The sequence below is a fragment of the Vulpes vulpes genome, chromosome 5 (genome assembly GCF_048418805.1).
Source record: "Vulpes vulpes isolate BD-2025 chromosome 5, VulVul3, whole genome shotgun sequence".
In the NCBI taxonomy this organism is placed as follows: Eukaryota; Metazoa; Chordata; class Mammalia; order Carnivora; family Canidae; genus Vulpes; species Vulpes vulpes.
In genome coordinates, this window is record NC_132784.1 from 83,344,461 (window position 1) to 83,416,549 (window position 72,089).

At 43.4% G+C, this 72,089-nt stretch overlaps 1 protein-coding gene across 4 annotated transcripts; it reads left to right on the forward strand.

The window, feature by feature from the left end:
- Positions 1-3,715: 3,715 nt before the first annotated feature.
- Positions 3,716-42,667, forward strand: EHF (ETS homologous factor). 4 transcript variants are annotated; one of them, XM_026012935.2, is made up of 9 exons: positions 3,716-3,873; positions 25,422-25,521; positions 29,309-29,554; positions 31,834-31,896; positions 34,638-34,706; positions 34,824-34,892; positions 39,959-40,021; positions 41,476-41,671; positions 41,761-42,667. In XM_026012935.2, the coding sequence occupies exons 2-9, from the start codon at positions 25,425-25,427 to the stop codon at positions 41,858-41,860; spliced, it is 903 nt and encodes a 300-aa protein (XP_025868720.1). In that variant the 5' UTR covers positions 3,716-3,873; positions 25,422-25,424; the 3' UTR covers positions 41,861-42,667. The 4 variants fall into 4 exon arrangements, with proteins under 4 accessions (XP_025868720.1, XP_072615208.1, XP_072615207.1 ...); XM_072759107.1 differs by having other exon boundaries at positions 3,757-3,864; XM_072759106.1 differs by lacking the exon at positions 3,716-3,873 and adding an exon at positions 24,974-25,102 and having other exon boundaries at positions 39,962-40,021.
- Positions 42,668-72,089: the final 29,422 nt, after the last annotated feature.

A 72,089-nucleotide genomic window follows, 5' to 3' on the forward strand; every position in this document is an offset into this window, starting at 1 on the left:
CAGATATGATGGCAAAAGACATGATCAGAGGTGCCATGCAAATCTGTTAGGATAGCTGCGAGCATCAGACCTCCCAGAGAGAACTCAGGAGCTACCTTCAGAGTCCATGCAGCTTCTCCTCAGGATTTTAGAAACATGGCTTTTAGAGGGGGGTAAGGTAAGAGGCAAGATAATATTTATTAATCCTTGTTCCTTATTTGACCCAAGCCACAGTGATCGATGATAATGTTCTGTGCTATATAACCTCCCCTCCACCACCAGACAGTTCTCATTCCTGTCAGGCCTACTGTAATAGGCCTTGTGTGGGTCTCACTAAATCGTTGTCAATCTGCCTGAAGGTAACTCCATGTAATGAAGAGGGGATGATAGACAGAAACATATACAAACACACACTTGCTTTCAAAAATAAATATAGGGCCTCTAGTTAAAAGGCACTGTGTAAAGTAAGCAAGCATCCTCTTTCTTGCAAAGCAAGCACGTAACTCTCATTAACCTTGTAACCACAGCCTGTGTTGGTATTAAGGCTCAGACCCCTTAGGGCTTGATACTTGGCTTAAAGAGATTCTTTGTCTTGGCCTTGATTTAGGAAGTAAGGTCTCTTGGGGTTCTTTGGTTCCTATGTCTACTAGAAAAGGTGGAGTCTTCTAGTAGACAACCCAACTGAACTCAGGGTCCCCGGGCTATTGCACACCATGTGGTCTATTTTGCTCTGCCTTCCTTTTCCTCTGTGGGAATGAGCATCAAGACTTGATTCAAGTGTCTTTGTGTGGATCTGGGACAGGGATAGGGCTTTGGCCTGCAGGGAAGACCAAGAAGAGTAATTGGGTCTGTAGAGCTGGTTCTTTTTGCAGTATTATCTTGATCTTGACCTCAGGGCAACCTGCATTGCCCAGGAATACAGAATGGAAGGAATCTGCTAGGATTGGAGGTCTGACATGGTAATGAGACCCTTGCCTGATTCATCCTCAAGAAGGTTGACTTTTAGGAAACAACTGATGTATCCATATAAAGGTTCTGGTGCACTTGATGTTTTTGTGGTTATATTTCTAAATTTCACATCCATGAGAGACATGCTTGAAGTATTTGAGACTCTTGCAACAGAATATCTCAGCACTAAATCCAACTTGTAAAAAAAATAAAATAAAATAAATCCAACTTGTAGTGTTCTCATTTAAAAATTAGGGCTTCCATCCATATCTATCTATCTATCTATCTATCTATCTATCTATCTATCTATCTATTATCATCATCATCATCATCTATCTATCATCTATCTACCTTTCTATCTATCATCTATCAATCATTCTAATTTGATGTAAGTCTTACCTTGTTGAAGTTAACCATAGGGTGAAAGACCTTATACTCTGAAGGAATTTCTCTACGGATTTAACATGCTAAAAAATATAGTTGTGTATTTGTTTTTTGGGGTTTTTTGGAGAGGGGAGGTGTTGCTTTTGTTTTTCTTCTAGAAGGTTCAAGAAAGACCCAGGTAAAGGAAAGAACCAATGCTTAACAAGAATCCACTAAGTGCCAGACACACTGTTAGGTACTTTATATGCATGAAGACTCCACAAATAAAGTAGCTCATAATTGTGAGGTGACCTCTTTCCATCCCCTTCCACCACCACCATCCCCAAATGATTCGTGTTAGGAATGCCTTAATGGCGCAGTCCTTTGGCCTAAATTAGGCAGGGGAAGAGCGGATGAAGGAATGGAGATATAACCAGAGATATTCAGCTAGAAATGAAAGGTACTATAAATTATAAATGGTTGGGACTGGACCAATGAACTTCCTCACTTTTGGGGTTGCCTTTGAAGTGTACTACCTCTTGACCACACAAACCCTAGCTGCCACCTGCCTTGCTGCTGCCTCAGGTCAATCTCAGGCAAAATTGCAAAGAAGCCCAAGTTTACTTCCGGGAGTCACAGTGGCAGTAATAACAGCCCACACCACCCCACCCCCAACACACACATGCAGGAGAACACACACACACACACACACACACACGCACATGCACACGTACACATGGGCACGCACAAATACCCTGGAGTGGGTGGAGGTGCTACTTTAGATTGCTCTTGATTCATCTCTCAAGCAAAAACGTCACCAGTCTGTTCCCTCAGGGCCCTGCTCTCAGATCTGGAGCCGATAGACTAATTGGGGCTAATGTGATAATGCGTAATAATGACATTTACTGTTTTTATCAGACATTTGCATTTTAACAGAGCCCTTGGGAAATACACAGCTTGACAATAGGAGAGGGTGGCAATGTTTGGCAAAGGCTCAGAGGCAAAGGGGCTTTTTGGGGCTGCCTAAATTGCGCTCCTCAAACCTTCCAAACCTCCGAGAGACCTGCCTGAGTTCCAAGACCCTCCCCAGTGCACCCCTGCTCTCCCACCAAGTTTTTCCACACATTCAAAAACCTCTGCATTCATGTTACATAAACTAGGAACACAGGCAAGAAAGGAATGTTACCACCACTCACTCACCATTCCACCTGAGTAGGAACAACCACTTGCTTTTTAGTCTATTGAGTCTTTGCCCCCCCACACACTTTCTCTTTTATACAAGGAACTTCTTGGTTTTGATCACAAAATCTTTGTTTCTTTGCCAAAACTCAATTTCCCTTTTCTTTCCCACAGAGGGGAGTTCTGATGAGTTAAAGAAGTCTGCTTGGATGCTTAGCTCATGCCAGGCCAGTATCCAGGAAGACCCGAGAAAGAAAGTTAATGGTTAGGGGATGGTATTTTCCTTGCCAGGAGCCATCTCTCACCCACATGGTGGGATGTGTTTGTGACCCAGTGAAGCTGGCCCTTGGCCCAAGGGGGCTGGGGGTTGCAAGAGCACTTGAAATCCATAGATATTCTCTGGGATTCTACTTTGTTCTTGTCCACGCCGTGTTGTTTTATTTCCAGTTTCAGCATCTTGGTATTTTTCTTTCTAGCTGCTTCCTACAGGGAGTGTCGACATAAAAAAGACTATGTAAGTGTCAAGAAGGAATAAAGAACCTGGATAATCCACCAACCAGATAGTCAGCCCTTGCATTGTTGAGAGTTGACTGCTCCACCTGAACTACACTGAGTGGACCCTCCCCCTCAGGACTCTCCCTTCAAACTTCCCAAAGCTCTTATCTGGGGGGACAGATTGGCTCTTTGAAATCCATTAAGATTGCCAAGGGTCACTGTCAAAGAGGCAGTCATGGCACCTGGGGAGAGCCCCTTCAGAACCTGGTACCTGGAACCATGGCCAGGGCACAGATCTTGATGCCAAAGTAGAGTCGACTAACTACAGATTAGTACACGAGACAGGTGTTTAAGAGGTTCCCCACTCCCCGATACCATCATTTCCTCCATATACGAGCCTCCGTTTAGTTTGCTTTTACGTGTCTTTGGGGAGATAGTGTCTTTGGGGACCTGGCATGGCGCTTTTCACCTGAAACAGCCTCTAAGCTGAAAAGAACAGTCACCACCAAATCAATTCCTCATCCATTAACAGGTCGTCTCTCTGTTCTTGAGACACAGGCATAACCTGGTTAGACCTGTTTTGTTTGAACACTAACGTGTGAGTTGGCCAAATGCAAATGAGCCAATGTTTGTAATCCTTTATTTTATTTTTTTTAAAGAGCCCGGCAGCCAATCAGAAGAGGGGGAAGTGACTTAGGGAATTCCCGGTTGGTGGCTTATTGCTTAACATCCTACAAAATGATTTAAAATTATTGTCATATGCATTTATCTTCACTCTGATGAGGGCTCAGACGTGATAACACCCCTGCTTCCCTATCCCCGTGGGAGCTGGTGTGCGCGCTGCCTGCTGCCTCCCCTCCATTAGCCAGAGCTATTGGATTTCCCACCCAGAATCTTTAGGTAAATGAGGTAAGTCCTTATTTTTAAACCTTCTTTTGAATCTGGAATTCAAACACCTGAGTGGAAAGAGAAGCCTGCCTTGAATCAGAGAGATGAAAATAAAACAGACTCCCGGAGGCAGCTGGCAGGAAGTGCAGCTCGCCCCACCTGTGCTTACCTCACTGGGTCCTATTAGAATTTTATTTTGGAAGGCAGCTGGGCTTCTTCGGATATGATCTGTGAATTCGCTGCATTCAGTCTGGACTTCCAACCACTGTGAATTTAAAAGCTCCCTGGTTTCCCTCTATCTGTGTGACAAAGCCATTTCCCTGGGTTGAATTCTGAAAGAAAAAGGCAGCTAGGGATAGTTGCCCCTGATAAAACTCAATGAAAAGTGGGTTAGCTGTTGGGGCTCAGAGCACATGTTCTCGCTTTCTAGCGATGTCTGCTATTGGTAATTTTTCTGACTCACTGGTTGGAGGGAAAGGCAGATTTGACTTTGGTATAATCTCTCGTTGGGAAATGGCTGGAAACAGGCAATGGCGTATGCACCCACACTGGAAAAAGTGGCCAGGCAGCCCAAGTAGGGAGAGCTGCACACCTAAAAATGGGTCTGTCCAGGAAAAAAAATGACAAATAATTTTGCTATATTGCAATGGGGACAGATTCATCTTTCGTCTGTGCCATCATGAGATACTAAGACCAGACAGGCAGATGTGAATCAGCCCCGTCTAATGCCTTCCAAAACGGGGGCTCTTTTAATTTCATTTGGACACTGTAGAGAAGTGTTGGCCTCCATGTGGGTAGAACTGGGAACAGTGTGGAATTAATCTTGTTGGTAAATAATAACATCAGGTCAGGAAAGTCACATTTTCCACCATCTGTCTTTGAGCAGATTTAGTCTACCCCCAGGGTTGTGGAAGCATGTGTCTGTTTAAGATGAAGTGGATGACTCGGCACCTACCGTCACAGGTGTCTCTGCTAGTTATCTGCACTGACCTCAGTAAAGGGGAGAAAGTGAGGGTTTGGACTGAGAACTTCCCAATGGAAGGACTAAGTCAGGAATTGGTTTTGCAGGTATGGGGGTGAGAATGTGTTCAGACAGAGCCTTTCGCTGTGTAAAAGGATGGTCAGGGATCACGAGTGGCCATGTGCTAATGCCACTGAGGTCAGGGGACACGTTGATTTGCAATAGGAAAGATGAAGTCGTTATGGAGCACTTCATAGGTAAGAGGTGCCACCAGAAAATGTCTCTGAAAAGATCTCAAGAATAGTTTTAACAGCTGTCTTTGGAGTTTGTTCAAGGCTTCCCTTGTCTTCTTTTTGAGATCTAGAATTCTGAGGTTATGAAAGAAGTCATCCATCCCACGTTCTTATAACCCACGGTTGTGTGGAATCTATTGTTTCTACACCAACTGCTAATGGTTGATGGGGATAGATTTGAAAATCCACGGGAACCTGAAATGAGGGTCATCGAGGAGTCTGTGATCACTTTTGAAAAAAACAGCAAATGTAATAGAGACAATCCGTCTTCACATTTCTGAAGTATTTTACAGAGGCATTTTAAAAGAAAATAACTTGGAGGGAGGAACTGCTGTAGGTTCTCTCGTGTTGCTGTTCAGGGTGGCAGCACTTGTCAGGTCCCTTCTAGGGTGACTGTGGGCAGGGCAATGATTTGATTCAGGCCACATATGTACAGAAGAGCTCAAATCCAATTATCTTTGTGTTATAAAGCATCTATTTGTTAAATTCAATTTTTTTTAAATTTTCTTTTTCCATTTTTTTGATATATTGTGAGTTCTCTCCCCCAAATGGAAATGTCTTGGGTCTTTCAGGACCTCTGAGAAACCCTAAATTCACACTTATGTTCCTGTGTTTATGCTCCCATTAAATCACCTCTTCCAATGTCTTTTTGACCCCTTGAGAGGCTGAGACAAAAAGGAAACTGAGAGGTTAGTCAATTAGCTAATTGGAAACTGGAAGGAAACGTATCAGGTCTTAAGTCAGCATGTGAGTGCTTTGGGCCAAAGTTCACTTCTAGGACGTCGAATTTAACTTTCTAGAATCTTGTAATGTTTTATGTCCTCCTCTTCCTCCCGCTACCTCCCAAGTTAGGGGATTTTAGCACCAAGCTGTATGCTTTAGACCACCTCCCTTGCCTGAAAGTCCAGTGGGAGAGCCCTGCTCAATGGGAGAGCAGCAGGCACAGGCAGAGAGGTTTATAGAAATCATTAAAAAGCCATTCAGTCTGTTTCCCTTTTGTCAGATGGAGGCATCTCTATGCCCTTTCCATCAGATGTGATTTTGAGAGACCTCTGGGAGATGGGGTGGGGTGGGGTGGATACCAAGTATACCACGGCAGAAACTGCTAAGGAGTTGGAGGAGTGGTGCCATGGTTTTAAGAAACCAAATATGAGCCTGGAACTTGATATTTGGTGACACCTTTTTGCAGCTGTTTCAGCCCGTTTCTCTTGTTTGAGATCTCTTTCTGACAAAACTGAAATGACAGTCGTTTCTGTTGTGGATGGGGCTCTGATCAGAGGGATGGAGTCCACTGTGAGCTCTGTGTTTCGAGACTATGCATTCTCACCCTGGCTTTTTTACTGGGTAACTGATGGAGTCCAGAGGCTTTCAGCTTGAGTAAACCGAGGCTGCGGTAGGGGACTGGCATCTGAAGACAGAGGGAGGACAGCAGTCATGTCTTGCCAGTGTTCTTTTAAATCTGTTGCTGAATAATTGAAGATATGGGGACTATGATAAATTTTATTTAGTGCTTTCTTGTCTACTTTCTAGTAATATGATTTTTAAATAATATGATTTGTTTTATGGTGTAGGTGATGGGCTCTTGTTAGAAATAGGTGACTATTATGTTTGTTCAATGGGGTTTGATTTTATTTTATTGTTGATTGATTGATTGATTGATTGATTGATTTGTAAGATCTTATTTATTTGACAGAATACAAGCAGGGAGAGCAGCAGGTGGAGGGAGAGGGAGACACAGGCTCCCCGCAGAACAGGGAGCCTGATGTGGGGCTCAATCCCAGGACTCTGGGATCATGATCTGAGCCAAAGGCAGTCACTTAGGTGACTGAGCCACCCAGGTGCCCTAGATGGAGTTTTGAAGGACCAAACTATTGGGCTGTGCAGGGACAAATAGTGTAGTGGGGAGAATGGCTCCCACAGTAGCTACTATTAGGATGGGACGTACATTCAAGCCAAATGGCATTGATATCAGGAAGCTGAGATGCGTTGGAGTGGAAATTTCCATGGATCCCTCAGAGTTATTTGATAAAAAATCCATTGGGCTTCAGAGGGGGAATAAAAGGATATTTCTTCAAGAATCTTCCCTGAAGAATTTCAGACTTACATTTTTGAATGATTAGAGCACAGTGTGCACAAGGCAGTACACAGGACCGGCAGTCAGGAGACCTGGTTTTCTAGCCCTGGCAAAGCTGTGTGCACACAGCAGCACATTCCACCTATCTGGGCTTTAGTTTCTTCATATAGACAAAGGAGTTTGAATCCGATTATCTTTAAGATCTGTTTCTGCCTTCAGATTTTGATGACTGGGAGAAAGCAGGTAAGCCTAGAGGTCAGGTTTAGCTGGAGTCTACAACAGCTGAGTAGGGGTAGGGGCTACCCTCCTAAGGATGAGCCAGGAAAGAGATCCGTAGGAGCCCTTCCATGGCTTTCTTAAGGTCTTTGGAACTTGGCTCAAGGCATATGTCTGGTGGAGATACTAAGACCGGCTTCCTAGAGTCTTTATTAAGGGTATCAGCGTCTGTCCCATGACAACATCTCATCTTTATCAATTTGTCTCATGTGTCCAGAGTTGGTGGGAGTGTAGAAGTGGATGAAACCAACTGTTTTGTGGCCACAGGGAGCAGTCGGCTGTACACAAGCTGGCACTCTAATGACATCTTCTATAAAACACCCAAAGCAGCCTGCTAAAAAAATTTAGGCACCCGTGGAATCTACTCCATTTGTGGGGTACTAATCACCTTGCTTCACTGATTGTCAGTGGATTACTGGGTAGTTGGATGGATATGGACTCACTTCTCCTCAAGGAAGAACCAAGACATAATCAGGAGAGCAAGGCTGGCCCAGCCACTGGGCAGCCAACCTGGAGACATGGTGTTGTCAGAGGGTTTCGGCCTGAATCTAGAGCAACCAGAGCTTGCAACAGAGTCAAACAGAGTGGCCCATTTAAAGAGGCTCCAGGGGGTTTAATTGGCCTTGTTTTAAAAGAGACATCCTGGAAAATACTCCTTTGAAAATGGATTTCGCTCACTCCTAGCCACACTCTGTCTTTGGTTTGTTTTATGGGCTGGGCCCCTTGTTCTGGTTCATTGGATTCATGTTATCTCTTCTCTTCCAATCTTCCTGCACACCCTGGCCCCTACAGCCTCCTTCCCTGCCTTTCTTAGAAGCATCTTCATCATTATTAAGAGTGTCTGCCTATTTTAAAATATGGCCAGCATAGGTGCGCATATAAAAACATGTTTTCCGTGCTTGCATTGGCAGCACATATACTAAAAGAAAAAAACATGTTTTCTAAGGAAAACAAAGCCAAAAATAAAAAGGAACCTACATGCCTACTATAATGTTTTGATTATTACATTAATAGACCACCTCATTAACCCCATTATTTTAACATAGTTACTTATTTTTACTTTTGAATGACCTCATCTAAATGCACACTTCTTTTGACGTCGTTGTGATTGTGATAACCTTAAAATTGTGTCTTTTCTCACTTCCCCCTCACTCTATGTCATAGACACACAATAAGCAATCCTGGGGGCTGGGCCCTCCTTGGCCCAACTATGGATAAGAGAAATTTCCGTCACTCTGCCAGCCCTTTATCAGCTTGATACAAACTTCTTCTAAAAGTCTTTTGGGTCTTTTTTGGAATAAAAAGAGGACCTTCTACTTTTTGTACATGACAATGGAGCTTGGAGACCATGGATGTCTTGTAGAGATTATTTTGGGATCCCTCTTGGGAACCTTTGAAAATACTCCCTCAGTAGGGCGAATGATATATTCTAGTGGATGAGGTTAGTGAGGTCTGGAAGGTGAAGATTATTTCCGGTGCTGCCTTCGTGGGGACTACTCATCAGACTTGTTCTGTCTTTGCAGTGGGCTTTAGATTTGGTCCCAAGTTCCATCAAATATTCACTTAGAAACTCAGACAGCACTTAGCTCACCTTTGACCCATCTTAATTCCCACCAACTAGAAGGCTGTGGGTTAAACAACGTTGATGAACAGTAGACTTTGGCCACTGGTGTGTCTGAATGAGCAGGAGGCTGTGAGTTTTTTGTTGCCTGGAAGCAGCTGGAATGTGGTACAGAGAATATCAGGTTTAGTGTCAGAGTACCTGGGTTCAGATTTGACTCTGTCACTGAGTAGCTGAGTGAGTTTGGGTGAGCTATATAAGCTCTAACTAAGTTTCCTCATCTGGAAAATGAGGTTAATAGCATCTGCACATGGCTGTTGTCAGGATTAAATTAAACCAAAAAAATATGAAAACACCTGGACAAATGCTTGTGAGTAAACAATTAGTAATTTATCGAATGGAAATTGAGGGTAAGTCCTCAACATGGGTGTTCTCAGAGAGTCTCGAATGGATCAGACTGGATGAATAATTCTGGAATTTTGTTTTTCAAAGCGATCAACATTGGTTCTGCACTGTGACCTAGGGGAAAATATGCAATAAGGTTTTCACTGGAGAAGGTGGGCAGCAGGGACATGGGATGAACTATGTTAATGAAGAACCTTGAAACTGAGCTTGTCTTGAGCTGGCTTCAAACCACAACTTATAGGAGTTCCAAGGAAGACCTGGTGTGGGCACACAGCATGTTCCTATCCATGTGTCTTGATGCCTGGCATGTCAGGGGCCTCCAGAAGAAACTGATTCCCCTCCAGGCAGGTCATTTGACTAACCACCACATCATATACCATTGCCCACCCCTAAAACTCTTGATAGTGTCTCCAGATGTATACTGACTACTACCCTTGGCATTCTAGGGGCTTCAAAAAAATTGCCAAGACACCATGGGGTCGGCCTCTTGGTAAATTGTTCAAATGACACTCGTAGTCACATGGAAGTGGTTTCTAGAAGTTATTTGAGTTGACCAGGCAGTCTTTGCTGTTAATAAAACAGCAAGACTAACCTGGGATCCAAGAGGCTCCTGATGTCCATGGAAAAAATTCAGGGAGTTTGTGAAATTGGGTGTGTAGAAGAATGATGCTTTTATTCTTAATAATCTGGCTAAAATTTAACATTTTCTCTCAATGTAAATGTAGGCAAGACTCTCCAGTAGCATTAGCTGTGACTGTCACCAAGAGAGATTAATAGACATTTTCATATCATGTTACACCAGTTGCCGATGTCTCAAAATATCTATGTTCATCACTACTTTGACCTCATGGAGGTCATTCGACCTGCGCTAGATGTTCTTATTTAATGTGTTAGTCAAGAAGCACATATATTATTATGATGTCACACATTAATTTTAAAAAGTATACTGAGAATTGTATTTCAATATAAATTTCCTTTCTAATCTTGTTATTTTAATTTGTCATTTGAAAGCATTATTTTGAGAAGGGATCCACAGGTCTCACCAGACTGCAAAATGGGTCCATGTATATAAATGAAAGGTTCCTAGCCTTTCTTTGCTTGGGGCCAATGAAATGATTTCTGAATGACATCGGCTAATAGACGGTCTCCGTCAAAACAGAAGCATATATGTTCTTCCCACACTCATTGCTTTTGCCTGTGGAGGCTCTGGATTGCGGAGGGACTTTGGCATAATGAAGATAATGATTGATAATAATTAATAATGATAATAGTAATAACAGCCAGCATTTGTTGGATGCCTGCTGTAAGCCAGGTGTTATTATAGACATGTTCAATGTCATATTTTGTTTAATACTATCAATGACTTCAGGAGGTCATTCATGGCGCAAAGACAAAGATTTCCCCCTGCTCCGCACGGTGATAGAGCATTGCTGCAGGTGAAGGCAAAGGATGGGACTGACCCCTGGACAGGGCCAGGGTCCTGGGTACACAGTGCTCCACACTTGGAAGGGCCTTGGGCATGGTTTAATGCTCTGCTGTTATGGTCTTGAAATTCTCAACAGCTTTTGAAAATGAGGCCTCACGTTTTCCTTTTGCACTGAGCCCTGCAAATTCTGTAGCTTGGTCGGTCTCTAGATGTGATGAAGTTGTGAGATGTGACGACTCCTGATACTGGAAGCTGGTAATCTGCTTGGAGATCCCCCTTACTCATCTAGCTGACCTTTGGTGGAAAGCTTAGGCCTGTCAAAGAGGGATGCTGTAGTTTCTGAGTTGGTGAGTTTTATGATTTTTTTTTTTTTGAATGTCAAAGGTTTCTTTCCTCCAAATCAACTGGAGGAATAGCTGAATAACTGGTTGGAAGGTACCTGATTCCTTGGAAAATCTTTCTGGTAGGGAACTGCTTATCTTGCTGTTGGGTTTTTTCATTTTTTATTTTCCAGGGGGACTTACTACATGGACAGGGAGCTAGGAGAAGCAGAGCAAAGCGTGTTCTGGAAGGGAAAATGAGACCAGGTGTGCCAAGAGTCTATCATTCTTGCAGGGAGGTGATATGAATGAACTTTGCTTTCTTGCCTAATGTCATTTAGTGATTATCTGTGCAAAAAGAAGACCCTGCTTCTTCTAAAGAGGAGATCCTCTAAACTGTGAGGAAATTCAGATAGAAGTTGCCTCTCATGTCCAAAGATGATCATGGAATAAATCTTAGAGGTTCTGTCTGCATTTTGCAGCTATGTTTTTACAAATTGTTCCAGGGTCGTGGACGTGGTAAAAGAAGGAGGAACTTTCCTAGATTTATTTATCAAAGTGATGGAATTGAGGCTCCCAATAAGACACCCACAGTCTCTCTCTCATCGGTGTGATGTCTACAACACAGCAGGTCTATCATCAGGATCCATGTGTGATGGCTCAGGCATCAGGTGCTCTGCCAAAGGAGCCATAATTTCCCCTTAACTTCTCAATGGTTTTTTTTTTCCTTGTTATTGTTACCGCTCTTTTATCATTGCTAATAAGTCTGAGGTGGCTTCAAGCAGCCAAGCCCAACCCCTGAGTCAATCCGGGATTTTCAATAAGAAGCCAGACTAAAGTTTTGATAGATGGGTTGGAGTGGCCATGAACTGCTGCTTCTGTAGCATTGGGACTGATGGCCACCAAAGGGGAGTTTTATAGTTGGGCACGGGGAAGACTGGTGTGCCTCCTATTCACACTTAGGGAAAAAAAGATGGGAGCCATCCTTCTTAAAGGATCCCAATTTCCAAAACAAAAGTGTGGTGTTTTAAAAGATATCCTCTTCTGCTTCAGAAATACAAGGATCCGGGACACCTGGGTGGCTCAGAGGTTGAGCGTCTGCCTTTGGCTCAGGGTGGGATCCCGGGTCCGGGGACCCAGTCCCACATTGGGCCCCTGCAGGGATCCTGCTTCTCCCTCTGCCTGTGTCTCTGCCTCTCTCTCTGTGTCTCTCATGAATAAATAAATAAAATCTTTAAAAAAAAGAAAGAAATACAAGGATCCATTTTCAGTTACAGAGAACTATTTTGCATATCCTGTCATTCCTTGCCCCCCCCCCCGCCCCCACTCCACCCCTGTCAACTCCCCAGTATATTTATTGTAACATATCCAGTCCATTTACTAGTCCTGTGCCCCTGGGTAAGTTGCTTAACCTCTTGTGCCTCCCCACCTGTAAAATAGCGATAATATTAGTATCATTCCAGGGGTTATGTCAAGGATTAAATGAGATCATTTATGTAAAGCCTAGCTCAATTCCTAGCACAATGGGAATGTACGATAAATAGAAACTATCATCGCTGTCATAGTTTTGGTTGTTGTTTTGTAATTAGTCTGTGAGATTCCATTTAGTGGCTATTGATCTTTCTTTGCTGGAGTGTCTTGGTTTTTCCTGGAAAGAAACTTGAATCTTGAAAATGGTCAAATCCATTGTTGCAGTCCATCCCATCCCTCCCTGGCTCCAATCCCCACCTCTTACCTCTCTCCACCCTTCCCACATTCCTGCACAGTTGGCCTTATTTATTTTTCAGTCAACTGAGGGTGTTGTTAAATCTTTTATTTTTCTGGCTGCCCGGTTTGGTTCCGAGGCACTCCACTCCCTGCCCTGCTCATGACAAGAATGCTGGGGAATGCTCAGCCAGCCATGTCCCTCCCCTGTCGGAACACCCTGTTCTTAATGCTCCTTGAGAAGCAGCATTTCTGAGGCCTCCCCTGATTGCTGTGACTCCCCCATCAAGCCAATGGTTTGGTGATAATTGATACCCAATGGCTGAGAGAAAGCCAAGGGAAGGTGGTAATCTAGGGGAACATCACACATTGCCCATGTCCCGTGCTTTCTTCTCAGGGCTTGAAAAGAGACATTGAGAGGCTTTCCCTGATTGTGCGTGTTGAAGACTGGGTGATGATGCCATTGCTTAATTAGTGTTGTTGTGATCTGCGTTTGAGTGATTTGTTTAGCTCTTTGTGACCCTTTCTGGCTTGAGCTCATCATGTGATATCGACAAACTAATGAGAAAGGGAGTGCAATGATGCTTGAATTAATGCAGAAATCACACCCTGAACATCTCAGATCCTTTCTACCTGGGACGTGGGACCTCAAGTCACTTGGCAGGACATGAGTGAGTCTACACAGCCCACCTTTGAGGTAGGTATGGCTAGCCTCACTTCTCCTGTGGAAAAACTGGTCCAGGAACCAGAGGTTTTCCAATTCTGCTTATTGCCCAGGGCTGGACGTAGGAAGCCTGTGGGAGAGGCTAGACTGAGACTCGGCACGCTTGAGTCTCTGCTTTAGGTTACCTGTAGACCACACCTATTCCCTGAGCCATGTTGACTTTCAGAAGTCAACCATTGGGAAGAGTGTGGTTTGGGTTTCGACCATATCCTGGCAGCCCCTTCTCTGCTCCTGTTAATCTGATTCATGATCTTAACCTGGGCTGACTGGAGGCTGGCCATGTCATTCTGCAGATCTCGGACACCCCTCAGTGCCCTCACACAGCCAGCCAATGGAAAAGTACAGTGTCTTCTGGCTTCTTGGCCCTGCCAGCTCTGGCCGGTCTATTTGATACCTCCTTTTCTTCAGAGGGAGTGGGGAGGCAGCATCCAAACTGAAAGCACAGGTTTTTCTTTGGTTTTTATAGGAAAAACAAATTGGCATGAATGCTCAGTCAAACCAGCTCAGGCTGTTTGGGCAGATGCCTTTCTTTGCTTTTTTCTGTTTATTTTCCAACAAATCAATGCTTAACTGCGTTGTTATTGGAGCAGAGCAACAGGTGCAAAAAAATAACTCTGCTGCCAACTCAAATGAAAAGGTAGGGCTTATACCCTCTGGGAGGTATTCAGAAGATAACAGAAGACCCTGCCAGCAACTGAATTAACAGCTCTGTTTACGGTGGGTTTTATGTTAACAACCTGCTCCTCACCCTCCCACACATAAACACGCCATTGTCTCAGGGAGAGACAATCAACCATCCAGACAACTTACTACTTTATTCTGTCCTGAGTGGAGATTGGTTTTGGCTGAGGTTGCTTTGTGAAACTCGGGGACATTATTCTGTCTGCCAACTCGATGTCTTAGTAAGGGTTTTCTGTGAAGGCAAGAGCATGGGGTTGCCGGACAGAAGGGGACCGGTCCTGCTTTCAAACATAGTCACAGTTCTTTCCAAGATTGGTTGTTTCCAAAGGCCAACAGGCTGCCTGGCTCCCTCTGCACTGGCTTCACTAAATCCCCAACAGGAGGTGGGGAATGAGCTCAGACGACTCTGGAAAGAGCTACCGTTGTTTTGGAAGCTGTGTCTGCTGAATAGTCCATCAGGGCAGGGCGGCATCTGTGTTGCGTTCATCATTGTGTCCCCAGCACCTAACAGAGTGCCCAGCTCTAGTACACATTCAATAAATATATGTTAACTGGAGAGGATGAATAAATATTTATATTAGCAAGACAAGCACTTCTTGACCATTTCTCTCCACTGAAGGCTAAGACATCAATTTTCTTGAGTAGGTGGCTTAAAATCTGGGGTGGTTAAGTCATCTTTTGAAGGCTTGAGATGGGGGTGGGATTGGGTAAGGGGTGACTCAGCCAGCCACGAGATTCTCTGGATGGAAGGGATTGTCGTAAAAATCCTTGGCAAATGCTGTGTTCTGAGGCCAGATTTGTTTGTTCAGCATTCAAAGACTCATACTTGTGAGCAGTTGAGCATTGTTGAATTTCACAATTTGGTGGTACTGAGCAGTAGGAACTGCTTTATTTCAAGTTGGTAAATAATTTGGTGACAGACTCCACAGACGGTTTGGAGCTTGAGTTCTCTGGATTGAGTGCGTTGTCTTTGACTTTATAAGGATTTCCATTCATAGATGTTTCCTTCAAGGTTAATATCTCTTGGAGTCAGTTATCTTAGTTTGAAAACCGAGGGAAGGCAAGTAGGTAAAGCTCTCAACCATGAGAGTGCTTAAGGGTTGGTTAAGGGAGGTTCTTTAAAATGAAGATTCTGGTTCACAGGTTTGGGGTGGGACCCCAGAAAACTTGAAGTTTAACCCCTCCAGGTGATGATGATGATACAGGTAGTCTATAGATTGAACTTTGAGAAGCACCTGTATGGCCTCTTCAGCTTGGTTGGAAAATAAGCACCCTAGGAGTAGTCCCTTATGTGCCAGCCTCCACACCGGTGCCTTTCCAAAGACCTACAGAGCCCTATGGTTGTAATAGGAAGTGAGGCCTCTTTTTCTTCCACTATTCACTTCCTCTCTATTTTAGGATTATTTGGTTTTAGAAAAGAGAAAGGGGATTAGCAGGGAGACAGATACTGATGTGGGGAAAATGGTGAATTTGTTACTGTATTGCCCAACAGAGGTCCAGAATGGCCCTGTGGGATGTAGCCAGGTTCCTACTTCAGCTGTCAATGGAGAGGGACAATGGGGCTCTTCCTGGTGTCACCGTAGGGGAGGATAGGGGAATAGGGCAATACCCATGCTAAGGAAGAGGACAAGAATAAAATCTCTGAGGCTTTCTGTCATAGGTCTGAATAAACTTATGTCTCCTAACCCTAACTCTACTACAAAGTTTTCTTTAAATTTCAATCCAACGTGAGTGTCAGAGAGATTTCTGAAAGATCCATGGTGTTCATAGATCTGTAGGTGTCAATGGTCTTTAGAGATGGTCTTCAGAGGGTCTGGAACCCACAAAATATATGCAAAGCAATGTATGGATGAATGTGCATTTTTGGTAGGTGAGTTTCAAATAGCTCTATGACCTTTTAAGAGTCAAAGCTTGCCCTATTCTTAGTTTGTCACATCTGAAAAGGACTGATAAGGGCCCTGGAGGTCATGTAAGGCAATCTAGTCTTTTGATCAACTTTGTTGCCTGTCCTCTGCCAGTATCTGCATTTTGTCTGGGTCTGGCACCAAGAATGATAAAGATCAGCATAATATGTATATTTCCAAATGGCTTACAGTCAGTAAAGTGTATCTATAATGGATCAACACTTGGCTTCCCAACACTGCATCATCACTCATGAAAACGCTTGAAAGCCCAGGAATAATACTTCAGATGTTGCCCCTGGGAACATGAAATGTCTATTTCAAAACACATTATGAGGGTATGAAATTACCTGTGATGTAATCCCGAGAGGATCAAATACATTCCCCAAGCTTGATTCACATTTTGATTCATTTGGAAAACACGAATTATTGCCCGCCTTACATTCAGTTAAATTTCACATCTACATGGATTTTCTTTTCTCCTCTTTGGGAGTAGTTTTTTTTTTTTTTTTAAATGACAGATTGAAATAGGAAGTCAGAAAGCTATTGCAATATCCTTAGGGCAAATGCTGTGAATTCACCTGCTGGTAACTTTGATTAAGGACTGAGAATGGTCTGGATATCACTGTCATCACAGAAGTAATTATTTAAAATGTCTAATTGCTCCTCTGGCTTGAGGAGTAAAAATACCCACAAGGCAGCCAATTCTGTGGCAGTTCAGGGATGATGTGGTTGACCGAATAAAGCTGTTAGGATGAAGGCAGACCGTGACTTTGACTCTCAGTCCTCTGGGACTGGGGACAGGAAATGCAGGCCAAGCCTTGCTCTCTTGCTCCTGGTGTGTTCTTACCCTCACAGAGAAAACCAACTTTCTGTCCTGAGCTCTAACGTGGAGGAAGAAAATAATTATGGGCCAGTTTATGTCCAAAATATAAAAGAAAAATACCTTTATTGAGTCTTAGGTAAAGTATTTATATCACATATGTATGTATGTATGGCATACATGTCCGTACACGTGTATTTGTGTGTATATATGTATATGCATAGGTCTATTTTAATGGCTGAAGAAGTATCATGGCTCAGCTTTTAAGCCACTAACACATTCCTCCCTGAGCATATTATGAAGTGGCAAAATGAAGGCAGCTTCCTATTCTTTCATTCTAAAGGATCCCTCTGATATACTGCCAAGAGGCATGGCTTCGGGTTGATCCGACAAAGAGGGAAGAGGGGCTCAATCGGGGTCCCTGCGTGACGGAATGAACCAGAGAGTTTTATAATCTTGGAGAAGCCTGAGAAAGGTGCAAGGCCCCAGATGTGACTGTGTATGGAAAGGGGATGGTGGTGAGGATGGGTTGAAGGCAACTTTGTTCTCTGGCAAAGCGCCCTCCTCTCCGTAGAAAATGGCTCAGTTCCCAGGGTGTGTTGCTAGGTCTCTTCTAGCTAAGAATTCAATTCTTGTTGAGCTGTGTAATGTTGAACAAGTTACCTGACCTCTCTGAGCCTTAGATAGGCCATCTGATAAATGACATCATGCCTTACAGTTATTGTGCGTATTGCCTGAGATAACGCTTTGAAGATATCGGCCCAGAGTTCACACACTTTAAGTGTTCAATAAGCCCTAGCTACTATAGTATAGCTATTATTTATCTGCTCGTTTGTTTGTTTTCATGGTGTTCAGTCCTAGATCTCGGTAGCACCACCACAGAGCCGAAGACATACCCCCCTCAGAGCCAAGCCGGGTTGCGTTTGTCAATGCTGGCAGATTTTTCTCTCTATGATTAAGAAGAGTGGGCAGTCGAGCCATCCTTGGCCTTGTCGGGGGCCTTGAGCCTGGGCATACCTTCTGGGTTCTGGGGGTGCATTTGCATGGTGTCAGCTCCCTGCCAGAGTCACAGTGGTGCCTCCTTCCCATTGCTTTTCTGTCCCTGCAAGCTCGAATCCCAGTGTTGCAGTAATTGGGCGTTCCTTGTGCAAAGGGACTTTGTAGGATAGAGACTCTCTCTGGCCACCCTCTTCAGACGTGAAGAGGATGAAGGCAGACCGTGACTTTGACTCTCAGTCCTCTGGGACTGGAGACAGGAAACTCAGGCCAAGCCTGAGTTTCTCTTGCTCCTGGTGTGTTCTTACCCTCACAGAGAAAACCAACTTTCTGTCCTGAGCTCTAACGTGGAGGAAGAAAATAATTATGGGCCAGTTTATGTCCAAAATATAAAAGAAAAATACCTTTATTGAGTCTTAGGTAAAGTATTTATATCACATATGTATGTATGTATGGCATACATGTCCGTACACGTGTATTTGTGTGCATATATGTATATATGCATAGGTCTATTTTAATGGCTGAAGTATCATGGCTCAGCTTTTAAGCCACTAACACATTCCTCCCTGAGCATATTATGATATGTTTCAGACGTGCTGCTTCCCTTTGCACCTGCAAACTGTGTGAAAAGTGCAAGGCTGAGGCGGGAATGCAGAGCCACTGCTCCTGGCAGCCCCAAGCATGGTGTGTCTGCAGGGAGGAAGGGGAGCAGGAGGGATGGCTTTTAGTCCCTGAGCGGACACTGAGTCCTGAGGAGCACAGGACGGCTTCTGTGAGCAGGGGCCAAGAGGTGTGGTTCACAGCTCAGCCTCATAGCATCTCCACACAGCAGCCCCGGAATGGGAGGTGGGGAGGCGGGTGATCCCGCCTGAACGTGACTGTGCCAGCCAAAGCCAGAATTACAAAGTGTTGTATAGATGGTAGAAGTTCCAGGCCTTGCTTGAAATGAACTCGGCTGTCAATTTTGTCCTCGGAGATTCAATAAAATCCTAGTAATAACACAATAAATAATAATAGTAATAATGATAAAAAAGCAGCTAATATTCACCAAGTACTCACTATGTGTGGAACACTTTTCCAAGGATTTTACAGGTATCGTCTCATTTTGTCTTTCAACAACCCTTTTCATATCATCCCCAGTTTATAAATGAGAAAATTAGGGCCCAGAGAAACTGAATAACTTGTCCAACCTTGCCCCATCTGTAAATTGGCAAAGTCAGGATGTGAACCATGTTTGCCTGATTCCAGAGCCTGGAGCTCCCAAGCATTATACTGTCCTGCCTCTGAAGGGTCTACCCTGACCCCAAGAGTGTCCTTGAAGCCAACGAACACAGTTGAAAGAGAGACTCGGGGACAGACTTTAGAGCTGACATGTGGGGGGCACTCACCGTGTCCGAGCTAATACATGAGAACTTTACAGATATCTTCACTTTACTCACACATTTCCCCCCACTATTTATTAGCTCTATTCCCCGCCCCCACACTCTTTCATCAGATGGAGAAACTGAGGCTTTAGAGAAAATAGTGCTTCCCTGAGGTCAACACAGCCTGCCAAGGTTCAGAATCAAGATTTCAACCCTTAGCATCTGAGGCATGAGCTCTTCCTCTTAAGAGCCACTCTCGAGACGTGGAGCAATGAGAAGCTAGGTCTGGTGCTCCTCACACCTTGCATATATAGGAGAGATTCAGTCTCTGTGGCTAGGCCCCACCGTCTCCCATGTGTATCTCTGAGCAGCCGCCAAAATGTGAGACTCTTAAACTTTAGGTCAAGTGTTCCATCGTCACCCTGTTAACCCATTGGCTACCCCCCTTCCCCGCCCCCTGCCCTACCCTCTGCATGGCGGTCAAGCTAGATGGGAACTTAGCCTTTGATGGAAGTCTGGAGGAGGACTGGCCACAAGGAGAGTGACTTGTCTCTGTGTGAGTGGCACAGAAATGGTCTAAATCCTTAGGAACTGAGGCACTGTGGTGGTTTGTGTTTTACCATCAGCTTCCCATTAACAAAATGGGGAGCAGAAAGTGGTCTGTCTCGCCCCCCAGAACCCAGACTGTGGCCACCCCAGCACCTTGCAGGTGCTGTCTCTGTAAAACTGCATTGCGGATTGGCCAAACCCTAGTGGCTCATCATTTGGAGGGGAATTGATGCCTCAGGTCAAATAGGTCCTGACTGGGAGGCTAGCATGAGGCATGCATCTGTACGGTCTACTGGGCAGCACGCACGGCTCCTCCTCTTCAAATAAAGAACAACTCCTATCTCCAGAAGTGTCAGTCTTAGAAACCACCAAGTGGCTAGGGGATGCCCGGCTGGCTCAGTTGAAAGAGCATGCGATTCTTGGTCTTGGGGTTGTGAGTTTGAGCCCTGTGTTGGGTGTAGAGATTATTGAAAAAAAAAATCTTTAAAAAACAGGAAAGAAAGAAAGAAAGAGAGTGAAAGAAACAAACTGCTATGCATCACCTATCCAGGGTGATGTCCTGGGTGAATGAGGAAGTCCGCTCAGTCCCTGGGGGTGCAGTCAAATACCATTCTCTCTGACTGTTGCTGCCCATGGAGGAAGGGATAAGAGAATGCAGGTGAAAAAAAGTTCTGGATAATGCACATTGCATTTTACTTTGAATTTGAAATAAAATGCACAGATTGTGTGTGTGTGTGTGTGTGCAGTTTGTAACAGCCCAAGTCACAACTGATGTTGTGTTCCCGGGACACACGGCACCTAGGACTAGACAAAGGTGCCTGGATTCCCCATGCATTTTCTTCGCCTCCACTTCTGAGGCAATTACTCTTTCTCTATAGCAAGCACTGCACTGGGGGCTTTAAAGCCCCTTATCTTTTTTAAATCCTCTAGCAAACCTCTGTGGTAGGTACTAAGGCCATGCCTGTTTCCCAGGAGAGGACACAACAGCTCAGAAAAGCTAGCAGACAGCCCAAGGTCACCACGCCAGCATGATCAAAGCCTGAGCTGCGGCCTCCACGGGCTCCCTTTTAACCAGTGTTCTCAACTGGGGGTGATTTGGCCCCAGGGGACATGTGGGGGGTGGGGAGGGGGCTGGAGGGGTCTGTGTCTGGCACATGGTGGCCAGAGCCCAGGGATGCAGCTAACATCCTGCAATGTACCTGACGGCCCCAGAGCCCTCCCAGCCCAGGATGGTAGTTACGCAGACGCTGAGAAAGTTTGCTTCTCACCCCCAACACGGGTGGCTGAGGAGAACCAGGGGGTTCTTTTCCCTGCTTGCTTTTGACTTGAAAGGTGGAATCATTCCTATTCAGGCTCTTAAGTTGAAGAACTTAACCATGTTGGAGAAACACCTTTAGAAGCGGTATTTAAAGAAAGGGGAAGAAACTGATTTCTAATTTGAGGGCATGTGTGCCCCTCTGGACTAGACATCTTCAAGGCCATTAGATCATTCATCCTTCAAAGCAGGGCATCGTCACTCCCCTCATGCCCCTCTAAGGCCAGAGAAGAAACTGAGCTTGAGGGACGCCTGGGTGGCTCAGTGGTTGAGCGTCTGCCTTTGTCTCGGGGCGTGATCTGGGGTCCTGGGACTGAGTCCTGCTTCAGGCTCCCTGCATGGAGCCTGCTTCTCCCTCTGCCTGTGTCTCTGCCTCTCTCTCTGTGTCTCTCATGAATAAATAAATAAAATCTTAAAAAAAAAAAAAGAAAAGAAAACTGAGTTTGGAAAGGTTATCATGCTCAAGGTCACATGGCTTATAGACGGGGAGTCTGGATTCTAACCCAGACCTCAAAGGTTCCAAAGTCTCTGCCTGTATCTACGCGATACCTTTTCTTAAACAAACAATAAAAACTATGCTGTGGGTAAACTGGGAAGCTTGAGGGGAGCATTAAAAAAATCCCCCAACTTTTTAATTAAAAGGATTGCTTTTTATACCCCATAAAGTAATCGCTCTGTGCCGTAGAAAGTCTACATTAGTGTATATGGGAGTGTGGGTGAGTTGCTTCTAATAATGCTTTTTTACAATTCTCAAGGCACATTTATTATCTATTATCTCATTTGATGTCCTCAAGACTCTTGGGAGGCTGTCCGTGGGGGGCAAATGTCCTCATTTTCCACCTGAGGAACTGGGCCTTGGAGGGAGTAGGGCCTGGGGGGGAGGCTTGCAGCTACCCCCCTGGGCCTTCTGGGCCCGCCTGGGCGGTGGAGACGGTGGAGACGCTGACCTTCTTTCTCACAAGCCTGGGTGAGCTCAAGTGAACTCTGACTCAGTAAGGGTTAAGACACATAAACTCTTTTATGAGTAGTAACCATTTACGGTGCCCTGTAAAAAAGGGCCCCTCGCTGTGCTGGCTGCTTTCCCTAGCAAAGGGGGTGCCAGCAGGGCTGGGGAGCACTGGCCAGCCTCTTGGGGAGGGGGCAGGTAGTGATGGGGCCGCTGTGGCCTCCTCCTGGTCCTAAAGGCTTTCTCTGGGGGATTGAGAGCGTTCTGGATACCTTCAGGAGATCCCGGAGAGAAAAGACACCTGCCCCCAGGGAGGGGGCTTGTGGGCGTTGGGTCACAGAGAACTGGCCTGTGTGGTCCTGCGACATTTATTGAATTCCTTGTTGTTACAAGCCAAGCTTTCCACACGCACGACCTCATTTGCTTCCCTCAGTCCTTTGAGTTTGGGGTTGTTCTCATTTTATAGCTGGGGAAAGTGAGGATCAGAAAGTTGTGGGCTTAGAATTTGCTCAACGTCATGCACGACAAGCGGGGGGCCTCGGATCTGAGCCCACCTCTCCCCAAATCCAAAGCCAGGGCACCTAGCCCTCACATCAACCTGCCTTCTAGATTTGTGGGAAGTGGGGAACAGAAACCGACAACTGGCTGAGGAGTAGCCTGTGGTTGGCCCAGAGCAGGTCTTGCTCCCACTGAATGGCCACTTGGAAACAGCCCTGCAGGCAAATCATTCTGAAAGCATTTCAGGGAAGCCTTCCCCACCCCCCCCAACCCTAGGCTGAAGGGCCCCCATCCCTCCACCCTCCTCCCTCCTCGGTGCAGCTGGGCTGGGCCCTGAGCTTCAGCTCTTTCAGGGTTAAACAGTAACCTTTCTACTGCTTGTGGTTGAGCAAATGCTGGCGAGGAACAAGCCCAGCCTTGAGCAAACAGGAGACCGAGCCATGCCCCTTCCCTCCCCCAGCCACCCCTCTGGGGACCTGCAGGGTTTGTTTTTTTTTTATTTTTGTTTGTTTTTGCCCTGGAGTCCCCCATTGGATTTCTCAGCTGAAGGCGACTGTTTTAGAAAGCTCAGTGGGAAAAAGAAGAGGAAAGTTTGCCTTGGGTTGGTTTTCCTTCTCTGAGAGTGAGAAGCAAAGAGGTTTCTGGTTGGGAATTTAAGAATCGGCGTAGTCACCTTCTTTAAATTTTCGTATGGGGAAACTGAGGCCCAAGGTTGTTTCTGGTTGGGGTGACCAGATGGTGGGGGAGTGACTCTCCTCATCATAACACCTGCTATATAGCCGTGCCTTACTTTGCACCGAGCGCTCCAGGTGTAGAGACTCATTTCATCTCCAACCAACGCACACAGTAGGTATGGTGATTTGCATTCTGCATATGAGGACACAGGTTAATGACTTGTCTGAGTTAATTAACTAGCTGGTAAGGGGTAGAGCTTGGAATCAAGCCTGGCTTTGAGGCCCACATACATGGTGCCATTACACGGAACCCAGCTCCGCACTCTTCCCGGCTCGTGGCCTGCTGTGATCCTATGGTCCCTTCTCCATCTTCTACTTGGGCTGGATTCAGGCCTAATTATTTGCCAAACAACCATGACAACGTTAATAATCATCACAAATGTTCCTGTTTGGCCTCACTTGATTCCTAGTCACTGCTCTGTCCCGGGTCCCTGGAACGTGTACCCAGTGCATGGTAGGGCTGGTACATCTTTGTTGAATAAATCAATACAGGAATGAATTTCTATAACTCTTCTTCCCTCTGAAGCCCCACCTAGAACCAGAGAGGTAGGAGCTGCGTTAGAAGAAGGGGCTTGGGGGGCTGGAACTACTCTGCTTGAGCAGTTTCAAGCCTGGGAACCTTGGTGACACCCAAGGATGCAAGATTTCCCTCAAACAGGCAGAAAAATTGCCATGAGCTGCTGCTATAAGGCTCCCTCCTCTCCCCACCACAACATTTAAGAAAGAGCAAGTTAGGGCGCCTGGGTGGCTCAGTGGTTGAGGGTCTGCCTTTAGCTCAGGCCGTGATCCCGGGGTCCTGGGATCTAGTTCCACATTGGGCTCCCTACAGGGAGCCTGCTTCTTCCTCTGCCTGTGTCCCTGCCTCTCTCTCTGTGTCTCATGAATAAATAAATGCAATCTTATATTAAAAAGAGAAGTACTTAAAAAGTAGAAAGAGCAAGTTATCTTTTCAGGCCCTGGGTAACACTCAGTCACCTTCTGGAAACAGGCCACTCTTCTTTTGAATGATTGAACAGACTTGTAGGGCTCGAGTGGGAAAGGAGGAGGGTGTCCAGCTTCAGGGTAGAGCACACATAAATGCTGGAAGACTGAGGTCAATATTTCTAAAATGCAACATTTTTATGCATTTACAAACATCCAAACAGTCTCTGGTGAGAAAGGCTCTTCTTCCCCTGTGCCCTTTACTGAGACAAGGAGATGAGAGAGTCCCTCCCAGGTGGGCTCCCACTCCCGTGGGAGTCTCCAGGGCTCTGATCAGACAGAGAAAGCTCATCAGAATTTTCACCAGGAAGGAAAGAGAGGGGCAGTGTCTCATCAGGGAACCTGACTGGTTCCTGATGTTATCAGGGAGCTAAATACTGGAGGGGCGCTGGGGACACAGGCCTGCCCACCGAGCTGCGGACGCGGAGCCCGGCAGTGGCTGAGAGCAGGGCCGCCGATGCCCGCCCCGCCAAAGCCAGACTTCAGATCCGAGCTCCTGCCCAGGGGCCCGGCCAGCCGCCTCCCGCCTGGATCTTTATTGATTACAATTCCACTTTATGCAAAATCTCTTTGGCATTTTCACTTTTGTAAAAAAAAAAGAAAAAGAAAAGAAAAGAAAAGAAAAGAAAAGAAAAGAAAAGAAAAGAAAAGAAAAGGAAAGAAAAGAAAAGAAAAGAAAAAAAATCGTGGCTGCTGGCCAGACTCGCCCTATGAGCAGGTATTGCATTTTCCTCCTGCTTCATTCCTGATCAGAGATTATTCATTTATGAATGGGTGGCTGTAAAAACTTGCCTCATGCATATGAAAGTTGAAACTGGAAATTTTTAATTGCCAGTGAGTTTTGCTTTTACTGAAAGGGCTGTGGTAACATGCTTTGGAGGTGATGGATGGAAGGACAAATTATTTTTTTTCTTCTTCTTCTTCTTCTTTTTCTTTTTTTTCTTTTTCTTCTTCCCGAACTAACTCTATGATCTGTGGTCTCCAGTGACGTTTGTCCAGAAGGCGCTGACTGAATGAACTCTTTGATCCCCTTACAGATCATGATTCTGGAAGGAAGCGGTGTAATGAATCTCAACCCCAGCAACAACCTCCTCCACCAGCAGCCAGCCTGGACAGACAGCTACTCCACGTGCAGTGGTAAGGGGACCAAGAGGGGTCAGTGTCACTCCCCCTGGAGCTACCCCCACTTGCTTTAATTAGGTTTTCCAACTTCGTGTTTGAAAAATACAGGTTTTATTCAGCAGGGGTGTGGGGACGAGGGGAAATGGGCAACGCTTCATGCTGGAGGTCCCGACGGGTTCTTTGGGGCTCGGGACAGAAGCCTGTTCGAGATATTCCATTTTTTCCTCCCAATACTCAAGGCAGCCTGGCAGAGAGGGTGGTGGAAGGTCTGCCCAAAGGAAAGGCCACCTGCTGATGCTCTTAACAATATTTGGCTGGTATATCAGGATAGGATGGCAGAGAAAGGTGTGTGTCTGTGTGAGTGCGCATGCACGTGTGCGTGTGCACATGTGTGCATGTGTGCTGTGCAGACGCATGGAACTTAGCTCCTTGACTTCCTTCTTAAAGAAGATGGGGATAGAGCAGCTTATGCTTTCTGTTTCATCTTCCAGTGACCTCTCTTTGTAAAAGGGAGAGATTTGTCAGGAGCCCCCAAGACTCCCTTTGGTGCTTTGATTTGGAGCCCGCTGGGGCTTACGGGGGGGGGGGGGGGGGGGGGCGGGGTTTGGAGATGGAGCCCAGGGTGTACTGTAGAAGCACACAGAATCCAGATGTTGACAAATCAGGCCCCATACCCCCCCACACACACCGCCCCGGGAAGGTGTCAGGTCCAGGCAGACGGCTGTACATCAGACAGCTGTGGGTCAAAGAAGCCCTGGGCCTTCTCCCGCACCATACTTGCAGCTAATCTGCTTGCAAAGGGCCCTGAAATGAAATGAAAATGGCCCGTCGGTAAGCGGAGTCTGCAAAGCAGGGGCCGGAGGGTAATGGAAGGGTTGCATTTTCCAATGAGCAAGTGCAGCTCCACCCCCTTTCGATTCGGAACCCCAGTCAAACAAGGTTGGGAAGTGTGGTCAGGTGACCTTCCCTTACTTGCTCACCTGTCCGCAAAACTGCCATCCCTTCTGGGCAGTGACATTTTCCGTTGCAAGCCTCAGCTTCCTTGTGAGGACCTCAAAGGAACATTCCAAATAGGGTAGGAAGTTCCTGGAGACTGGAATGCCTTTGGTATCCCTAGATCAAGGCTGCGTTCCTCCTGCTTGCGCTGGAGAAAGCTGGGGCAGTGGGTTTTAGCAGCAAGGAGAATCTGGGCGCCCCTTTCACATCTTAACTTACAGAGGCCCCCAAGAAGGCCCAGCTCCTGGCCATGATTGACGGGGTGAGGGAGGTCAGTTGATTAACAGACAAGAGCTGAACTCACAGGATTTTCACATATTCTCCTAAAACTTCGGCAATCTGAGGAGTCCCCTTGGCAGGTGGAAAGAATCCTCCAGTCAACTTTAGACGAAATCCTCTGGTTCACCCAAGCTCTAACAGGATACGATTATCAGGAGCTGTCCTTTATTCTGGATCATGTGAAGCTGGGAGAGAAAATAGAAAGGCTTGTTGTTGGGTTATTGAGAGTTATTATTTCTTATTTGCAGACTCAGAGTTATACTGTCATAGCAGTGTAATTATTTTGGAAAAAAAAGACCAAAGCCCCAGGGAGCCACAAAAATACATCCTATCCTTAAACAGCTATTTTTGTGAGACACCAAAAAATGAGAGGGACATGGAAATATCTGTCTAAGGTGCGTGTTTGTATATTTGGGAATATTTCTATGTGATTAAATTTTGGGACTAGATTGTTCCAATCCTCGCCCCTGTTTCCCACCACAACTGGCTTTCCCTCCAGGGCCCAAGCAGAGGGTTTAGGGCTGCTTTTGTCTGGCCATGCTATGTGAGGAATGAAGCACAAACTGAGACTGGTAGGTGTGACCCATCTTTGTGCCTAATGACCTCCATCTCCTGATGTTAGCGCTCCTGAGGTCTGGAAGCAGGGGGTGGATTTAGAGGGGGTGAGCACAAGTGGGGTTGGGTTGGAAACATTCCCCCCTTCAGCCGCTCTGGGGTGTTGAGGCTAGGTAATGGCCGTTATAGGAATCAAAACTTTAGAGCTCTCTAGCTCCCGGCCCCTCAACCTGTATCCATGGACCATCATCATCATCATTATCATCATCATCATCACTGTCATGTAGAAGCTTGTTAGGAATGCAGAAACTCAGGCCTCACCCCAGATGTATGGAATTTGAGTCTGCATTTGAACAACATTCCCTGGTGATTGACAATTGCAGTAGAGTTTGAGAAGTACTGATCTAGCAGGCCTTTGAAGAAAGGAATCAGGGACAGTTTTCTTGTACTATGTTTTCCCCTGTTGGTCCATCATTCAGTTTGTGGGAGTATCTCTATGTCATTGTTCAATTCGATTTCCTCCACTTCAGCTTGGTGAGCTACAGTAGTGTCTTCCCCTCATTCCTTGCCCCCCATCTTTCCTGGATGAAAGCACTTCCCTTTGACCTCTGTTTTCAAGGGGACTGTAAGGTCTCAGCCCTGTTACCATGTCCCCAGAGGATGGCTCTCTTTTCTCCCTCCCCTCCCAGGACTTCTGGGCTGACTTTGTGATGTTCTCTTAAGTGAGCACAGGAGAGTCACATAGGCACAAGTTTAGCTCATACCCAGTCCAGTACTATTTATTGGCTTGGATGAACTCGATTGCTTCACTGGTATTTAATACAACCATCTTGTGAGGGCACCACAAACTCTTCTAGATTTCTACAGTATCTCTCCTTCAGCAATAAATTCCAACAGAGAAATAGTGAGAGAGCAACGACGATGGCATAGTCTCTGAGGTAGTTTTTGTAGGAGATGCAAAGATGACTAAGATAGAGTCCATGACCTTGAGTTTACAATTTACAAAGGAGAGTAAGACAAAACCTAGAGATGTGTAAAGAAAAGCAGAACATGACAAAAGCCATTAGAAGAAATAACCAAGTACAACCGTTAGAGATTCCGGGGACATCAGGCTGGGGAGGGGTGGGGGTCTGTGATGGCTTTATGGGGAGGCCAGAGTCTGCAGGCTGGTAAGTATTCAACAGGGAGTGATTGGCAGGATACAAACCAGGCTGAAAGAACACCGGAGGAAAAAGGCAGAAGTGGTTGGTAGGTCACTTGAAGAATAGTCACTGAGGAGCCTCAAAACTTGGCTTGGCCATTTTGCATCTAATTTTTTTTTCTTTTTTTTTTTTCATTTTGCATCTAATTTTGGTGAATAAAGGGGAAGCTCCTGAAGGTAGCTGAGTAGGGAAGTGACGTCACAGTGGCTGGAATAACCATTGCGGGGCTGAGCTAGAGCCGCACAGTTAGCAGGTGGCTAATCCAGGCCACTCTGGTGAGAAGCAAAGGCATCATAGAGAAAAGGAATCTTACTCTCAAGCCTCATTTTTTGTTGAGAATGGTCTGAATTTCAGATGAGGTGTGTGCGTGTGCATGTAAGAGAGAGTTAAAAATGGGAGAGAGAAAAGAGAGGAAGGGAACCGTGTCGGTGTGAACAACAGGCTAATACGTTGCTGAAACTATAGCGACTCATTAGCTTGCACGGTGCTTTGCAGGGGGTGAGCTCATGATCTCAGAACATTCCAGGCCTGTGTCCCCGTGAAGCACCGAGGCTAAGTACTGTACCAAGGAGGACGTCATGATGCAGGGAGGCTAAAGTTTGGGGAGAAGGACCCCGTTTCTGAGAGCCTCCTCCCTAGAGCCTGTCCCATGCTCCCACTGGCACCTTGACTCCCAGCCGCTGTCATTGGCAGCAGTGGGGCGGCCCACGTCTGAGGGTGTGTCCCGGAAGAACCATGGGTCACTCACAGGACCACCTCCTATGTTGCAGTCTCTAGCGGGTTCTTCGGAGGCCAGTGGCATGAAATCCATCCTCAGTACTGGACCAAGTACCAGGTGTGGGAGTGGCTCCAGCACCTCCTGGACACCAACCAGCTGGATGCCAGCTGCATCCCTTTCCAGGAGTTCGACGTCAACGGCGAGCACCTCTGCAGCATGAGTTTGCAGGAGTTCACCCGGGCGGCGGGGACGGCAGGGCAGCTCCTCTACAGCAACCTGCAGCACCTCAAGTGGAACGGTGACTATCTCGGCCTCCCCCTCGAGAAGGCTCCTTGTCAGGGACGTCAGAGGATGGTCTCACCTCCAAATTACTGGTTCCCGAGGGAGGGAAGGAGAAGGGGGACGAGAGGACGGGCACAAGTCTAGGGGTCCAGGTGTGTCCAATCCCACAGAAACACAAAGTAATTTCATTTCTCCTTAGGGTTATTTTTTAAGGAGACGGAGGCTAGCTGGGTCTTGACAGGAGACTTGCTCTCAGAAAACCTTTCCTCCCTCTCCCCGCAAATGGGTTTTGATAGCCTGATCCCCAGTCACTGGCTTGTTAAAATCATCACGGGAGCTTTTTCTTTTCTGTAAACTTCCAGACTGAGGTTCTTAAGATGGGACCTACACGTGGTAAGAAGATGCAGAATTAGGTCTGTGTGTGTTTTGGGGAAGAGGAGGCTGTCAATATCTCAACAGGTTCTTTAAAGGTTCAACACACACACACACACACACACACACACACACACACACACACAAAGAGAAAGAGAGAGATTGAGAGAAAGGGTTAGAACTAATAATGGTCTGGACATGTATGGGATGTTTCTGCAGGGATTCCTGGAATTAGAGGTGCCCTAGAGCCCCAGATGTGTCTTTCTTGAGGCCCCGCCTGGAACACAGGCAAGCTATCACTTCAAACGGTGCCCATCGGTGATGATTTATTCGCACATGGTCCATCCTGGCACGTGAGACGCAATAGGGCGGACAGCCCATCCTGCAGAATGTCTCTGACACTGACATAAGGTTCTCCTGACAATGCTGGTAAAAGCAATGAGCTCTTCTGGGAACTGAGGGCACCTTGGAAGGCGGTGGTATTATACAGGAGTAGTGAGCTGGTCTGTCCACGTCAGAACGGGCGTGTCTGTCTTAGCAGAACCTATGTTGGGGCAGGCAGCTGGAACTTTGGGAACCATGAGTTCCAGGGCTAGGAACCAGCTTCAGACCCCGACAGCTCCATCATCACTAGGAGGACCCACGGTCTGGCCGTGAAGCTGGTAGCTGGGGTGGCCTTGTTGGACGACCTCATTCAGCTCCCGGGCACTCCCTTCTCCCCATCCACCTCACAGGGGTGGTTGTTCACTTTTCTTTGATGAGGAGCAAACCAAACAAAGCTCTATAAACAACTCCCAGGAATCTTCAGGAGACGCAGACTTACACTTGAAGACTTAAATGTGTTGGCCTTCCTACCTCCACTTAGATCCACTCCTCTAAAGCTTTACCCTGACTGAAGCCTGAGCCCGAGAGACTTGGGAGGTCAAGAGCAAAGGGGCTGTGGCCACCTTTGTCTGTCTTTGACCTTCCATCACTTCTTTGGCCTTGCTACATGCTGTTGGTGCCTCTGAGCAGATTTCTCTCCTTTGCTTCACTGTTTGCCTTTTTGTGGACATTCTATTAGCTTATATTCACTGAGTGTTTATTTATACTGGACACTCGAAGTGAATTGATTCATTTAATGACCTGATGAAAAAAAATAAACACTGTACCCATCTTACAGATCAGAGACCTGAAGGTCAGAGAGGTTAAAGGTGTGACCTCTGCTCCTGACGTATTTATAATCTGTCTGGGGAGGAAAAAACATACTAAACTCATCCACATGTGTGTGTATATATGTTTTTACATTTTTATATGTATTTTATATACATAAAATATATTTTATATATATATACAGCTGAGAGAGGAGTTGCAAGGCATAAAAAAGAGGGGAATTACTTCATTTATCCAGACATAGCTCATAGATTGGATCTAATCAAAATGGTTTGATTACATTTAAGATCAAAGAAGAATCAAGCTGGTTAAAATGGGTTCTTTCTTCCATATTTCCATTTCATCTTGTATCATATCTTAGTAGGGGAAAGCGCCTTAGGGGCGATTTATCTGACTTTATCTAGTTCAATCCCCTAAATTTACAGGTGAGGAAGCTGAGACCCAGAAAGACAAAGTGCCTTGTGGCTACGAGTGGGAAAACTGGCCTTCTGACGGCCTCAGCTCTATTTCCACCATCCTGGATGGCTCCCCTACTACCAGGCCAGATAATTCCATCGGATGTAGATGCCCTGTACCTACTGACTTTCTGGGCCAGGGGCTCTAGGCTCGCGTGTGGAGATGCTGAGAAGGAAGCCCTCTCACATAGGCACACAGAGGTGGACAAGTGGCAGGAACCCACAGAAGCTCTTCCAAGAATCCAGCCGTGTTCCTGTTTAAGCTTTTGGGGCTCCTTGTGGGCCGACTCTGACCTTCCCAATCTGTCCCCTACAGGCCAGTGCAGCAGCGACCTGTTCCAGTCCACACACAACGTCATTGTCAAGACGGAACAAAGCGGTGAGTAGCAGCAAAGGGAGCCAACTTGGTAGCAAAGCCCGGGGGAGGGCAGCTGGGAGGAAGTGAGCAGAGTGTGGGAGCAGGCCTCTGGCAGGAAGGCAAGGGATGCTCTTCCCTGGCTGCCTCCGATGGGCCACCCTGCCATGAGTCTTGTTCCTGGCCTTGGGGACCAGTGACTGCCAAGTATTTCTAATCTAGACTGAAGCTCTCCGTGCTTTTGTGTTTCCCACTGCTGGTTGGGGCATCACCTGGGCTTGGGTCCAGGAGCTGGGGAAAATACAGATTTCGAGGAGGGCCTCCTTCTCTCTCTCTCTTTTTTTTTTTTATAAATTTATTTTTTATTGGTGTTCAATTTGCCAACATATAGAATAACACGCAGTGCTCATCCCATCAAGTGAGGGCCTCCTTCTCACATCAAGGGAGTCCTGGCCTTGGGCTGGGCCAAGTTAGGAGAAGCAAGGGGGGAGAAGAGAAACGTCCACTGTCTCCTCCCCTCATCCCCCCTTGGTGGGAGTGCATTTCACAAAAAGGAGGAAGCCACAGACTTGCTGTTGTAGTTGCTGTAGCTCCTGCCGGCTGGAGGAAGGGGGACATCCAAAAGCAGCTGTAGAACCCATGCCCTGCCTCAAGTACAGTTTTAGGCAAATGACACTCTTCGGGGCTCTGAGCAGGGTCTGCAGTTTCATAGTATTTACATTTATTTTTTGTTCTCTGTCCCCAGTCTAATCACCTCTCCTTTCTCTGTCCCAAATCTTTCTCCCTGGGGACCTTCTATGGGGCTGTTGGACTTGCAGGGGTGGGGGGAAGAAATGTGCCCCAGGGCCTCACACCCATCAGGGCTCTTTGCATATTGACCTTTGGCCTATGGCCTCTCAGGCTGGGGAGAACTATGCAAGCCCCTAGAATCCCCTGGCCGTGACCGTTCCAGGGTCACTCCCCACATCCCCATCAGTGAGATTGTGAGCCACGTGGGATGGCTGAGTTTGCCACAGGTCTCCCTGTGGGTTGCGTGCCAGCCACCAAGGACAGAATTTGACCCGGGGTGATTGTGAGTTGCTAGGGGCTGAAATTGGCCCCATGCAGTTATTTACTCTTTTATAAGGGGCTGGTCACCATTATTAAAGAAAAAGCAATCGCTATTAAGCATGTTAATTAGGTTTTCCTAGGCTTGCCCTTCCCCCTGCAGAGGCCAGGGGTTGGGTTCTCTGGATGGCCTGTGTTCCTGGGCCTGATTGCCCTAGAGGCAGACACAGGACTTGGCCCAGAGGTGGTGCTCCACCCCCAGCTCCCCTGGGACCTGACAGATAGTCCCAGTGGAGGAGCCAGCTGGTATTGGAGAGGGCCCAAATAACCTGGTAATTCCTCCTTGACCATCCAGACATTCTTGTGTCGCCAGTTCAGAAAAGCTGAGCCAAGGGGTGGAGAAGAAGGTCCACCCTAGGAGGAGGGGAGAAGAGGCTCATAGAGGGACCAACACCCCCCTCCCCAAACCTTTTCGGTTCAGTTTGTTTTCAGAGACAACAACAGGTGTACGAGGTGACCCAACAAGGAGGGAGGGTGTAACCCCATGAGATTGGGCTTGGGGTGCCCAAACACGTAGCTATTAGTTAAAATACCAGCTAAATCCCTATGTCGTAAACAGGAGGACTTAGCCAGTGAGTCAGGTTTTATACTATTTATGCTATAAAAACAAAATGTAACTCGGCCAGTGGCTTACCACCCTGACCCTGAAATTCAGAATGCAGACAGCAGGGGAGCTGAGGGCAGCTTCCATCTGTGAAGAGGGGAAAGCAGGAAGTTCCTGGTGGGGATGAGGTGAGAGCTCCTGCCAGGTCTCAGAGCTCTTGGCCAGGAAAGAAAATGCTTCTGTTGGAGATCAGCCCAGACGTGGGGGTTGTGTAGGAGTTGGGCTTCATTTGGGGAAGGTGGACGGGAGTTTCCTTTGAATCTGGAATCTGAAGAGTCAGACATGCTTACCCAGCACGTTGCAGGGGTGGGGTGAGAGGGGGAGAGGGTGCACGCTTCTTGTCCAACATGAGGCAATGGGGCCCCACTCTTAAAAGTCGTTTCCTTGATTTGGTGACACTCTCTTCTCCTTCTCTGTTTTGTTTTGAGAATTTTATGTCCATCCCATAAGTTAATTGGAGAACTCCTGAAGGGGGCAGGGGCTGTCTCCCGACTGAAGGGGGGACTTCGGAATTTCAGCCATGAAGACAACCATGATAAGACTGACTAGACTTTCCTGAAAGAAACCTTAATGCTCCCAGGAAGATATTTCTAGGACAACGCTCATGAATTAGGAATTATTTGTCGCTAACAATTTCTTTTCAAATATAAAAATATTCTGGTGATTGTACAGTAGAACACAAGGTGATGCCAGGCTCCTGAGCTCCCCCTCCCTCCTCCCTCCACTGTGTGCATCCTGGGAAAATTGCCTGGAAGCCAAAGCATTGGTCTAGGACAGGTCTCACTGTCCAAAAACAGTTAACTTCCCTCAGTTCCCTAAAGAGGCAATGGGTGTAGAGTACATGGTGGGGGCCGTAACCAAACCCATTTCCCACAGAACACTGGGAGAAAAAAATGAGTTCACAATCTTATAAAGTAACATGTGGTAGAGGCAGAAGCTTGACCTTTCTCTCTGAGGACCACCCACCTCTCTGATGAGCTGTGAGTCAGAAGATGCAAACTCATCACCCAGGGAAAGATGATTGCTGATCATTCCCGTTTTCTATCTTTTGTAGACCCTTCCATCATGAACACCTGGAAAGAAGAGAACTATTTATATGACACCAACTATGGTAGCACAGTAGGTAACTAACTCCCCAACACTTAAGGGCCCTCGACATTCTTCTTCTGTTTTCTAACAGCCACAGAGTCATAGTGTAAGGAGGGGGCTCTTAACGTCCTTCATCATTTCATTGCTGCAGATTTGTTGGACAGCAAGACTTTCTGCCGGGCCCAGATCTCCATGACAAGCACGGGTCACCTTCCTGTGGGTAAGTGACATCCTGACATCAGGGGCTGAGCGTGCCTCGTGCAAGTGCTGACTGAGGATTAATGAGAATTACAACACCCTACATTTCCACTCCGTTAGAGCCTTTCTCGTGAAAAGATCAGGAAAGAAATGGAGTTAGCTATTTTTTAAAAGATCTGCTTTTGAGCTAATATTTGTGCATTGAAGATGACTGGCAAGGAAACCTCTAGGAAAAGTGTTGGTCTCCTGTGAAACCAAGTGACAACAAAAACTCTTTTTTACCAAAAACCTACTCTTAGGACATTATCTGATAGAACTATTCAGACTTGGGTATACTTTTGGGGGAAGAAGGCTATGTTTAATTTTCAACACGCTATGTCTGACTCTAGAGAAAGAATACCTAAGACTGGCCTTCAGAGATCAGTGAAACTGCAGTGATGATTGCTGGGTAATAGGGTAGCTGTCAGAACTTTCTAGAACCCTGGTTATCACAGATCAGCTTTTAAGCCTCACCCTGATGGTTCATCAGGACTCTCTGATTAGTCAGACCACCTGCGCTTCATGAAGTATGTTCACATTAGTTGTGTTGGGTTATAATGGGGTGCACCCCGGGGTTGTCCTTGACGCTTACACAAGATTCCCCTGAGAAGTTGATCCGTCGGACCGGAGAGGAGCTTTCGGATGGTATTTCACCCCCCCCCCCCCTTTACGGAGAGGCGCATTGGCACGTGCCCCGTGAGAATGAGCGTACAAGGGTTTCGTGATGTCCCTTGACCTGGATGTGAACTCGTAGATCTGCTTGGGTCTGTGAAATTTGGAGCTTAGACTTGTCATGAGTCAATTGCTCTTTTCCCGGAACTGAACTTGGGGCATCTTCAGGATTGGGGATTTAAATGAGCGCTTGTGAAAGAATTTGGGATTGTACAGCCTCTCCACGCCCCCCCCCCCCCCACCGGAACCTCACCTTGTCTTTGCTTTTGTTCAGTGTGCTTTCGAGAACTGAAATAACGAGGTTTGAGGTTTTGTTTGGGTCAAACCCTTGAATGAAGCGGGGCTGGGATGAAGAATCTGGAATAAGGCCAATTTATTTATCTACGTCCCCCGCCCCCAGCGGCCACAGAGTTCCGTGTCACTCTAAGTTGAACTGAGGAAACAGATCAGATACTGGAAAGGCTCTGCAGTGGGTTTGCTGTTCTGGGGGAACTGAGCCAATTGGGGGGAAATTTCTGCAGCAGTCATTGCCACCCAGTCAAGACTGAGGCTTTCAGAGAGGAGGAAACCAGGCGATCGCACCCTGACTTCCTCTCACACTTTGTAAGGTGGCGCCTCCCGTGTCTTTCTGGTTGGGTCTCTGGCTTATGGCAAAAGATTGCAGCTGAGAATAAACTTGCACCATCCACTTCCTGAGCCTCGGGGGTTGGTAGGTCCTGAGGCACCTGGAAAACATCAAAAGCCATAGTCCCAGCTCTCCTGCTCTCACAGCCCCACCACCCTTCTCTCTTCTGTATCCTGACTCACTTTCTAGAATCTCAGACTCCCTAGGGGCCAGTTCTGCTTTTCTATTTGCAGTAACAGAGAACTCACGGTGCCCTTACTCCATTTTTGAACAACCCTGAAGAAGGCCTTTCCAGATCTGCATTCTTTACTCCCCTGGATCCCCATCTCCCCCGACCCCCGGCCTCCCGGTCCCGTCCTACAACCGTGACATGGGGAAGCCAGCCAGGACCTTGACCAGAATTATTACTGATAGAACCAACTTGGCATCCGGAACTGGCAGCTTCTTTGGAGTCATTATTCCTCAGCCCCCTCCAGAGGGGTAGTCGATTACAGCCTTGTAGGGGGCCGTTCCTTCCAGAAAGGCCTAGTCTCTACTGGAGGGGACCAGAACACCACCCATCTCAAAAAAAAAAAAAAGGACCTCTGCCATTTGTGTGAGTCTTTAGATTTCAAGTTCCCAGGAAATCGAGTGCAGTTAAGCCTCTCTCTACGTTTTAATGCAAGCTGCAAGCCAGCCGAAGGCAGGGCCCAGCATACACTGATGCCCTCTGTGATTAAGGCAGGTGGGGAAGCCGGCTTTGTTTGGACTTCTGTGTCAGCTGCCCAGGTCACAAAGTGGCCGCTGCCAGGGTTCGTGATGGGCCCGATAGTCCCCGAGCCAATCACGCCAGCTCGGGCCCGACGTGTTTATTCACTGACTTGTGGAGCCTTGAGCTAGGGAGGCTCGCCCTGGTAGGACACGGACATTTGTGTATCCCGTAAAGGAATGGCTCACAGCTGAATCACATGCAAATGCTTCTAATCTTTGCTTCTTGCGAAGCGGCTTAGCTGAAGTCATAGTCTGGAACTTGCGTCACCGACCTGTGGCTTGGTGCTCCCCTTGCCCAGACTGGACCTTGGCCGGCCGTGCCTGGGAGCAGAGCGAGAGAAAGCCCGGGCCCCACGACTTCCCCAGAGCAGGCCATTCCTTTACGAGAATGAATCACTTAACCACACGGCTCACTTCAAAGGTTGTGACTTTTATTTTTGGGGCGAGGGGAAGACACAGGGGGAGAGGCCATCGCAGTAAAGTGAGGCTTCAGTTTAAAGGACTTTGTGGATGATTCTGCAGCTGGGCCCGGAGAGGAGGCTGCAAGAAACCCGAGTTTTTCTTTTGCCTTTGGCTGCGTATTCCCTGTACCTTTGTATTGGGGGGGGGGTGTCGTTGGTTTTCCAGCTGTGTTTCTTTTCTGGAAGCTGGGTGGAGGGGCAGCTGCGTAAGTGGCCGACATCTCACAGAGAAAATTCCCCCGTGATCTGTCCGGTCTGGGGTCTTGCAGTCTGGAGGCCAGGGACTCAAGTGGGCCCAAGCCCTGGGAGCAGTTTACAGATTGTCACGAGCGCACACGCATGTGCACGTTTCTGGGGCAGTGGGTCCACGATCCCGTCTTATTTGCAAAGGTCCCCTAACCCCCAACATGACTGATTCCGTGTCAGCTGGGAACCCCTAAACAGTGGTGGGGCCGATAAGCCCAGCAACGCTTGGGTTTTTCTGAATTCAGTCCTGGCTTTAAAATCATGGGCCACCATCCCTCCTGGATGCCACTGGAAAAAGAGCTTTGCTTGTGGCCTACTGGGTAAATGCCACTCTTTGTCTGCAGAACAACGTGGCCCTGTCAGAGTGATGTATCACTTGGAAACCGGGGTGGGTGCCAGACCTGTCGCAATATTGTCACATCCTGATGGGATGTCGCAACCTCACCCTGAAACCTACAGGGAGAGAGAGTGGAGTCTCCTTGCGTTTCCTGCGAATTCGCCCTTCCAGGTTTCAGAGAAGCCCGAGTCAGGTGCAGGCTCTCCTGCTGACAGTGCCAGGGGACAGATTCTTCACCTGAATAAGAGGTTTCTCGGCGAACCAGCGCTTATGAAATCCCTGTCCTCCTGCCCCCGTGGCTTGCAGAGAGACTGCCGGGAATGCTGAGTCGTGACAAGCTGGGCGCTCTTGTAGCTGAATGTGCCCATGCACGCTGGAAAAGAGAATCATCAAGTTGGAATTACTGGTTCCCACTAACGAGAGCATTGGAGATCTGAACCTGATTCTTGGCAGGGAAGGCTGCTTCTGTGAAGTCTGTTACGTGCCATCGTCTCTGGAAATGGCACAGGAGGGTGGTTATGAGCACAGCCTCTGGATGCAAATTGTGTGTGTTCACATGGTGGCTCCACGCTTGGGCTGGGTGCCTCTGGACAAGTCACCTGAACTCTCTGTGTCTCAGCAACTCCACAAACCTTTGGATCATGATAGTACCCACCTCATAAGGTTGTTGAGTGAAGTCCGTGAATGCATTCCTGTAAAAAGCTTAGCCCAGTGTTTGGTACATAGTAAGTGCTCAGTGAACAGTAGCTATTCTTCGTAACCACTTGATTTAGGAGCTAATGGTTCTTTTAATGTTTTTGAATAATGAACCACTCTTGACAATTAAATGAGTGCCATGGATCCCGTCCATCTGCATGCAGTTTCAGCCAGTCCATAATGCCCTTGAAGGCCACACGGGAGCCAGTGAACCTTAGCTTAGGAAGCCCTGATGTACTGTGCACTGAAGAGGTGTGTTACTGGCCCAGTTTCTTAGCAGGATTGACTTGCAATTGAGGGACTACTCTGTATTCGAATTGGGAGATTACTCTTAGATTTTGGTGATGACTGATTTTTGGTAACATCTGCCTTGGTCTTCCCAACACCTGACATGCCCATTCTCACACACGCGCACACACACACACACACACACACACTGCCGGACCATTTATTTTTCTTCTTAAGAAGTTTTATTTCACTTGATCTGCCTCTGACATCTTCTCTTTGGTGATACTCACAAGGGTTACCATAATGAGTCATTTGTTAAACTAATCTGAGTTTCCATAGTCCACTGGTGGCCCTCTGTACTGAGTTCAGGCCAGTCAATGGTCCCTTTGTCAGACTGATTAAAATGTAACTTTGCATGCCAAAAAAGGGCACTCCTCTGGCTTAAAAGCCATTTTTCTTTGTTATAAATGTTTACATTTTGTATTATGTAAAAAAAACACACACACATAACTTCTTTCAATGACCTAAATCCTTCAATGGCTCCTATCTCTCTCAGAATAAAAGCTAAAAATCCAAAAAGAGTCCCACAAAGCCTTACTGATCTCAGCCTCTACCCCTTGTTCATAGTCATGCTGGCTTCCTTCTATTCTGTGAAATGTTCCAAACACATACTGACCTCAGGACTTTGCATTTATTATTCTTATTCATAGACGGTTCTTCTGCAAGCTCTCTGCATGGCTAGCTGTCTCTCTCACATCTACTGGTCTCCTGCTCTGAGAGGTCTTCTGTGAGCACCTTATATTAAATTGCAAATTATTCCCACATTCCCGCTTCTAGCCCCATTCCTTACCCTGTAAGATTTTTCTTCATAGTACTTAGCCTCTCTGTTTTGTTTTGCTCGTATATCACATATGCAAACAGAGCCAGGCATATAGTAGGTGCTCAATAAATATTAGTTAAATGAGTGGATGAATGAATGGAAATGATGACTGTAGGAAATAGGTGAATTAAGCAGCTCTCATTTTTCCTTTTAGCAGAGTCACCTGAGATGAAAAAGGAGCAAGAGCACCCTGCAAAATCCCACACCAAAAAGCATAGTAAGTTGGCTGGCTGTTGCCCCTTCCCTTTAGGGTGGGTGTCCTTGGAGGCCACCAGTTTTTAGGCAAACGCCGCCTTGGCCTGTCATCTCCACTTCTTTATCTCAGCCTGTTTAGGATAAGACAGTGGGGGCATCACTCGCTGGCAAAGTTTCTTAAAGTGGAGATCCACCGGATATTTCTTCCCTGTGCTGTTCTATTTGTTCTAAAACTGAGACACCCAGTGAATGAGAACGTGAATGAGAACTTCTTGTAGGCATGAAGTTAGCAATTTCCCTTTCTCCAGAAAAAGGGATGGGAAGAGAAGATGGGAAGAAACAACCGAGATGTATTCTTTTTTTCTCTTGTTGACCCTTGGCATCCTACCTTTGCTGAGTTACTGATTCAAGAAATGAGTGATTACTCCTCATATTCAACAGTGCCCTTTGGAAGTTGTCTTTCCCCCAATAATAAAACTTTATGAAAATATATGAACTCTCAGAGACATTGAGGGGAGGGCTCAGAAAGAAATCAGGATGGCATAATCTACAAATCACTGGAATTGAACATTGTTACTATTTGCTACTCCATGCCATTCCACAGAATTGAATGAACACAGCACGTCAAATAGAGGGGAGGTGTTGTGTAGCACAGGACTAGTAAGAGTGAAATAGGATTTGGTTGCTAATCTGATTAGAGTAGCTGCTTCACTTTCAAATTGTCCCCCTTAACTCCTACCAGATCCCGTCCCAATATATTCTAGGACTTAATGTTCTAGAGTCCTGTTGTTGTGCATTGGACTGAAGTACAGTCACTGGGTAAGAGTGGTTTACTTGGGGGACGCCTGGGTGACTCAGTGGTTGAGTGTTTGCATTTGGCTCAGGGCATGATCCTGGGGTCCTGGGATCGAGTCCTGCATCCAGCTCCTCAGCAGGGACTCTCCCTCCCCCTATATCTCTGTGTCTCTCATGAATAAATAAGTAATTTTTTTTTTTTTAAAGAGTGGTGTACTTGGGCTGAGGTACTAAATGAAAGTGGTTGAAATTTGCTCTTCAGGGAAATGGCAGATTACAAGGAATCCTGAGCAATTTGTCAAGAGTAATTAAAAGAGACACCCCCTGGCATAGGAGGTCTACGACCTATTCCTTAATCTTAGCTTTGCCACTAGCTAATTGGGTGATCTTGGTTAGATCACTTAAATTCTCCGTGTCTCAGTTTCCTGATGTATAAACTAAAAAAGTATGCTATTTCATTCTCAAAAGCCTATTTTTTAATTTTTAATTTTTAAATTGTTTTAAAAGCTTATTTTTTTTTAGATCCAATATTTGATGAGTCTGTGATCTGACTTTGCTGGTGGAGAGGGGAAAAATGAATTTGTTCTCCTTGAGGGAAGATGTTGCCACTCTAGGCTTCCTCTGTGCCTTCTTTGCTGTGACTTAGGCCATTCATAAATTCCTTTTCCAACTTGTCCTCAGATCCACGAGGAACTCACTTGTGGGAATTTATCCGCGACATCCTCCTGAACCCAGACAAGAACCCAGGGTTAATCAAGTGGGAAGACCGGTCTGAGGGCATCTTCAGGTTCTTGAAATCAGAGGCTGTGGCTCAGCTATGGGGCAAAAAGAAAAACAACAACAGCATGACCTATGAAAAACTCAGCCGGGCGATGAGGTGAGGAGTTTCCAGTCCCGACCACGACCACTTATTTCCCTGGCAGTCTTAGTCTGACCGGCCACCTTATGCACTGTCCTTTGTTACAGATATTACTACAAAAGGGAAATTCTGGAACGTGTAGATGGACGAAGGCTGGTATATAAATTTGGGAAGAATGCACGTGGCTGGCGAGAAAATGAAAACTGAACCTGCCAACCCTTTGAACATGAACCAAAACATTCCCCAAATGATAGCAAGTCAAGAACTCCTGGACATAAGTATCCCAAGGACTACTTTTCTCTGATATTTATGTACCTTGAGAGGGAAAAACATCCACTTCTAATGGGAAGAAGGAACACTACAGTTGATGAAATTATTTTGTTACTTTGAAGTATGTTCTATATGGGGAACAAATGTACACAGTTTTCTGTGAAATATGATGCTGTATGTGGTCATGATTTGTTTTTGCCTCTATTGTGAAGTTCCTTTCCACAGCAAGAAGAGCAGGATTTGTGGCCTTGTGCTTCTTGCTAAAAGAAAGAAAAAAAATTAGAGGGCATTAAATGTTTTTATATGCAAAATGATTAGGAAAAGGTGATGTGTCCTCTGCGCATGAGCGTTCACGTGGCCTCATCAAGACAGGTGGGTTTGGTTGCTAGGATGAACTCCAAGGTCTGAGATTGACAGGATGAACCCGAGGATGCTGGGAAGTTTAACCTGACCTTTGGGAGCCGGTGAGTGGAGCATGAAGAATTCCAAAATCCAAGTGGACTATAATCACTGCATAATCACAATGACTTGCAATGCTTAAATCAGCAAGAATAATGGTGAGGGCTTTCTACTCATTCAAGAATGATTTACCTGATGCCAAGGCTGTCTCTCTCCTTCCCTCTTCAATGGTTGGGGGGAAAAAAAAACTTCAATTGCCATCTCTGCTCACTTATAGGTATTTAAGAGAGGGTTTAGCCTTGGTTGTTTTTGTCCCGATTGTACCAAAATAAATGGGAAAAAGGAGGCGGTGATGAGTTTGCTCTTGTATTCCTATTGCCCATGTAATTATTTGTTGTGCATTATTTGGCGGTCTTGTGCATTGTACGATGTTTAGCATTATCCGTGACCTTTACTTATGGGATGCCAGTTGCACTCTCGTCCCCAAAGTTGTGACATTTTCAGACATTGTCAGATATCCATTGAGAGGCAAAGTTGTCCTTGACTGAGAACCCCTGAGGTAGTCCCTCAAGGTGAAGATGGTGATTTGCTCTCGTAACAAAAATACGTGTAGATCTTTTAGTCCCTAGAGTAAAGTAAAAGCAAGATTTCAAAGTCAACCAATTTTTAAGTTTTAAAATGTTAGGGACAATGGGAATTTCAGAAATGGGACATCCAGAGGGGATTTTCAGGAGACCAGATAAAAGCCAAAGTCAGAGAAGTTAAACATAGTAACATAGCAAGAACTATAATAGAAGGCGTTTCACTAGAATGACAAAGTAGAGTAAAAAATACATTGCAAAAGGAAATGCTGAGAAAAGAATGAGAGAGAGAGAGAGAGAGAGAGAGAGAGACTGTGTATGTTCCAGGGTAAATGTTTGCAGATGTTAATTCTTAAAGGCTTTCCTCTTTTGGATAATCTCTTTCCTGTCTTATCTAGACTCTCCAAAGTGAATGGTGCATTACCTAGATTTGTGTCCTGAGGATATATATATACATTCTTTTTTCTAAGGCAGAAAAGAAAGTAAGATGGAAGAGGAACAGAGAGCTTAGCTCAGGAGCTATGATCAGAAAGAAGTTGGGGATTTCTTCAGTGGAATGGAATTGTTCTGGGGTACCTGGAGATATCGCTGGACCCTGTAGTCTGGGAGGAACTGGAGCCTGTAGACACTTTGAAAATGAGTTTAAATACCCAGATTCCTTTTGCACTTTTTTTGGCTCCCCTTATCCTAGCTTTCTCCCCTCTTTTTGCCCCTCTATCTTTTGAGTAATAATATGGGGATAAAGACAACTAATCTCATTGACTAATGGAGCACCTACCCTGGTGTCTTAGCCAGTGAAGGAGGGCAATTCATAGTCAAAAGTTGGAAAGTGTCTGTAATGTATTCAGGAAGTTGGAAGTAGGAATTAAGAATTGTCCAGACTATAATGAGAACTGTTATGGATGGTGACCCTGGGGCACCAGCATAGTGAGATGATCGTCTGAAGGTATAACTAAGTCATTTTTATTTCTGCCTGGCCTGGTCACTGCCACATAGGTGTTGTTTAGTGTCGTCAAGTAACAGTTACTGAGGGAACTGAGAGAAATAACAACGAGCAACACAGACCTGAGACATGCCTGCATAAAAGACACACCTTGCTTTCCAAGCAGAGCTGAAGAACACTGAGGCTTTCCCAGCGTTTTACTATGTTTCACCCAGAACAAATTAAACATACAAATATCCAAATTGGTGCAAATGCATGAATGTTTGCATGTCTGTGTGCATCTGAATTGTGTGGAGTTTTTAGGGACACCTGCTGATTCGCTGTCTGCTCTTTCTTCCCGGGCTTTTCCTTTTCATCATCTAAGGGGCCTAGATTCTGCCCTGAGTTCACCCATTTCCAAACCTGCAAGTTTCTCATAGTCCTCCAAACTGGCCTTGGCTCTTTCTGCACCCTCCCCATGGAACAGCAATTTCTGCTAGGTAGTAAGTAAATCTGGGGAGTACCAATTGGAACAGCTCTGCAGATAATTAACAGATTGTACTATTTGTTGAAAGTGATGGTTTCTTGGCACCCAGTTCCTGCTTAAATAGGCTGGAGTATTAAGTTTTCAGCATATCTCTCTATTGTCTTGGCTTGAGTTGATGCATTTTCTATGTGCTGTTCGTGACTTGGAGAACCCTAGGTAACTGAGCCATGCCAACTTGGGGTGTGAACAGAATACTTCCCACCACGGTGTTGCAAGGGAGAGTAAAATCCCAGAGATAAGCCAGCATCAGGTGAAGCCCCCCTTCTCATGGAGACTCACAGCTTCTCACTCAAGAAGCTTATCTGGCTGGTTGATCACATGGTCTCTACACCTGGTCTCCTTGAGCTCTCAAGGGTGAGGCTTTAATTTGCCATTTTCATGGGAATCTGAGGCAGGAAATGTGTTGCTAAGACTTTGCCAGACTCACACCAATCTGAGGCTCCTGGATGTTTGACTTGACGAAATTTGAACAAGGCCCTGGATGCCAGAGACATATACCTATAGCTTCTTGAACTTGCCTCTGAACAGGGCAGACCAGGTGATGAGTTTTTCTTTGAACATGCTGGTCCTTCTTCAAAGTTACTGCCTTGCTAGACTGTAAGCAATTTGAAGGCAGGGACCATATCTTATCCATATTAGTTTCCCAGCACCTAGCATGGGCTAGGTCCTTAGTAAATATATGTTGACTTAATGAATGAATGTCTTCTGGAAGCCTTCTTCATATCCATAATTAAGATGTAGATCATTTCTTCATTGGAATAAGAGCACAATGGCCAAAACATCAAGGACATATTATCTATTATATGAGAATTCTACTGTGAGACGTTTTCCTTTTCCTTCCTACTTGTCCTGAAATGAAACCAGACAAGTTGTTTGGTTCTACATGCCAACATATGTTGGATGAAAATTTTGTTGCCTAAATGGGAGCTGTGAGATTTATCTGGTACAAGAAGCCAGTGATGGAACTTTGACCTGTTTTAACCAACGAAGGTTATGAATGTGTTTATATGATGTAAATTGCTATTTAAGTGTAAAGCAGTTCTAAGTTTTAGTATTTTGGGGTTGATTTATATACATATTTGTCTTTTTGGAAAAAAAGCGATCTTTTGATAAGGTTAATCATGCACATTAGATCTTAACTTTGCAAGTGTGCTGTTTTTCAAACGTATGAAATAGAGGGAAAGGTAAAATAGTAAGAGGGAAAGGCAGTTATATATCTTCTTTTATCGTTAAAAAAAAAAAGCATTTGTTGAGTGCCTACTGTGCCTACTCCACAGCATGGAGCCATATATGTGAAGAGCTTCTTTAATTATACAGAATGTAAGAGATGTTCCACGTGACCCTAATGCATGGACACATACGGTATGAAAGAAGGAACAGCACAGCAGTCACAATATCAGAACTGAATTAACCTCAGCATTGGTTCTCAGGATTCCTTTTCTGGAATAGAAGCTAGAGCACTTAATAAAAACCCACTGAGACTGTGCCTTAGGAACCACTAAAATGTATAAGCCTTCACAAGTTTAGCCTAATTGGGATTAATCTTTCTGTAGCTATCTGCATAATCCTTGCTTTTCTTCCCACTTGGCTTCTGGGTCAACAGAATTTGTGGGAAACAATCCTACTGCCACTGTTTTTTTTAAAAAAATCTGAAATCTTGCCCTTTATGTGAAATTCAAACTGAGTATTTTGTTTTGTGAAAGAATTATATTTTTCAAAGTATGGGTTTTTTTTGTTTGTTTGATGGGTCCCAGGACACACTAATAAAAACCCTAGAGACCAGGCTGTAATTGTGTTTCATGCTTCAACAAACCATCCAAAACTGGGCTCTGAGGAGATGCACTTGGCCTATAGCAACAGAATGCACGCACTTCTTGCATATATTTATTCCATAAGCATTTATTGAGCATCTGCTACGTGTCAGGCACTATCCTAGACACTAAGCTATGATAAAAATGAAAAAGACAAAACACTCTCATGAAGTTTATGCTTCACTGGATGGAAGCAGATAAGAAACAAAACACTAACAAGCAAATATCAGATGTGTAGTAAAGAAATGTAGAGCAAAGAGGAGTAGAGGGTGCTGGGGTATGTAGGGATGCATGCAAGTTTCAGCAGGGTAAGGAGGAAACATTTCAGTGAAGGCCCAAAGGATGTAAGGAAAAGAGCCAAGCAGGTAACAGGGAGTAAGACTTTACTGAAGGGACCAGCAAGTGCAAAGTTCCTGAGGTTCTTCACATGTGTTCTTGACATGTCCAAGGTGCAGGAAGGAAGTCTACTCGCCAGAGCAGAATAAGCAACAGTAGGAAATGATGTAAAAGAGGCACTGGCAGGCGAGATGACATAGAACATGGAGAATGTTATGAAGGCTCCAGGTTTTCTTTTGAGTGAGGTAGGGAGCCATGAAGAAGTGACATGCTCTCACTTCTGGTCTAAAAGAATCCTGTTCCGGCTGTAGTGTTGAGAACGAATTGCAGGGAGGCATTCAATGCCGAGCATACATTCTTACTGAAGGATGAACAAAAGAAGGTAGAAGAGCTCACACTCACGTCCAGGCTCCCCATACAATACTTAACAAATATTTCAAGGCAGTAGGTAGGCTCTATGAATTCATAACATATTTCTCCTGTGGCCCAGAAAGTCTCAGTCATTCGATTCTTAACTTCATAAAAAATAATATGAAAATAATAATAGGTGATCATTTGGGAAAGACCCACTTGGTGCCAGGAACTGTGATACATGATTTATCTACGTTATTACATTTAATCCTCCCACAAGTCTTTGATATATAGACAGGATCTCCAATTTTCAAATGAAGGAAACCAAGGGCAGAAAGGTTAAATGGCTTTCTTAGGGACACACAGCTAGAAATAAGCAGTAAAGCTGTCATGTTCACCCAGACCTCATTCCCCTGAAGCCCATATTCTTTTTTTTTTTTTTTTTTTTTTTTTTAATTCATGAGAGACACACAGAGAGAAAGGTAGAGACAGAAGCAGAGGGAGAAGCAGGCTCTATGCCGGGAGCACGCTGTAGGACTCGATTCCAGGACTCTGGGTTCACAACCAGAGCCAAAGACAGATACTCAACCACTGAGCCACCCAGGCACCCTCAAAGCCCATATTCTTAATTCTAATATTCTCAAGTTCATCAAAATGCTAGCATTGCACCATACATGCACACACAGTTTCATGGTTAAATATATTGGAGTGATACTGAGTTAAGCAATGTCTTAGGGAGTTATTTACTGCAGGAATTCTGAGAGCCTTTATGAAGATGGTGTGCACTATGCATCTATAAGAGAGGGAAAAGTGTTCCCAACTTCCCAAAACATGTGTAAAATGGACCTTTTTTTTTTTTTTTATCAAGGCAGACTTGATGACATCAGCACCCTTTAGATTCCCAGGGAAATGAAGATATGTAGAGATTACTTTTCTGACTTAGAAGAAACAGTATTTTCATGTTTGGGCCAAATTCATATGCTGATAATATCCATGCGCATCACACTTGGCCAACTTTGAATATATTCCATTTTTTTTCTCATTGAGAAGAAATTCCTTCCCTGCCCTGGGCATTATTTGCATGGATGCATTTCTCAGCAATCACAGCGAACTTGCCAAGTGACTCTTCTTTGGGAACTTGTGAACCCTCCTGGATTTTAGCTATTTAGACCTGTCCCAAACTACAGGCACTAGCCCCATGTGGCTAACTCAAGTTTCAATGAGTTAAATATAGAAATTGAAAATTTAGTTCCTTAATCACATTATCCACATTCCAAGTGCTGGCCAGCCACAAAGGGCTAGTGGTTACCCTACTGGACAGTGCGGTTGTAGAACATTTTCATAATCAGAGAAAGATCTATCAGACAGCAGAGAACGACTCGAGCAGCTTCATTTTGTGTGCTCGAGAACGTGACTGTGAGGAGGAGGTGAGGGTGAAAAGGGGAGTGAGCAAAATTAACCCAAGCTGAAATTAGATCCGGTGAGCCTTAGAAACCAAAGGTGACCCTGAATTGTAGAGAACAATAAAAATAAAGATCCAAAGCAAATATCTCTGTGTTTGCTGGAATGGTGACAATATCTGCGAGTGCAAACAAGTTTGACGCTGTCAGTGGAGTCTCGGAGTAGGAGGATTTTATTATTCTTATCTCCAAACCCCACACATACCCTACAGTCATTAATATGAGTGTTCCAAGGATGTGGCTTTCTGGTTGAGAATATTGGCATTGTGGGAAGATCACTGAAATTGGTGGGGAAATGAAAAGTCCTTAAGTAGGAACGGTTGGCACCCCCACTGTCTGCTACAAATAACACTAATGCCATTTTCTTCCTTTTTTCCAAGACTCATTTCTCAAATCATTAGTTGACCCACTGGTTTTTTCCTTATAAATCAAATCTCTTCTATTAACTAGCATGATCTGGCTTCTGTTCATATCAAGTCACTGAAAATCCTCTATTGAAGGTCGTGGACAAACTCACTGCTGCCTCAGGGACTTTGCTTTAGCTTTTCTCTCTGCCTAAAATGTGCTTTTGAGCCTCATGTGGCTGGCAACTTCCAGTCATGCAGATTTCAGTTCAAAATTTGCCTTTCCTAATCACACTTAGAGCTAGAAGATCATTTGGTGCGAACCCCTGTCCTAAGGACACAGAGAGCTTAATGCATAGACCCAAGGTCACACAGGCTTTTAGCTCGGAGGGGAATCATGAATCCTTGCAATCCCATGTTATGGGTTCTTTTAATCACAGGAATCTTCCATCTCCAACATGGGGACCTCCTCAAGGAAGCTCCTTTTCCTCTGCCTTCACGGTGATGTCATGCAACTTTCTTATGCTGATTCTTTGAATCCAGTCAATATCATTTCTTGCCTGGAGCCCAGCCAGGTCTGGGAGGAAAAAAATCCACACATCCTAGATGTTAGTGGAAGAGCAGATGAGACCAAGTTAGAGCTGCTAAGGAACCATAAATGCAAAGGTCCCTGGCACTGCTGAGGAAGGAGCACGGGAGAGTAGAGAATCTAGTGAAAGATCCAAGGAATCATCAGCTTTCTGACCTCTCAGCTTCATTGTGTGTGTGTGTGTGTGTGTGTGTGCACACACCTTCCTCACTCTTACTCTGTGTCTCTTTCAGAGTTCTCATTTTTTTCCCATACCTTTCCTTCCTCTTCCTCAACAGTCCCTTTCAGACTCCTTCCCGCTCCAAACCTGTCTTTCCAGGTTGTTGAAAGACAGAGGGCTGACAAGAGGACAGTCCTGGACCAGGAATAGTGCCACCTCTCTGAAAGCCTCAGTGGTGACAATAACAAATGGTATTTACCTAAGAGTTATTAACACATCAACTGTTCTCCCCTTGACTGTTTAGTCATGTCATTCAGCATTAATGGACTTTTCCAATGGCAAACAGAAAGAGAAGAAGGAAAACAAACAGTGTATTCACACTTGATAGAGTCAGTGATCCCTGCCAAAGCTGTGAAAACAGAGGTGATCTCTTAAGTTTGACCTGAGGACACGTCTCACCTGAATGGGGATACATAGGATCCCGAGTCCATGTTGGATTTTCCACTGAGGTTGCCTGTGAAAGGGAAAGCAAGAAGTAAAGGATGGTGCAGAGGAAAAAGTACTTCACCTGTTTCCAAGTCCATAATGATTACAGCCAAGGTGCCAGGTACTGTACCAGGTGCTGTCACAGAACACAAGACAGACTAAAGATAAAATCGAATGACAGGTCCAGGTTCACACTGTAGATAGTATGAGAGCTCATTTTGCTTCCAGTTCTATTCTACTGTGCTGTCTCCATCAATGTCCATGTTTTCTTTAGGAAGGCACTGGGACTAGAAAACAGGCCAACAGAGTAAAAAGCACACATAGGCTTTTGAGTGGGAGCAACCCCAGCTCCAAACCTCATTTCTTCTCCTATAAGCTGGGTGACTTTGGCCAATTTACTTAACCTCTCACTTTACAGCCCAACTTCCTCATGAACAAGTAGGAGTTCCTAAGCTGGAGCTTATGCTTTATGGGGAAGACAGCCAAATGACTGGATATTACATTGCAATGTGATCAATGATAAGAAAATACAAGAAGATGAGTCCTGGGATCCTATCATGGCTTCATCACCAATTAGCCATGTCCTTTTGGAAAATTTCTTAAACCCTCTTGCTCTGGTTACTTCATTTGTAAATTAGCAGGTTAGACTAGATCATCTCTGGAGTCATTTCAAATAGAAAGTTCCAGGAATTTATGAAAATAAGTTTGAGTCTAGTCCAAATATTATTTAAATGTTTATGATTCTGCCCTGGGATGGGTGGGGTTGCTATAGTGAACATGGAGGTGTCTCTGGTGGTTTTATAGGACAATGGAAGTGGGAAGGGAGTGCAGACAGCAGAGTCTGGGTCCCTGGACATATGTAGGCAGTTTCAGCAGAAGCCATCCTTCCAGATCTAAGAGCTGTGTCTCCACCTAGTGAGGCTGCTCCCTGGGGAAATGGCTCATCAGTGACAGTGATGGCTGATATTTATTTAGTACTTACTGTGTCAGGCAAAGTACCATACGCTTTGCTTATATAATCTCATTTAATCCTATGATGTAGGTAATATCATTATTCTCATCTTTCCCTTGGAATGAGAATAGTGAGGACCAGAAGGATTACATCATTGGCCAAGTGGCAGAATTAAGACTTGAACCCAGCTCCCAAGCAATGATGTTTCTATCACATAAATTCTTAAACTACTAAAGGAAGCTACTAAAGGAAGCAATACTAAAGGAAGTGAAGTTTCAACTGTTGAGTAGGCTTTCTTAGAAACAGGAAGTGGGATTTTGCCAAAAGTACAAAAAATAAACAGGTCCCTGCAGCATTGAGTGCAATTTGAGATTCAAAACTCACAAGAGATATTGTCTTTTCTTGAGTCTGATTGGTCCTAGTAATGCTAACGGTGGAACGACAGATTGGACTCCCAGGGAGCTCCTATAGGAGACACGCATTCCATGTCTACAAACATTGGTGGTCTCAGAGAATATGTGTGTGCTGTGTGAGTGGTGCCAAGTAAGGGATACAAGGTAATGGAGAAGAGAATGGTCATTTCTGGTGCCAACCACCTGCAAAGCCTTCACAAGAGTGGGATTTAATTGGCCATTGAAGGAGAGAAAGTATTTTCATTTTTAATATAACTTTAAAAATGTCTAATATAACTTTAAAAAATGTCTAACATAACTTTAAAAATGATGCCTAATCATTATATATATTCTTACTATATATAGTAAGAAAGACATATATTATATATTAGATATATATTAAGATATATATCAGATAACACACACACACACACACACACACACACATATAAAGAAAGTTAAAAAAACTCCTCAAATTCCAACCTCAAAATAACCAGTGTACACATTTGGTAGACACTATTTCGGGTCTCTAGAATAATAAAAAGATAAATGGATTGAGAGCTGGGAACTAGGGGGGTGGAGGATATGGGAACAAGACTTTTCATTGTAAAACTCTATATCTGAACCATATTCATATATTAGCTACTGAATAAAAAAATAGGTGTGTAGACAGAATTTTATAAACATGTGATCTTAAGTATTATTTAACAATAAAAAACATTCAATTTGACTTGAACTCAGTATGAAGCAAAAGAAATGAAAAGGATCTCTGAATTCAAATAAATGTTTCTTTAATATGAAATATTTAGCTCAAAAAGATACTCCTATGTTGATGACAATAAAGTAAGAATATTGACCTTGGAGGAATTATGCTTTCTAAAGGTACAGGTTTCCATTCTAGTTTTTAGATTTTTTTCTTTTTCTGTTTTTAAATTTAAATTCAATTAACCAACATAGTAATCATTAGTTTTAGATGTAGTTTTCAATAATTCGTCAGCTGTGTATAACTTCCAGGGCTCCTCCCATATTAGATGGAATTGATTGACTCCTTGTTCTGAAAGATGATAAAATTCACGTGTTTTCCCTCATATTTCCCTTCCCCCACTTACTCATTTGATTAGTATTTTTGCATTTTCATATCACTGAAGATTAAATAGTTTTATGCTTTTTGATAAAATCAAAACCCAGACTCCAAAGTTGTTTAGTCTTAGATCTAAATTTAGGTGTGTTAAATGTTTGCTACCAGTTTTCTACCTTGGTTATCCATTTTCTATTTATTTCTTTATTTGGATTCACCTCTCAGATGTCTGGATTTCATAATGTAATGGATTCCTATGAATCCCTCTTGTGTATGCATTCTTCTCTCTTTCTAGAGGTTCTCGACTTCCACTGGGGATCCATGTAGTTCTGAGAAAACTAGCTCCTGGTTGAACTCCAGGTATGGAGCACATGACCCAGGCTGAGCAAATCAGAGTATTCTATATCCTTGATGAGGATTATCTCTATGACATAACCTGCTGCACTCAGAGTGAGTCTCAGGAGATTTTTCTGGGAAAGTTTGGATTGGAACTCTCTTCCTCAGGATTGTGTGATGTGAGGATGTGAATCACAGAATTACTGCAACTATATCTTTCCTTCCATAAAGGAAAAGTTAGCCTGAGGATAAAGTCACTACACTGAGGAGGGGTAGCACAAACCAAATTTCAGAGAACTGACACTAGATCCCTGATGATATCATGGATGTTGGATTGGGCTGCACCTGATGCCCTCTTACCACTGGACTTCTGTTATAGGAGCATAAGTTTTTCTTTTAGATTTCTGAGTTTTCTCTTGATTGCAAAATGAAGAGTACTAGTTAAGGCAATTGTGATGATAGATGGTGACAGGAACTAATGACAAGAGCATTCCTATAAAGGTAAAGGCATGAACAAAGCTTCAGAGGCCAGAGAACAGACAGCATGTGGCTTAGTCTTTTTTTTTTTAAGATTTTATTTATTTATTCATGAGAGACATAGAGAGAGAGAGGGGAAGAAACACAGGCAGAGGGAGAAGCAGGCTCCACTCAGGGAGCCTGACTTGGGACTCGATCCCGGGTCTCCAGGATCACACCCCAGACTGCAGGCAATGCTAAACTGCTGCGCCACCGGGGCTGTCCCTGACTTAGTCTTTAGAAGCTTAGTTTTTCTCAGGTTACAAGGGATCTTATTCTTGTTAAAGAGGAGTAGAACCTTGGAGTGAAAACTTGCCTATCACAGTATATTTCCTTATAGGAAGATCTTTCTTTTAAAAAAAGATTTATTTATTTTAGAGAAAGAGAGAGAGAAAGAGTGACCACAAGTAGAGGGAGAGGCAAAGGGAGACTGAGAGAGAGAGAGAACCCCTAAGCAGACCCCACTGAGCATGTATCCCTACATGAGGCTCTGTCCTAGGGCCCTGAGATCATGACCTGAGCTGAAATTGAGTCAGACTCTTAACTGACTGAGCCACCCAGGGAACCCTCCTTATAGGAAAATCTTACCTGGTGCTGGGAAAATGTAAAGAAGCCAAGAAGAAGCCAAGAAGAACTTGATGGGGGAGCTGGGAAATGAGGGAAAGGAATTGTCCTGGCAAATAGATGAAGCTCATTTCATTCTCTTGTGGAATGTTTTAAGGCATTGGTTACAATTCATTTCTGGGACAAGTAGAGACAAAATCCTGAGTAAGAACAAACTTAACTCATACCAATGAAGGTGTTGACTTTTTATCAGAAAGTCTGATGGTAGTTTGTCTATCTACAGGACAAAGCCTTGTTTTCTAACCTCCTGAAAGAGTCCATCTTTGGAGCCATTGATCTCTGATCTGGTTGAAACTATGAGCCAGAACAACCACAGGACTTGGATGACTGTGCAAGATTCCTCTTGCCCCTAAACTGACCTGCACAAGCAATTGCCTTTGGGAATATTTGACTTAGGGAATTTCAACAACAATCTCTGATTCTTAGAGAGGCAGTATATTGTAGGACTTAAATACTTGGCTCCAGGGCCAGATTGCTTGAGTTTGAATCCTGGCACAAGCATGATCCTAAAATCTAATTTAACCTATAAGGTAACTCTATGCAGTATTAGCATTTCCATTGTACAGATTAAAAAATGAAGTTCAGAGATTTTGTGATGTTACCAAATTCATACAATTAGTAGCAGAGATAGGATTTAAGTCAGGTCAATCTGGCTTCAAAGTCCTTATTTTTATCCCTCAACTACCTTTTATCACTTCTGTTAAGGAGATGGCACTCATAAGCTCACTGTTGTAGGAAGAACACATTTTTCTGACTTTTCTAGAGCAGGGAATAGGAGCCTAAAAGGTTGGGTTATTTCCCAAGCAGAGACAAGAGGTAGGGAAATAATTGCCAGTATCTCCATTTTCTGCCTCTCTCACCTCTATTATAGTCCATACACTCCTGCCAGGAAACTCTATGTAATATGCAGCTCCAGTCATGCAACCACTCACTGGGCATTAACATCTTCAAAATCTTCCCAATATTGGAGCACCTGCGTGGTTCAGTAGGCTAAGCATCTGCCTTTAGTTCAGATCATGATCCCTTGTGTCTGGGATTAAGCCCTGTGTTGGGCTCCCTGTGTAATGGGGAGCCTGCTTCTCCTCTTCCTCTGCCCCTCTGCACCTATGGCCACTTGGGCTTGGCATTCTCTCTCTTAAATAAATAAAATCTTGAAAAAAAATCTTTCTATTATTTACCAATCAAACCCTAGCTGCATGTTTCCATTCTTACCCTTCATAAAAATAAAATAAAATTATGGTCTAACTCTCCAAATTTTAAATAAAACTGTAGACTTCTATTTTCAACTATAATATAGTAGTTTATAGCAGGAGGATTAGAAAGGTTGAAGGACACTGAGACCTGATAAGGCAATCAGGACTTCAGGAGACAAAGTCCCAAGGAAGAGGGAATCATATGAGGTGAGTTTTGAGTGAGTTTTGAGTCATTTTGAGTGACTTTCTAATTTCAGGTCATTTTTCAAGTTTGGATTTGAGACAAAAAGCCTAGGTAGGAGGCAGCTACCAAGAGGCAGAGAAACCATAGAGGTTTTAATAGTCTTGTAGGACTGGTGACACAAAAAAGCAGATGCTTAAGGAATTAGAATAACAATGAGAAGACAGGGCTGGAGAACTAATCCCAACACTCCATAGGGCTCCCCACCCATCAGGATTTGCCAAATTCTGAAACTGCTTATGGTAAGAGATGAATAAACCTAGACTCTGAAAAGCAGAAGAAAATGCTGTTAGTGTTCTAATGCTAAAGGGCTAAGGATTAGGATTCAGGACCAAGCAGGTAGAAAAATCTTCAATAAACATCTGAGGCTTTTATTGGGAACTCCAGATGGTGGAGATAAACCCAAAGTGGTAACTCCTCACCATAATTGCAAATATACTTCAAATCAGCTAAGTACTTAATTAGCAGAAGTTGATAGACCCTAATCTGTCTGGTTTACGAAAGAAAGAGTGAATCTTTTCAAGGAGAAGATAACATTATTCAACATCTTGATGGTTTTTCATACATATTTCTTTTTTTAAAAGACATGTTTCAAAAAATATTACTAGGGCCAAATAACAAAAATCTAGGAAAAAATCTAGGCAATAGAAAATATGTATGGAGTCAGTAAATAGGTCTAAAAGCTGTATAATTGGAGTGCCAGAATGAGAGGAGAGAGAATGAACCAAAGCAATGTTGAAGAGGTAACAGGCAAGAGTTTTCCAAAATGCATGAAACCCACAGAGTCAGTGATTTCTGTAAACTCTGAGAAGAAGGAAGCAGAAGAAAACCACACCTAGGCTTTCACTGCTACACTCTATAAACAAGAAACAAAGACAAGAGACAAAGAAAATTTTAAATCTAAGTAGAGAAAAAAAAATTAGTTCCATCACTTTTCTTAAGAAATAATGGAACCCAGAAGACTTCAGATTGGAATAACTTCTATGAAGTTCTGAAAAAATTTTCCAAATTAAAATTCTATACCCATCAAAAATATCCTTCAAATGTCAAGGCCAAATAATGACGTTAAACAAACCAGAATAACTAAAATGAGCTACTAACAGACCTACAGTAAAATTAATACTAAAAGGAGGTCTGGGGGAAGAAGAAAAACTATCCTAGTCTGGAAAGGACATGAAAAGACCATCTGGTCTTTTCCTATCTCTGGGAGCACAAAATTCCCTGCTCTTGGGGATGCCTGGAGCCCAGTGGTAATTGGTATAAAGTCTGCACATTGCCTGACACCAGATGACCATGTAATAAATGAAAGGGATATTTTCACTGTCACTAGATTGCATCTAAAATCTTTGCCTTTCTGCTCTTGTTGAATGAATGACAACAAAAATATCTTTGTTCAGATAAATAAAGCCTTAGAATTCTACAGTGTCTAAGTTGGGAGTATAATAGTCTGGTTCAGGGATTGAGGATTGTATCACCTTGTGGTAGCCAACCTCTAAGATGGCCTCCCAGTGATCCCCACTCTCTGGAACTCACATCTTTGCATATTCAACTCCTTCAGTTTACCAGGTTTGGTCTGTGGGAGCAATAGAAAATGGCAGAGTAATGGTATGTCACTTCTAATGTCAGACTACAGAAGATATCAAGCCTTCCCTCCTGGGCATTCTCTTTCTTTGTCTTTTGAACAACTTGCTCTAAAAGAAGTCAGCTGCCCTGTTGTGAGCAGCTTCACAGAGAGGCCTGCATGGTGAGGAGCTGAGGTCTCTAGACCATGGCCACCTTGATGAGCTTGGGAGTGAATCCTTTGGCCCCAGTCAAGATTTTCAGATGATGTAGTTTGACTACAATGTCATGAGAGACTGTGAGCCAGACCTACCCCACTAAGCAATTCTTAGACTTCTGATCCTCAGAAACCATGCGAGAATATAAATGTTTCTAATTTTAAGATGCTAAGTTTTAGATTAATACAGCAATAAATACTAATACACCCCTTATATATGCTTAATAAATATTTGTGGAGTAATTTAATGCACCTGCATTTGCTTTCTCATCCTAAGTTCAATGTATTAACTTTCCCAAGATACCACACTTGCCTCTTCCATACCAGTGAATCATCTTTCTGCTTTTTGGTCATGGCATTTCCTCAGGTCTTTCTACTGCTCTTCCTGCTTTCAGCCTGATGGGGCAAGATGGTTAGACTGTGGGTCCCTTGACTTGGGTTGGTTCTTCTCCACTGCAATGACTGGGCCTGATTTCCTTAAGAGAGAATAATCCTGACCTTTTTATGCATCCAGAAGCTATGGGAATTATTTCCCTCCGGCTTGTTTTCATTACAAATTTCAACACATTAACAGAAATCTTATATCTGAGCTCTTGAAGGAAGCACCATTTTAAAATGACTCCATTCTGATTTTCATATTCCTTACCAGAGGGTAGGCTGGGGTTGAAGAGGCACTTGTGGGAACCAAAAAAAGGCCTTTTCAAGTCATCCCATTACACCAGGACCTGGGAAAAATCAAGGCAGAGGTTGGGAATGAATCCTAGGGTCAAACCAGATCAAGGAAAAAGTACAGCCTGTTAAGAAAACCTATGTGAGAAGCCTCTGGTGTTTTTCCTGCTTCAATGAGAACCAGGATAGAGATTCCCAGGGTTCGGTACTCCAAGCTGCTGTGCTGTCATGATTTGCCATACTGAGAAAAGTTTGGAAATTTCCTGTATGTGTGTGTGATTGTGTGTGTACGATTGTGCATACAGTGGACCGTTAAGTTCCTCCAGGGCAGGTAAGAGTCATATTGTGTATTCCATGTCAGTACCACACAGTTCTAGGGACAAGGTAAATGTTGAGTGAAGGCAATGATGTGCATCTTTCAGCTTCAGAGACTACGTATGCTTGTTTTAAGATATGTTTTCTTTATTCATTTTAACCCTTAAAAATTTCTTCCTCATTCCGCAAAATCAAAAGAAAACATACCACAAAAAACAAAATTAAAACTCAGATTGGTGATCTAATAGCTAGCAGTTGTTTCTCTTCTTCTGTATGTCTTTTACCGTCTGAGGCTATTTTTATCTATGACTTCATTTTTTTTCTCTCAGCCTTGTTGGGTTGGGATCAGAGCTCCATTTTACACAGGAGGAGATACGCTCAGAAGATTCTTCACCAAAACCACATCCATCAGAAAGGGTAGAGATAAGATATGAACTGAGGATTTCAAAGCCCCTTACACGTTCCACTACCCACACACCGATGACACAGTCTTTTAGGCACCATCTTTGGCAACCATCTTGAATTAAGGGGTGAATATGTTAGGGCTCCTTGGAGAAGGTGAGGCTCTGGGTCTCCCCATCATTTTTGACAGATGGGTTCTACTTTTATTGATTTTACACTTTGGACTTTCCTATAATATTCATTTAAGCAAAGCTTTCCAAAGCGAATGAAGTCCACTTGGAATGAACAGGTCCACCGACCTTATTGATTAGGTAACCTCTAAAGTCCCTACTATAAAAACCCACTCCAGGTCCTTCCCTCTGAACCATCAGCCTTCAGTCTTGGGGGTTCCTGATAATGAAGAATGAGTATGGATCCAGACTTCCCTTGGCTCAATGCAGCATTTGCTGCCCTCCTGCTATGCTCAGTTTCAGGGCTCAGTCCTATGGGAAATGGGAAAACTGGGCAACCTTAAAGTGAGATTATTTAGCAGGTCATGACTCCCACTAGCAAGCTAAAAGCCAGTATACCCTGGTGACTAAAAGCACAGGCTTTGGACTCCTATATATTTAGCTTAAGTCCTATTTTCCATTGATTGCAGCTTTTTGACTGTGAGCAAGTTCCTTAATCTTGTTCTTTTATCTGTGCTCATTGGTAAAACAGAGAGTAGTGATACATGTTTCATCAGTTGTTGGAAAGACGAAATGAGACCATGTATGTAAAGTACCAGCAGCTACACTTATTGAGCACTTACTATATGCCATGAGTTCTGCTAAGTGTTTTCAGATGGGTTGCCTTATTGCAGCACAACAACTTTGTGAGGTGGGAATACTTGGCCCATGACTGGCTCCCTGAGAAGCAATCAGTCAGTGGGAGTTGTCATTATATGGTTATTACTTTACAGTGACACGGTGTTAGGTCAGCAGTGCCAGGTGACTATAGTGAGTTCCCACACGCGATGGTGCTGACTGTACCTTCCCACGTGCTGCCTCTGCCCAATTCTCTGGCTGGGGTGGACCATGCTGCCACAGAGCTCAAGGGTTTTTCTCTGTTGGCTCTTCCTCATGGGTTTTCTCCTCTAGGTCCCCACCAGCTAGCCTTGATAGACACAAATGCAAAAAAGAATTTTCAGAAAATTAGATTTTAAATCAGAAAAGTAACTGAAGTCCCAGTTCTCCCACTTTCCAGATGGAAAACAATGTGTGTCATTCACCATTGATGTGGGAGGCCTTTGGCAAATTATAAAATCTCTCCAAGCCCTACTTTCCATATCTGACAAAACTGGATAGGGAATGAAATGATCATTGAGCATTTACTACATGCCAGGAGATCCATATAAGCTATCTCAATTGTTCATATGGACACCCTATAATTATGGCCACCATCGTACAGATGATAAAACTGAGACTCAGGGGAGTTCAGATTCATGCAAGATCATACTGTCATTAGGCGACAGAAGTGGAACTTGAACGTAGGTTTTCTAAAACCAAGTCACATGTTTTCTGCCATACCAACGAACAATTCCACAGGCTGTCCTAGAACTGCTTCCCATCTCCACTCGGGGTGATAGAAGGACAAAATATCCTCTTTCCTTCAGAGGTAAACATCTCTTTGTAAACTATTCACTACACTGGACCTTGCAGCCATTCAATGGAGTTTCAAGGTTATCCTACCTCCCTCTGAGGGCAGCCTAACACTCTATATCTCTTGCAGGTAATTTGGAATAATATGAGCCTTTGTTTTGTTTTGTTTTGTTTCATGAGATTGTTTCTTCTCTGAAACTACAAGCGTGGACACCAATGTGGCTTTGGTCTCTGTAAACAAACACAGTGACACAGCCACATGACTCACCCACCAGTCACTTCCAAAGCCTGGGCATGGCATGGCCCGACCCCTTGTCCTGTCTCCTGGGAAACGGGCTCTTAGGACATGCCTGGGAGGACTCATTCATGTGTCCGTCACCTGAGCTGTGCCGTTGTGGTAGAGTAGATCTGAAGAGGTGAGGAGCGAAGTATGAAAGCAAGAATTCATGGCTTTGCTGGGAAAGAAAGAGGTCTCCTTTTCACTTGGAGAAATTGGTCATTAGACAACCAGTTGAGTTAGAACCTCTTGAGAGCCAGGTGCTTGGAATACAGAAAGGGATAGGAACTTAGAGGCAAAACCGAGGTTGGAACACATTGCCTGACCAGCACAAGTAGTAGAATATTCAGCATTATGGACTGTTTAGGAAAATCTGGAATTCTGTGATAGGCTCAAGACAGGGGACTCAGCCATTAATTCTACATCTTTTGGTAAAGGGAAATGAAGTTCTTGGGATTGAAAGCCCCTCCTTTCCAAATCTCCTCTCCTAAATATTGGGCACCTTGGGTTTTTTTGTTCTTGGCCTAAAGTTTTGATCTAGTATTGAAATATGTCAACAGTTAACATGTAAATATCCTGGGGAGGAATGATGCGTGAGACCAAGACACACTTTACCCACTGTGCTCTTTCAGTTGATTAGAAAGAGAGAGTGGGATGATTGTATTGAGAAGGATTGTAATCTCGGGTAGGATTCCGGGGGAGAATCACAGGAGGCTGTGCTTGATTAGCACTGTCCTTCTTGGGCTGGAATGAGACGTCATAGGACAGATGCTTTGTAGGGACAAAAGATGCGTAAAAGAAGCATCTAGGAGTAAATCGAAAAATAATCAAAATTTTTTCACCATTAAAATGACTCTAATAGAGAATTTAGGAAGCCAGAAAAATAAAGAAAAAAGAATAACCCATAGCTTTGCCTCAAATGTGTGTTATATATGTTAACACATGTTAACATTTTGGCATATTTCTTTGTAGCATTTTTTCTATGCATTACTTCTTTTGAACATGGTTGAGATTAAATAATAGTGATTTTTTATCTTGCTTTTTTATTATTGTTATACCATGAGAACATTCCATAGTATTGTTACAAACTTTCTGTTAATCCTAAAATTGTTAATATATCTCAAGTATTGAGTATGTGTTAGATACCATGCTAAATACTTTGCATTTACAATCTCATTTAATCCCCATACAAGCCCTATTTAGCGGGTAGTATTACTGTGTTCCTATTACAAAAGCTGACACTGAATCTTAGAGATGTTAGGTCACATGATCATAGCCGCACAGCTACAAACGAAAGAGCTGGCATATAAACCCTGGCTTGTCAGGCTGCTGAACACACATTGTTTTTTGTTTTTTGTTTTTTTTAAAGGATGTCATTATATCATAGTTTAACCGACAGTGTTTTTTCTTACTTAATGATACATAAAATAATGGAACATCTTATGATCAATTAGCATAGATGAAATTTAGTAGTATCATACCAGCATTACTCATTATACCTCTACAAATCTCCACACCCTCGCCCAATCAATTTTGCAAAAATATCTCATTGTATATTTTTGTCCATGTGTGACCTGCCATCGTCAGCAATGATCATTCTGAATTCCCAAAGGGTTGGTAGAGGTGTGGAATTAGTGAAACTAAACACTGTATGTGAAGCACAGGAGACAAATCCCTAGGATACCAGCAAAACAATTCATGGGGGAGAAATTGAGCTCTGTGTTTGAGAACCCATTTTCCTAGCCAAGGCCCATCCATGTCCTCCATGGTGCTCCATCTTGATTGGATTATTCCCCTGTCCCTGAACATTTCTGTTATTTCAATGTTTCAGTGATGATGGGGGGAAGAATTCTAGAGACAGGGGAAGAAAGGGCAGAAGGGAAATTTCACTTTTTCCCTGGTACGTTGTTTCTTGTACACGGTCATCTTAAATTCTAGAAACATAGGCAGGTATACATGATAAATGGTTTATTGATATTACATATAACACCTTTGCATCTTTCTGTCCCCTCATTATCAATGCATGGTCCAAAGTTCTGGTGAAACTTGCAGTGAGCACAGTGCCCTTAATGCGTTTCTACCAACCCCTACACATGCATCTGTGTGATGTGCTGTCTCACATAATTTGTGCTTAGATTTTCAGAATAAACTGTGCAATTAATATACTCCCAGAAGGAGAAATCTAGAGCGTTTAGTCTGTAAAACAAAAACAAAAACAAAAAGATGGTCACTCTATATTATGCTATAATACATCCTGTATTACAGTTTTTATCACAGTCCACTTGGCTTGATAGGAACATCTGTATAAAAACATCTCTTTGCCACATGAATTCCTTAATGAATGTAAAATGTCTGACTTTGTAGTCAGGTAAGGATAGCTTTCGTGATGAGCTAATCAGACTGCAGTTTATGGAACACAATTGTTATTGGTCCCTTAAGCATCTCTTTCTGGTTTTACTTACTTATTTATCGTGTTTTCTTTTCATCCCCACTTTCATGGGCAGCCATTCTAGTCTAAGTAACATGTTTGTTGTTGTGGTACATATTTAGGTCTTTTTTGAATATGTGTTTTTCAAATATATGTTTTTGTCTGCATTTTTTCAATGTTATGTAAATTGTATTCAATTATATATCTCATTCTCTCTCTCTTTTTAAATTTCAGTATAGCATTTTAAAAAATCCTCTCCATGTTACCGTATTTACACTTAATCCATTGCTTCTCATTGCCACACAATGCCCCGGGTAAGTCTCTCCCACAATTTAACTCTTTCCTCTTTTACTGATGGATCTGTTGGGTGTGTCCAAGTCTCTGCCACCACTGCAATCACACGGTAGTTATGTTATTGTACCTGGGCTTTTATGGAATTGGGTAGAGTTCATGTGAGATATATACCTGAGAGTGGAATTGCTGGAAGAAGCTCCTACCCACGGTGCGCAAAGGTTCTTGTGGCTCCTGGTCCTCACAAGACTGCCAATGTCCAGCTTTGGAGAGAAATATTTGGTTTAAAGTGCTATCTTGGGATCCCTGGGTGGCGCAGCGGTTTGGCGCCTGCCTTTGGCCCAGGGCGCGATCCTGGAGACCCGGGATCGAATCCCACATCAGGCTCCCGGTGCATGGAGCCTGCTTCTTCCTCCGCCTGTGTCTCTGTCTCTGCCTCTCTCTCTCTCTGTGACTATCATAAATTAAAAAAAAATAAATAAATAAAAATAAAGTGCTATCTTGTCTTAAATTGCGCTTCCTGGTCACTAATAATTTTGAGTCTTTCAAATACTAAGTTACCCTTTACGTTTCCTCTCTGTAAACTGCCTTTTTATACCCCCTGCCTATTTTTCCATTAGGGCTACTGTGTTATAATGAATTTCCTTGAACATTTTGTTGGTTTTGGTTTCAGAGACGGCAAGTTCTATTACTTACCTATTATTTTTGTTCATGGTGTCCTATGAACAAAAGTTCTTAATTTTGTTATAGTCAAATCCATCTCTCCTTTTATTTTACCATAGAATTTGTACACTGGAAGTTTTATTACCTGCCATGCTTCTCTAACTGCTAGGTTACAAAGATATTGTGCATTTTATTCTATTTATTTTATAGTTTTATTGCTCACATTTGGTTCTTTAGACCAACCAGGATCTGCCCCTGTTATGAAGTTGGACAGGAATCTAGCTTTAATTTTCTTCCCATAACAATCTGTTTTCTGGTGTCCCAATGCTATTTATTAAACAAGTGACTTTCTCTATGAATCTGTCAATAAATCTATCATCTGTCTATCTATCTATTATCTGTCTTTATCTGGCACTAATTTCTCTTCCATTGCCTGACTTGTCTGTTTCTGAACACTTTTATTCTGAACACTGCTTTTATTACTGGTCTTCTGATATGTCTTAAAATTAATGATGTTTTGATTAGTTGTGAGCCAACATAAATATTAGATAATCAAGTTCCTGAAAAACAGTCCAACCGGCATTGTACTTGGAATTGCATTAATTTTACAGGTCCTTACCTGAAGCCCAGGAGTGTTTTTGGCTGTTGGTGACCTTGTGACCGTTGGTAATGGGCTGGATGCCGTGCTTGGCATTAGGGGAAGGGTTGGTGATGCGAGCACATCTGGTGAAGCCTGCCCTTCAAGGTACTCCTCAGGCTCCTGGAAAACCTCACCAATAGGGATGACTCATGGTTTCGTGAAAAACTGCTGATCTCATTAGTTTCAGAAAAGATTGCATGGCTGGGCAGGGCCTCTCAGTAGATGTAGTGCTGACCGGGTGCCCCGGGAGCAACACCTCTCACTTCTCCTAAGATGGTGAAATAGCCAGAAACTGATTCCCATCCAAACCCTGGAAACCACCGTGGGTGAGGTCATTCCACACATGCCAAGACTTTTGTGAGATTGCTATCTGCATCGTCCACTAAAATCACTTTTCCACCAAACGTTTTTTGATGATTGATGGAAGCAAAATTTCTCCAGTTGTAACTGTCATTGCTATTATGAAGGACTACGTACCATATCACACATAGACACACAGGTCCAAATATTCAGGTAGACAAAAAGCCTAATTATATCATATTCAGGAAAAGATTGCCCCTTTGAACAATAGCAAAGATGGAAAAAGAAAAAGAAATATTAGAACAACAACAGAATATATTCACATACCCATACTGTATTCACATACACATACTGTTAAAAATCTTGATGTTACATTTGCTTCTGAATTTTTTAAATAATTGTGGCTATATCAAGCATAAAGAAATGTGTAGAGTGGTGGTTCTTATTTGTTTGTTTGTTTTAGAAATATAAGATTACAACAAGTAACAGTTGGAGACTCTCCAGTCCTATTTTCTTCCTTCACTCCAGGAAGATAAGTACTCTCCTGAATTCCCATGCTTAATTTTTTGCTCTTGCTATCTATGTGTCTATCTCTAAGATGGAAGTAGAAGTTTTGCACATTTAAAAACTTTAGGTAGATGGCCTTATGCTATCTGCCATCCTGTAACTTATATTTTATCAATATTGATAAATGGTGCTCACTCATCTTCATTTTAAGTGGTGAATAGTATTCCATTATATACATAGATCACAATTTATTCATTCTTCTATTGATAGACATTCAAAGAATTTCAACAAAAAGATTGCGATAAACATTCTTGCTCATGTCTCCTTAAGTACATGTTAGGATTTCTCCAGCATGATATACTGGAGAATAAGAGCGCCTTCTGTGTTCCTAGATAATTCCAAAATGTTCTCCAAGGCAATGATACCAGGTTAGCTTCCTATCAGCAGGAATGAGTGGTACCACTGTTCCATGTCCTTACAAATAATTGGCATTGCCACAATTCTGAATTTTTATAAATATAATAGTTGTGAAAGGGTATCTCATTATTATCATTTGCATTCCACAAATGTTAATGAGGTTGAGCCATTTTCGTATGTTTATTGTCTTTCCGGTTGTTCATACCTGAAAATTGCCTGTTAATATCCTTGGCTTATTTCACTGAATTGATTGTTTTTCTTACTGCTCTGTAAGAAATGGAATATGGACCATTTTGGCTACCTACATTGCATGTTTCTACACTTAGGACATGTCTTAACTTTTTCAAAAAATAAAGGCAATTTTTTAAAAGCAGCTTTAGGTTCACAGCAAACTTCACAGGAAAGACAGAGATGTGTTATCTACTCCCCAGCCCTCATCCCTCCCCATGCATAGCCTTCTTCACTATTGACATCCATCACCAGAGTGATACATTTGTTCCAATCAATGAACATGTATTGATACAGCATCATCATCAAAGCCTATTGTTGACTTCAGGGTTCATTCTTGGTGTCACAATTACTGGATAATATGCTAAGAATATGCTGATTTGGTAAGAAATCAACAAACTGTTCTCCAAAGTGGCTGTACCATTTTACATTTCCGTTGGCAATGAATGAAGGCTCCTGTTGCTCCACATCCTCACCAGCATTTGGTGTTGTCTGTATTCTGAACTTTGGCCATTCTAATAGGTGTGTAGGAGGAACTTGTTTTAAGTTGTATTTCCATGATGATATATGAGGAGCATCTTTTCACATGTTTATTTGCCTTTTGTTTATCTTCATTGATAAAGTGTTTGTTAGGATTTTTGCCCCATTTTAAAATCAGGTTATTTGTTCTCTTATGTTTGACTTTTAAGAGTTGTTTGTATATATTAGATAACAGTTCTTTATCAGATGTGTCTCTTGCAAATATTTTTTAAAATATTTTATTTATTTATTCTTGAGAGAGAGAGAGAGAGTTGGAGAAGCAGGCTCCATGCAGGGAGCCTGATGTGGGACTTGATCCTGGGTCTCCAGGATCACGCCCTGGGCCGAAGGCGGCGCTAAACCACTGAGCCACCCGGGCTGCCCTCTTGCAAATATTTTCTCCCACTCTGTGGGTTGTCTTCTTATCCTCCTGACATTGTCTTTTCCAGAGCAGGAGTTTTAAATTTTAATGCAATTCAGTTTATGAATTATTTCTTCCATGGATTTTATCTTTTGTTCTAAAAAGTCATTGCCATATTCAAGGTCATCTAGGTTTTCTCCTATGTTATTTTATTTTTCTCTCTCTCTTTTTTTTTTTTAAGATTGTATTTATTTATTCATGAGAGACACACAGAGAGAAAGGCAGAGACACAGGCAGAGGGAGAAGAAGGCTCCCTGCGAGGAGCCCGATGTAAGAGTTGATCTCAGGACCCCGGGATCATGACCTGAACTGAAGGCAGATGCTCAACCACTGAACCACCCAAGTGTCCCTCTCCTATGTTATTTTCTAAGAGTTTTATAGTTTTGTATTTTGTATTTAAGTCTGTGATTCATTTTGAGTTAATTTTTGTGAGGGGTATTTATCTCAGTTATGTTTGAATTTTAGACAATGAATAAGCAATAGTTTTAGTGTAAGTATGTCACAAATAAGCATGGGACATATCTATACTAAAAATGGTTTCTTGTTTGTTGTTTATCTGAAATTTAAATTTGACTGGATATCCAGCAAAAAAATTCAATAGTTATAAATAAAGAATATAATATATTAGAAAATGTACATTATAAAATGTAAAAGGTAAGGACAAGAAAAGAAAGAAAAAATCTTGAATAGCTCAGCATCATTTTTAATGTCACCTCTGCCCTGAATAAGCAATCCTGAAGAAAGAACGTAAGCAGACACATTCTTGGGATTTTTTTACCATGATTCTCCAACTTGGAAGAAGCAAAATGAGTCAGTATAAGACAGTGTAAGGAAAGTTATGTGAAACATCAATGAAAAAGAAGTCCTTTCCCGCCTCTGCATAATCTCAGGACGTCAGAAAATGCAAGTAAGCCCATGAAAATTCGCCATTTTTCAAGATCACACATTGAGCTGAGAGAATGAATTCTGTACCCAGAAATTGTGTAGTGATAATAATATCCAATAAAAGGAGAAAAAAGGCATATAGAGTGAATGGAAGTTATAAAAACTTCATTTCAGATGAAAAATTTTCTTATGTAGGAAATCCTAAGAAATTTACAAAATGACCATTATAATGAATATGAAGTTAGCAAAGTCACAAGATATTAGATTTATATACCCCAAAATTGCATTTTACATAGTATGAGCAAATAGATGGATAATAAAAACTTTAAAAATATATTAACAAATCATGAACATAAAATTCTTAGAATTGAATTTTACAAGATGTGCAAGATCTCTACACTTAAAACTATGTAACATTGCTGAGAGAAATGAAAGAAGACCTAACTAAGTATATGGAATTAGATACCATGTTCATGGGCTGAAATTTCATCATTATTAAAACAATCCTTCAAGATTGATTTATTGATTCTGTACCATCCTAGCATACTTTTTTTTGTAGAAATTGACAAGGCAATTCTAAAATGTATATAGAATTGTAAATGACTTAGAATGTCTAAAGTAATTATGAAAAAAAATCAAACCCACAAGACCCACACAAAGTTTTAAAACTTACTGTAACAAAGTCACGCATAAGGATTGTATTAGTGTCCCCGGGCTGCTGTACCAAAGTACCACGAACAAGGTGGCTTAAAACAACAAAAAAATTATTGTGTCACAGTTCTGGAAACTGAAATTCTGAAATCAAGGTGTCATCTGAGCCATGCTCTCTGGTGGCTCTAGAGAAGAAATACTTGCTTGCCTCTTCCTAGTTTCTGGTGCTTTTTGGCAATCCTTGATACCCTTTGGCTTATAGATGCATCACTCCGGTCTCTGCCTCCATCATCACTTGGCTGTTTTCCTGTGCATTTCTCTTCACATGCCATCAAAGTGAAGTGTTCCTATTAAAGTATCATACTGAAGTATTGGAAACTGCATTCGTATTTGTTACCATTATTTAGTACACAAATCACAGTCCCTTTCCATGACACCCTCTTTAGATGCAAGTGAGAAGGACTCTTGATCCAGGCTTATCCTTTTAGAAGACTCAACTCTGGCTCTTCTCTGGCTAAGACTCTCCCTGTAGGGTGAAGGGTACATGGGACCAAAAGAAGGGGCTCACCTGAAGCCCGTATCCTTCCCTCAAGACCAGGCTTCTAGACCCAATAATTCCCCACCCAAATGGTCTTGAATTTGCTTCTGGTTCCTCTTTCTTGGATCATAGGATAGATTGTGCCCCTAAGAAAGGAAGCTGGGGGCACCAATTTGTAAGAGGTATGATGGAGCTTGGATATGTGAGCTAGGATATCCATATATATATGCAAGACACTTTTGGTATAAGATGGAGTCAAAGGTGGGAAGACAAGTGTTCTTGGAGAATGGCAGAGACTAGATCCTCTTGTGCTACCATCTTGCAATGTACTAGAGAATTCTAAACTAAAACCTGTTTTTTTATGTTGTTTTCAAGGTGTATATATCAAGGTGGTAGAATGGAACATATTTTTTAATGATATGCAAATTTAAATTATAAATTTTAAATATTTGGAAATATGGCATGTGAGTCTTCACTTTAACTCTTGCTTTGAGCTCACTTGAGTGTCCTCCCACCCCAGATACCTTGTCTTCCTACCCAGAATGATTTGGAGCACATAGTCTTTGGACTCCATTCCTTATGGAAAGAGCAGGGAAGGGGTTAACTGATATCATACTAGCTTCCTACCTGTAGAGCTTGGACAGTTGGTGTTAACCAACATAGCCAAATCAAGTTGTATAGTTCAGGGCTTTTTATTTTGTGCCAGATCGGTGGGTTAAACAGTGCTAGGGAAGCTTGAAAAGGTCCGAGGTCTTGGCTACATGTCCAAAACCCTGTGAACTTATGGTTTGGCACGGTTGATTTTTAAAAATTCTCCTCTTGGTAAACCAGTTTGTAGTTCTTTCCTGACGTCATTGCGGTTTCTCGTCTGGCATAATCTGGTTGTAACTTTGCCACAGAAGTAAACTGTGGCCAAACTGAGATTCTACATAGCAGAAACTTTTAAGCTCAATGAAATATATCCCTTGCTTTCACATATCTCACTTACATAGACAGTGGAATTTTGAGATCAATACCATAATGGAGATACCAAGTAGGAAAAAAGGCAGTAAAATAAGTTCCATACTAAGGGAGACTTAATGGACAAAACCGTTGGGAAAGAAGTGGGATCTTGCCATTTTGACAGACAAAGGTGGTGAAGGATAGATGAGTGATAAGGACAGGTCAGAGAGAGGATACCAGTTGAGCCCAGGTATCATTGTGGACACGTTCCAGGGGACAATGATTGGTTCTTTGTTGCTGAACAGAATGAACGAGAGGTTGACTGTTCCATATGCCCAGGATGCTGTTCCATCAGTGCTCCAAAATATTTTGCTGAGTATCTCATAGGACTTCTATCTTTCCTTCATAACATTTATCACAATATAATTAAATAATTACATAATCACTTAATATTTGCTCCATCCTTTGCTAACATATTCCATGAAGACATAGATCACATTCGCTTTATTCATGGAGATATTTCCACTATTCAGAATGGAGTCTTGCACATAACAGGCACTTAAAAATGCTTGGATAACAAATAAGTGTATTAATGAATGACAATAGATAACTTATATATTAATTAACAATGCATTGATTGAGTAATAAGCCTGGAAGAGGAGGTTGCAGTTAGGTTGTAGAAGCACATGAGTGACACACTAATGAGTTTGGACTTCATTTGGTAAATAATTATGTTTTATTCATTTCTGCATTGAAATTCAAATAAATATCCATTTAACTGTTTATTTTATGTTAGGCACTGTGTTAAATATGGAACATAAAATGATAATGAAAACACTCTGCCAGGATCTTGCAGAACAGTAGGAGGAAGCAGATAAGCAAATAACTATAATAAAAATGTGGGAGATCTTTATTAGAGGTATGTTCCAAGTATAGGAGAACACAGACAATAGACTAATTTATTCTGCTCTGGCAGGTGAATGGGATAGTGAAAGCTCCCCAGGAGAACCAACAACTCAGTGAAGAATTTAAGGATTAATGAGGGCTTTTTAGGTGGGAAAAGTTGGGAGGAAGAGCATTATAGAAACATATCTCCAGCAATACAGAAAACTGAATAGTATAAAATCCTTCAAAAAAAAAAAGGGAAAAATTTCAAATGTTGGATAAAATATAAAGCCAAAATCTTTTGAGAAGCCTAGCTGATACTGCAAAAAAAAAAAGAAGAAGAAGAAGAAGAAGAAGAAGAAGAAGAAGAAGAAGAAGAAGAAGAAGCAAACCCCTCTAAACCCAAAGTTGGAAGTTGGAATACAAACCCATAGATAGATGTAAGCATGGCGGCTTCTCCAATAACCTATACCCTCGACGTTTTGTTTTACATTGTATTTTTGGCAGCCATACTTGTAACATCTGAAGATAGGAACAGGACTTGAGTATGCTCAAGATGGATGTCAGAATGGAGATTTCTACATAAAATTAGGACCCTGAGAATGCTATTCGGTCAGTGAAACAATGTCTAGGAAAATAAGATGCACCAGTAAGAGGGTTGGCAAAGAAGGCAGTGTGTCGGGATCCCTGGGTGGCTCAGCAGTTTAGTGCCTGCCCAGGACGTGATCCTGGAGTCCTGGAATCGAGTCCTGCATCAGGCTCCCTGCATGGAGCCTGCTTCTCCCTCTGCCTGTGTCTCTGCCTCTCTCTGTCTCTCATGAATAAATAAATAAATAAATAAAATCTTAAAAAAAAAAGAAGGCAGTGTGTCTCAGCTTTGTCTTTGAGTAGAGAGAAAAATTGCTTTCTCCAAGAGTTACTATCTATAAGCAAGTCCTCATGTGTAACTGGATTCAAATTCATACTACATGTGTGGTACAAAATACCTCAAAACAAATATCAAAAGTAGTTCCTGAGTTAGTTCTCTCAAGTAATTGGCAGAAGCAAATACTAATCCTCTCCGGTGGATTGCCATTTAAATCCAACCACAAAGAATACCCATAGGTAATGTTTTTATGCTCACTTAAATAAAAATCCCAATATACATGAGAAAACAAGCCACAATAAAAGAGGAAATCTAGATCTACAAAGAATGAAGGTATTTGCCTCACAGATACAGAATAAAAATTGAATATTAAAAATATGATGAGAGAATAGGGTGACCAGGGAGATTTGGAAGATAAACAAATAGGACTTCAAGAAATGAAAACAAAAGTACCAACAGGATTTTCTGTAAATCCTTACAGAAAGTGAAAGCTGGCTGTCCAGTTAATTATTTGACTTGAGAAGATAGATCTAAGGAAATTACCCAGATATGTAGCAGAGACCAAAATATGGAAAATATGAAAGAACTTTGAAGAGACATGGTATG

Coding starts and splice junctions, on each gene's coding strand:
- EHF (XM_026012935.2), top strand. CDS start 25,425: ATGATTCTGGAAGGAAGCGGTGTAATGAATCTCAACCCCAGCAACAAC. Junction 34,707..34,823: donor CAACTATGGTAGCACAGTAG/GTAACTAACTCC, acceptor TCATTGCTGCAG/ATTTGTTGGACAGCAAGACT. Junction 40,022..41,475: donor ATCCCACACCAAAAAGCATA/GTAAGTTGGCTG, acceptor ACTTGTCCTCAG/ATCCACGAGGAACTCACTTG.